Source organism: Pan paniscus, chromosome 1 (genome assembly GCF_029289425.2).
Source record: "Pan paniscus chromosome 1, NHGRI_mPanPan1-v2.0_pri, whole genome shotgun sequence".
In the NCBI taxonomy this organism is placed as follows: domain Eukaryota; kingdom Metazoa; phylum Chordata; class Mammalia; order Primates; family Hominidae; genus Pan; species Pan paniscus.
Genome location: NC_073249.2, coordinates 522,984 through 595,072, shown reverse-complemented (window position 1 = coordinate 595,072; position 72,089 = coordinate 522,984). Strand labels below are relative to the sequence as shown.

The 72,089-nt window shown below is 38.7% G+C and overlaps 3 protein-coding genes across 3 annotated transcripts; all 3 read left to right on the top strand.

Moving 5' to 3' along the window:
• Nucleotides 1-9,670: 9,670 nt before the first annotated feature.
• Nucleotides 9,671-15,782, top strand: LOC100972936 (olfactory receptor 2T1). Its single transcript, XM_003815312.5, has 2 exons — nt 9,671-9,868; nt 13,872-15,782. Exon 2 carries the CDS (start codon nt 13,905-13,907, stop codon nt 14,859-14,861), a length of 957 nt encoding a protein of 318 aa, XP_003815360.5. The 5' UTR covers nt 9,671-9,868; nt 13,872-13,904; the 3' UTR covers nt 14,862-15,782.
• Nucleotides 15,783-44,754: 28,972 nt separating this feature from the next.
• Nucleotides 44,755-52,700, top strand: LOC117977751 (olfactory receptor 2T27). The gene is made up of 2 exons (XM_034950559.4): nt 44,755-45,026; nt 49,573-52,700. The coding sequence occupies exons 1-2, from the start codon at nt 44,938-44,940 to the stop codon at nt 50,528-50,530; spliced, it is 1,047 nt and encodes a 348-aa protein (XP_034806450.3). The 5' UTR covers nt 44,755-44,937; the 3' UTR covers nt 50,531-52,700.
• Nucleotides 52,701-61,112: 8,412 nt separating this feature from the next.
• LOC117977747 (olfactory receptor 2T2) lies at nt 61,113-62,087 on the top strand. Its single transcript, XM_034950513.3, has one exon. The coding sequence runs from the start codon at nt 61,113-61,115 to the stop codon at nt 62,085-62,087; it is 975 nt and encodes a 324-aa protein (XP_034806404.3).
• Nucleotides 62,088-72,089: the final 10,002 nt, after the last annotated feature.

Sequence of the window (72,089 nt, the reverse complement as noted above, 5' to 3'; positions counted from 1 at the left end):
ATGATTCAATACCCCCCAAAAACCAAAAGACTTTGCCAAAAGATTCCTGGAACTGAGAAACAACTTCAAGAACAGACTCAGGATACAAAATTAATGTACAAAATTCAGTGACATTTCTAAACACCAAAAACATTCAAGTCGAGATCCAAATCAAGAACTCAATTTGATTTACAACAGCCACGAAAATAAAACATCTAGGAATGCAGTTAGCCACAGAGGTGAAAGATCTCTGCTAGGAGAACCACAAAACACTGCTGAAAGAAAGTAAATAAGACTCAAACAAACACATAAACATTCCATGCTCACTGGTTAGAAGAATTAATCTCATTAAAGTGGCCCAAAGAAATCTACAGATTTAATGTTATTCATAAAAAACTACAGACTTTATTTTTCACAGAATTAGAGACAACTATTATAAAATTAAGATGAAACAAAAAAAGAGACCAAAAAGCCAAAGTAACCCTAAGCAAAAAGAATAATGCTAAAGATATCACAATACCTGGTTTCAAACTATACTATAATGTTCCAGTAACCAAAGCAGATGGTACTGGTATAAAAACAGACACATAGACCAAATTGAACCAAATAGAGAACAAAGAAATAAAGCCACAGACCTCCACCCTGTTTATCTTTGACAAAGTTGACAAAAGCAAGCAATGGGGAAAGGACTCCCTACCTAATAAATGGTGCTGTAATACTGGATAGCCATATGCAGAAGAATGAAAGTGGACCCCTGCCTTTCACTATATACAAAAATTAAATCACGATGAAATAAAGATTTAAATGTAATAACTCAAACTAAGAAGCCCAGAAGGAAGCCTACAAAACCCCATTCTGAACATTGGCTATGGGAAATAATGTATGACTAAATCCTCAAAAGCAATTGCAACCAAAACAAAAATTGACAAGAGGGACCTAATTAAACTAAAGAGCTTTTGCACAGCAAAAGAAACTATCAACTGGGTAAGCAAACAACCTATAGAAAGGGATAAAATAGATTTTCTAGTTTATTTGCATAGAGATGTTTATAGTATTCTCTGATGGTAGTTTGTACTTCTGTGAGATCAGTGGTGATATCCCCTTTATCATATTTTACTGTGTCTATTTGATTCTTCTCTCTTTTCTTCTTTATTAGTCTGCCTAGCACTCTGTTTTGTTAATCTTTTCAAAAAACCAGCTCCTGGATTCATTGAATTTTTGAAGGGTTTTTTTGTGTCTCTATCTCCTTCAATTCTGCTCTGATCTTAGTTTTTTCTTGTCTTCTGCTAGCTGTTGAATTTGTTTGCTCCTGCTTCTCTAGTTCTTTTAATTGTGATGTTAGGGTGTCAATTTTATGTCTTTCCCACTTTCTCCTGTGGGCATTTAGTGCTATAAATTTACCTCTAAACACTGCTTTAGCTGTGTTCCAGAGATTCTGGTACATTGTGTCTTTGTTCTCATTGGTTTCAAATAACTTACTTATTTCTGCCTTTATTTCATTAATTACCCAGTGGTCATTCAGAAGCAGGTTGTTCAGTTTCCATGTGGTTGTGTGGTTTTGAGTGAGTTTTGTAATCCTGAGTTCTAATTTGATTGCACTGTGGTCTGAGAGACTGTTTGTTACGATTTTCATTCTTTTGCATTTGCTGAGGAGTGTTTTACTTCCAATTATGTGGTTGATTTTAGAATAAGTGTTATGTGGTGCTGAGAAGCATGTATATTCTGTTGATTTGGGGTGGAGAGTTCTGTAAATATCTATTAGGTCCGCTTGATCCAGAGCTAAGTGCAAGTCCTGAATATCCTTGTTAATTTTCTATCTCATTGATCTGTCTAATATTGACAGTGGGGTGTTAAAGTCTCCCACTATTATTGTGTGGGAGTTTAAGTCTCTTTGTAGGTCTCTAAGAACTTGCTTTATGAATCAGAGTGCTCCTGTATTGGGTGCATTTATATTTAGGATAGTTAGCTCTGCTTATTGCATTGATCCCTTTACCATTATGTAATGTCCTTCTTTGTCTTTTTTGATCTTTGTTGGTTTGAAGTCTGTTTAATCAGAGACTAGGATTGTAAACCCTGCATTTTTTTTTTTTTTTTTTTTTTTGCTTTCCATTTGCTTGGTAAATCTTCCTCCATCCATTTATTTTGAGCCTATGTATGTCTTTGCACATGAGATGGGTCTCCTGAATACAGCACACCAATGGGTCTTGACTCTATCCAATTTGCCAGTCTGGGCCTTTTATTTGGGGCATTTAGCCCATTTACATTTAAGGTTAATATTGTTATGCGTGAATTTGATCCTGTCAATATCATGGTAGCTGGTTATTTTGCCCATTAGTTAATGCAGTTTCTTCATCGTGTCAATGGCCTTTACATTTTCGTTTGTTTGGGCAGTGGCTGGTACAGGTTTTTCTTTTTCATATTTAGTGCTTCCTTCAGGAGCTCTTGTAAGGCGGGCCTGGTGGTGACAAAATCTCTCAGTATTTGCTGGTCTGTAAAGGATTTTATTTCTCCTTCACATATGAAGCTTAGTTTGGCTGGATATGAAATTCTGGGTTGAAAATTTTTTGATTTAAGAATGTTGAATATTGACCCACAGTCTCTTCTGGTTTCTAGGGTTTCTGCAGAGAGATACACTCCTAGTCCGATGGGCTTCCTTTTGTGGGTAACCCGATCTTTCTCTCTGGCTGCCCTTAACATTTTTTCCTTCATTTCAACCTTGGAGACTCTGACAATTACGTGTCTTGGGGTTGCTCAATCATCTAATCTTTGACAAATCTGACAAAAACAAGCAATAGAGAAAGGATTCCCTATTTAATAAATGGTGTTAGGAAAACTAGCTAGCCATATGCAGAAAATTGAAACTGGATCCCTTCCTTACACCTTATACAAAAATTAACTCAAGATGAATTACAGATTTAAATGTAAGAACTAAAACCATAAAAACCTTAGAAGAAAACCTAGGCAATACCATTTAGGACATAGGCATGAGCAAACACTTCATGACTAAAACACCAAAACCAATTGCAACAAAAGCAAAAATTGACAAATGGGATCTAATTAAATTAAAGAGCTTCTGCACAGCAAAAGAAACTATCCTGAGAGTGAACAGGCAACCAATAGAATGGGAGAAAATTTTTGCAATCTATCCATCTGACAAAGGGCTAATATCCAGAATCTATAAGGAACTTAAACAAATTTACAAGAGAAAAACAACCCCATCAGAAAGTGGGCAAAGGATATGAATGGACACTTTTCAAAAGAAGACATTTATATGGCCAACAAACATATAATAAAATGCTCATCACTGGTCATTAGAGAAATGCAAATCAAAACCACTGAGATAACATCTCACACCAGTTAGAATGGTAATCATCAAAAAGTCAGGACACAACAGATGCTGGTGAGGATATGGAGAAATAGGAACACTTTTACACTGTTGGTGGGAATGTAAATTAGTTCAACCATTGTGGAAGACAGTGTGGCAATTCCTCAAGGATCTAGGACTAGAAATACCATTTGACCCAGCAATCTCATTACTGGGTATATACCCAAAGGATTATAAATCATTCTACTATAAGGACACATGCACACATATGTTTATTGCAGTACTATTCACAATAGCAAAGACTTGACACCAACACAAATGCCTGTCAATGTCAGACTAGTTAAAGAAAATGTGGCAGATATACGCCATGGAATACTATGCAGCCATTTAAAAAATGAGTCAATGTCCTTTTCAGGGACATGGATGAAGTTGGAAACCATCATTCTCAGCACACTAACACAGGAACAGAAAACCAAATGCCACATGTTAACACTCATAAGTGGAAGTTGAACAATGAGAACATATGGGCACAGGGAGTGGAACATCACACACTGGGGCCTGTTGAAGTGTGGGGGGCAAGGGGAGGGAGAGCATTAGGAGAAATACTTAATGTAGGTGACGGGTTGATGGGTGCAGCAAACCACCATGGCATATGTATACTTATGTAACAAACCTGCACATTCTGCACATGTACCCCAGAACTTAAAGTATAATTTTAAAAATTTGTTTAATCCAAAAAAGAAAAGGATAATATATTCACAAACTATGTATGCCAAAATGGTCTAAGATCTGCAGTCTATAAGGAACTTAAATAATTCAACAAGCAAAAACAAACACCGCCATTAAAAAGTGGCCAATACCATGAAAAAACACTTCTCAAAATAACACATATAACTGGCCACAAACATGAAAAAATGTTCAACATCACTAATCATCATAGAAATGCAAATCAAATCACAATGAGATACCATCTCATACCAGTCAAAATGGCCATTATTAAAAAGCCAAAAACAACAGATGCTGCTGAGGTTGTGGAGAAAAGGTAATGTTTATACACTGTTGGTGGGAATGTAAATCAGTTCAGCCAATGTAGAAAACAGTTTGTAGGTTTTTCAAAGAACTTAAAACAGAGCTACCATTTGACCCAGTAATCCCATTACTGGGTATATACCCAAAGAAAAATAGATCATTATACCAAAAAGACCCATGTACTTATATGTTCAACACCATGCTATTCACAATAGCAAGACATGGAATCAACCTAGTTGCCCATCAATGGTAGATTGGATAAAGAAAATGTGGCAAAAAAAAAAAAAGAAAATGTGGCACATATACACCACGAAATACTATGAAGCCATTAAAAAAGTATGAAATCCTGTCCTTTGCAGCAATATGGGTAGAGCCAGAAGCCATCATCCCATGTGAATTACCACAGGAACAGAAAGCCAAATACTGGATGTTCCTACTCACAGATGGGAGCTAAACATTGAACACCTGGCCACAAAGATGGCAACTATTACATCCTAGAGGTGGGAGGAAGGGAGGGGGTAGGTGTTGAAAAACTGTTGGGTACCATGCTCACTACTTGAGTGATGGGATCATTTATAATCCAAACCTCAGCATCACACAGTATACTCAGGAACATGTATGCCAAGAATCTCAAATAAAGTGGAATGAATAAATAAATAAAAAAAAGATTTTTTTAAAAGAAGTTAAATAAATGAATAGTAAAAATATAAAAGTTGGCCGGGTGCAGTGGTGCATGCCTGTAATTCCCACACTTTGGGAGGCCAAGGCCTATGGATCACCTGAGGTCAGGAGCTCGAGGCCAGCCTGTCCAACATGGTGAAACCCCATCACTACTGAAAATACAAGATTAGCCAGGCGTGGTGGTGTATGCCTGTAGTCCCAGCTACTCGGGAGGCTGAGACAGGAAAATCACTTGAACCCTGGAGGTGGAGGCTGCAGTGAGCCAAGATCATGCCACTGCACTCCAGCCTGGGCAAGACAGAGTGAGACTCTTGTCTCAAAAAAAAAAAAAAAAAAGTTGAAGTTAAAAAAATTAACTTTTCTAGGAAAAACAACAGAAAACATTAAATCTAGTCCTTTTACATCAGAATTTCCAGATCTGTGTGTTTGTGTTTATTTATTTATAGATAGATGAAATGATTGATATATAGATATGAATTGATAATATAAAAAATAAATTGATAATATTTTTGAGGTGCAACTTAACAAAATCAAAACTTTAAAAATATTCACACAAATGAATTAAATAATATTGACTGAGGAAAAGTTGATGAAGAAAACTTCCAAAATCTATACTCAAATTAGACATAAGGATTTAATCAGCACATTATTTTTTAGTCCCCCAAATTAAAACTGTATGTATGTTATGAAAATGGAGCATTAATTAAATAATATTGAGCATATCCATAAAGTATAGTACTTTGTGGATAGTGCATGCTACGTTTGGGAGAATATTTCACATCGGGGCACTTTTTATGTTGTATTTTGTGAACAATGCAAATTGTGGAATTACATGTAAACCCACAGACACTCATCACACACACATATATGTTGTTGTGTAAATGCCATATCTATTTATAGTGTTTAAGTTTCTGCATGTGTCTCTCTGTTGGTTCTCTACCTCTTGTTTAGTTACATAAAGCTCTTGTAGTTTACTGGTACATACACACACATACCCACGAACATACACACAAACAAACAAACACATACAGTATAAGTGCAATTTTGTAAGGATAATCATCTCTATGATATGTTTTTGATAACCCTCTCTGATATTATGTTTTTCCCGATGGGTATGCGTTACCTTTATGCTCAAATAAAATAATAATTATTAAACTACCAATAAACATAACAGATGTTATGTTATTAAAATATAATAGAAATAAAGCTACTTTTTATCTTTTTAATGGCTTTCCACATTTGTTCCCACATTTCTCTGTGAGGAAGAGCTGCTGGCAGAACTTTCTGATGAAACACTCAGGAAATCAGTTTTACACTTTGAAGCACAGGAGTTGAAACACGTTCTCAAAGTCCATGTCACTTAAATGTTCACTGTTTTCCACCCCATCAATACACTTCTCATTAGCTGTAATAAGTCCGTCTCATTAAAGTCTCGTGAGATCCAAAAGGGAGAAACTTGCTCTTTCCCAGAGCACTTCATTCCATGTCCCTCAAAGAAAACTATTTAAACTCATGCCTCTTTTCAATCTGGGCGCTCCCTTGTCGCTCCAGGGATCTCAAAAGCAGAACACTCAGAATAATTCGGCACTCTTTACTGGTCTGCTGCTTTCTCCCTGCATTTTTAGTTTTTCAGACCTGTTTAGTTGCTAAATATTTCCCTGTAAAGATAAGAAATAGACATTATTACATGTTTCTAGAAGGCTGGAGAATTTATGCAATTTGTCCTGGCAATGCAAATTGTTTCAAGGATTTCTAAGGTGGCATTTATTTGTTTGGCTTAATAATACTTCCTTCTGCAGAGTTATATTACAAAAATAGCTCCTAATAAACTTGTTGCATGTCTCTCTTTGTCCTAACTCCATCATCAGTTGCTAAGGATACCTTCAGTCATGCCAAGTTCATAAATCCAAATTAGAAATCTATGCATACTGGATCTTCACGGTAACATGCTGACAGCACTTTGGCATCCAGATGGCCTAGATGTTGAAGGATTTCCTGTTGTGGGTACCAATGACTATGAATTGCTTTGTGTGTTTTCTTCTTGGTATAAGTTAGATGAAAATTTAAGTCTACTAAATCTAATCATTTTTCCTTCTAGCAAAATATCACCTTCAACCTTCTAAAAAGTCTTAGTTCTTCATCGCTTGTTTAGTTACATAAAGTTGATGTAGTTTATCAGTAAGTTTTTGATTTACTAAATTATACATAACCTTCTCTATCTACTACTCTGAATGGCTATCCTGACAGATTCAGCTCTCTGTAAGTGACAGATAATCATCTTTTGTTGGAATACAGTTTGGAATAAAATTAGATATTTGGATAATTTTTATGAAAATTATGTATATTCTATTCCTTGATGTCTACTTAGTGATGTGTGTCACATGCTGTTTTGAGTGGGTAGCATTCAGATTGCATGGATGAGAGGAGATATGAGAAATGTGAGAACATATAGAACAGATGAATACATTATGAAGCTCTTTGAAAATTAAATAATTGGATTTAATAGTTAAGGTTTTGTCTAAATGATGCAACATCCCTGAGTAAAATTAGGCAATTAAAATGGATCATCTAGGAGCTTCTGCTATACTTAGACTCACTTTGTTTGTTCCACTCTTCCTATTCCCTTAATGAAAATCCAGGTCTTTTGGAATTATGCAGGAATTTCACAGGTAAGAAGTCAAATGCTGATGAGCACCTAGACTGACTCCTCCTCATAGTAGCACTTTAAATATTTGGTGCATATGCAAATGACTGGGTTTCCAGAACATTTCATTGTGGTCTGACTGAATTTACGTTCTTTATATGACATAAACAAGATTTACGTAAACTGGATCTAAGAAAGTTGAGGCAGAGTTGTCTGCAACTCCTGGGCTGGAAATCTCAGGCACAAGTATAATGAGGAATGACTGTCCCATTCCCTCCATGCCAAATGCAAGTGCATTGAGAAAAAGATTGCCTGTTTGATTATCTGTGGGAATTACATGGAGTGAGTATTGTAAATCTCAGGTATAAGGATGCCATTGAGTGTAACAGTGCAAAGAATCTTTTCTTAAATGTTTGCTGCTTTTTTTAAAAAAATAATTTAAGGAAACCTTAGTCTTATGAATTAGATAGGATAAGGACAATACTGTTCGAAAGGCACAAAAGATCTAAAGGAAAAACCTGTACTTACTCCTAGTTTCTAAAGTACAGACTAGGAACCAGGCTTCCTGAATCTCTGAACAGTGCATTGTCTTTGTCTCCTTCCCCTCATTTTACAGATAAGAACACTGATGACTGGAGAGTTGAAGATGCTTGCATTAAAGACACAGAGCTGACGTAAGGCAGACTCCTACAGGCATTCTAATTTCCAACATAGACTCGTTGCCTGACTGTCGAACGTGCAAGCATTTTAAAAATCCTTTTTTCCACAATGATTTCAAAGAATGTGCAGACACCTGGATTTCTCAGATCCACTTTGCCAGTGATTCACAGGCATTTTTTAGTGTCCATCACACCAAGGCATAAAATAAACTCTCATCAGAAATAACAGGTCTCTCTAGTAGAGGGGTTTATTCTAGTGTGTAGTCTCTTTATGGGTCTTGTAGGAGGTGTGTGTGGGTTGAAGAATGTGGTTCTAAGTTACTCTAAAATTGTCAGAGTACATTAGTGCTTTATTATCTAATAATTGTATGATTATTATTTCAATATGAGTTCATTCTTAATGATTCCAACTTTTTGAAATACTAAACAGAATTTAGGAACACAGAGAAAAACTGGGAACATATACTTTTGTATTTAGTCTCAAAATTGCACAGCACTGTATTGACCTGTCTTGAGAACTTCTCATGTGAAAAGGTAACTGTAAGTTTGAATGTGTATGTAATGACTCAATGTGTCTGGGATAACAACAGAAAAGTAATATTGCCAGTGTATTCTGTACAGAAAAAACCACACCTACAGTAATCTGTTGAAATTGAGGTATTATATTCTAAAATAGACATTGCAAAAGCTATCCCAGGTAAATACCTGGAAGTTGAGCACTTTGGAAAAAAATTCATACATGAATGCATTAAATAACTGGAGAAGTATGACTGGTATAGAGAAGGAGGACAGAAAACCTTGTAGTCATATTCACATTATGAAATGTTGAATGTTGCAAAGAGAGAAAACTGGTTCCAAGCAGATTCAGAAGGCAAGGAAGAATCCTGCATGAAGCAGCTTTAATCTAAGCTAATGCAGAGCTTCCTAACAAGGCTGCTGCATTGAAGGAGCATGGAGCTTGCTCTTTTCTTTGGTGGAAACTTCACCAGTGGTCATAGGGAAGCAAGCAAAGGCTGCAACTTACAAGTTAGGAATTATCTTGTCACGTGATTTAAAGGATGGGCTTGGTGATCATCACAGTTCTGGGCAAGCATTGTGTCCTACCTTCAAACTGTAGTGATGTGGGAGGAAAATATTTGCGGCCATCCCTACTCAACCAACATGTACCCCTTATAAAATAGTAGAGAATATTTACAAATGTCAGGATAACATAAATGCATTGATTTATCTCTTGGTGTAAGGTATTATGCAATAAAAAATAGTTTAGGTAGGCCTAAAAGACAATCTTATCCAATAAAATTATGTCTATTTTATCCACTAACTTTTTAAAAATAATTTTCTCAAAATTTGCAGGCCAAGCATACTTCTGCTCTTCAAAGGCATTTAGATGTTCTGCGAGCTTAATTGAAATGCACAGTTTTTTCTGAGAATTTCTACTAAGTAACAATCCTTTCAAGTCAAAGGATACTTGGGGGAAAAGATAGACTTTAACTGCTGATGTAACTTCACTGGGAGCACCTGGGTTTACAGACCTTTTCTGAAGATCAGGAGGTATTTGCAATTTAAATTCATAGATTTTAGTTGAATATGTAGATTGCTTAAATGAGAGATTGAGAATTCGCACCCATTTACCAATAGTTTTGAAATAATTTGCAGATATCTTACATTTTACTTGGTATTGTATAAAATATTTGCACCTGTAACTATAAATTTATTATTTGATTCTTAAAGTAACCCTGAATGTTTATTATATGAATTAATATAAGCAGATACTGAGGCTCAGGGTGTTTAGGAAGAGAATCCAAGGTCACAGAATTAATTAATGTCGTGACCAGAGGAAGAACTCAATTCATTTAATTCTAAATTTTGTTTTACTGTATGTTGCCTTCATCATTTCAGAAACAAATGCCTATGTAAAGTCACAGAATCATTCCAAACATTTTCTGATTATTTTTATGTGTACTAAACCATAGCAAAGCTGTACAATCTATGCCCAGGAGATATTCAACAAGTGTAGTTACTTCTTGTGCTCACTCTAGTGAGAGAGCAGATAATAAATTTAACAAAACATTTTACTTAAAATCATAATTTACTTTGAGGAGGGCTTGTTCTCTGATAAATTGGATCTTTTGTATGCAGATAGGAGAAGTAGGGCCAGTTGGCTGCAAAATGGAGTAGACTTTAGAATTTCCCTTTGCATTGCTAGGTTTGCAGGGCTAGCTGGCCATAGAAAAAGCTAGAACCACAGAAGAGTTACATATATACATATATAAATCTATGGGAGGAAATTATGAATGTATATACTTATATATATATAATGGATAAAAGATCATCCTTTATATTCTTGAAGTTTGTTGTGGATTTTATTGTAACCTGAAATTGTACAAAACAGTCCCTCGGTTTTTCTTAATTGCCAGAGCTATGGAAAAATTCCACTTTCCAAAAATCATCGGTGAGTTATACCTCAATATGTATGTCCCTGTGCTATTACATATACGTGTGTGTGTGTATAAAATGGGAGTAACCGTGAACAGACAGCAGAGGCCGCTATTACATATATGTGTGTGTATAAAATGGGAGTAAGCGTGAAGAGAGAGCAGAGGCCGCTATTACATATACGTGTGTGTATAAAATGGGAGTAAGCATGAACAGAGAGCAGAGGCCGCTATTACATATACGTGTGTGTGTATAAAATGGGAGTAAGCGTGAACAGAGAGCAGAGGGTGCTATTACATATATGTGTGTGTGTATAAAATGGGAGTAAGCGTGAACAGAGAGCAGAGGCCGCTATTACATATACGTGTGTGTATAAAATGGGAGTAAGCGTGAACAAATAGCAGAGGCCGCTATTACATATGTGTGTGTATAAAATGGGAGTAAGCGTGAACAGACAGCAGAGGCTATTACATATATGTGTGTGTATAAAATGGGAGTAAGTGTGAACAGAGAGCAGAGGCCGCTATTACATATACGTGTGTGTGTATAAAATGGGAGTAAGCGTGAACAGAGAGCAGAGGCCGCTATTACATATACGTGTGTGTGTATAAAATGGGAGTAAGCGTTAACAGAGAGCGGAGGGCACTATTACATATACGTGTGTGTATAAAATGGGAGTAAGCGTGAACAAATAGCAGAGGCCGCTATTACATATGTGTGTGTATAAAATGGGAGTAAGCGTGAACAGACAGCAGAGGCTATTACATATATGTGTGTGTATAAAATGGGAGTAAGTGTGAACAGAGCAGAGGCCGCTATTACATATGTGTGTGTGTATAAAATGGGAGTAAGCATGAACAGAGAGCAGAGGGCGCTATTACATATACGTGTGTGTGTGTATAAAATGGGAGTAAGCGTGAACAGACAGCAGAGGGCCCTATTACATATACATGTGTGCGTATAAAATGGGAGTAAGGGTGAACAGACAGCAGAGGCCGCTATTACATATGTGTGTGTGTGTATAAAATGGGAGTAAGCGTGAACAGAGAGCAGAGGGCGCTATTACATATATGTGTGTGTGCGTGTGTGTATAAAATGAGAGTAAGCGTGAACAGAGAGCAGAGGGCGCTATTACGTATACATGTGTGTGTATAAAATGAGAGTAAGCGTGAACAGAGAGCAGAGGGCGCTATTACATATATGTGTGTGTGTGTGTGTGTAAAATGGGAGTAAGGGTGAACAGACAGCAGAGACCACTGTTTGACTTTGTGAAGCAGCACACGATTTTCCCTCTGTTTCTGGTGTCTTATCGCATGATAAAAGTCAAACCCAAAATGTAGGAAGTGTGGAAGTAGCTGAAATACTGCTAATATTTAGGCTGCGACATAAACTGGAGAGGAGTTTCCCTTTAGAAATATATTTTTATAGGTTCCATTAATGAAACCTAAAAAAAGTAAAATGAGGGAGGTTGTAAGTAATGATGACATTGTACATAGTATCATAAAAATGTATAAAACCTGACACCAAATATTCTGAATTGGCAAAATACACATTATATATATATATATAAAATATACGTATGATGTATCTATGTGTACATTTTTATATATGTGTGTATATCTGTACACATAGTTTATATCCATAAAACAGCAATCCTGATTATAATAATTTATGTGATCTACTCTCAAGTATGACTAATTTTCATTAGTCACATTAGTTATTACATTGTTAACAATTTAGCAGGTTCACATGCTTGGTACATTTTATTTGCTAATTACAGTAAATGTCTAGCTGCTATTCCCATATAAAGCTTCCTATATACACAATGCCATGTGTATGAACATATAATGAATTGAGACTATCTAGTCCAAACACTCCTGGCACTAACAGACCCCGTGACCACCAACACGTTACCCTCAATCCTGTCATTGGTGAGAGGGGCTTTTATAGCTCCTCACTTCTTAGTTTTATTGTGAAGATCAGGGAGTCAATAGTTACAAAGTACTTCTTAGCATGACACTTTGCAAAATAAACTCCACGATGTCATCATCATTATTCTCAATAGCAACTTCTTTTTCTGGGCAATTGACTCAAATGCTAATATTTTTAGAATATTTAGAGGAGCACTAGACTAGTTTGATCAATTTTACTCCCAAATATGTTGGTAAAATGTCTTTCTTGGGACACTTTTAGCCTTAAACAATGTGAAAAATCATCCTTTACTTCCATGAAGTTTGTTGTGGATATTTGTTTCTTTATTGTAACCTGAAATTGTATAAAACACACTCAGTTTTTCTTAATTATGAAGAACTATGAAAAATTCTAATTTCCAAAAATAATCAGTGAATTATAGCTCAATGTTTACGTCCCTGTGGTATTTCCTCTGAATATTAATTGCTAATACTGATTTCTAATGGTCATGCTAATCATAATCCTAATGCTAATTCCTCATCATCTTAAAATTGAAAATAAATAAAATTCTACAACACTGAATGCCTCTTGAGAATAATTTTTATGTCTAAATTTGCAAGAGTAGTTTCCATTGAGTTTCTGTTGCCCTTTTTATTTCATCCCTTATAATTTGTCTGGGACATGGATAAACTAACACCAAGTATACTCTCATGATGTAGACAGTGACTTGTGATCCACATGGTAGATAACCCATACTTGTAGCTAAATGGAAGACATGAGCTACTCACAGCCAGCACCAAAGATGTTTTGAAAGTAGTGGTGATGCCGACCATACAAAGATGCATTAAATAATAATACAAATTTAAATGCATCTAAGGTAATACACACACGCATACACCAGACCATGGTATGCGTAACTGCTGTGTAGCATGGTATGCAACCTTAGGCATTGTTATGCACATCATCGTAATACAGTATCATCTGCTGACCTCATCTTCTCCAATGTATTTAAGCAATTATTGATTAATAATGACCAATTTTATTTAAAAACCTTCTGGAATAGATTAAATGCTAGATATCAGTCTCAATGTGGCAAGAATACTATTTTTTAAATGTTTTCTTCCCACTTTTAAAAGTTTGCTGCCTAACAATTAATTCACATGTTGTTATTTTACTGCCCTGGGAATGCTATCATCTTATTTGGAAGATATTACCTTATATCGGCACAACTGTAGGATCAATGGAAGAGTACAACACATCCTCTACAGACTTCACTTTCATGGGGCTGTTCAACAGAAAGGAAACCTCAGGTCTTATTTTTGCCATCATCTCTATCATCTTCTTCACCGCACTGATGGCCAATGGGGTTATGATCTTCCTGATCCAAACAGATTTGCGCCTTCATACACCCATGTACTTCCTCCTCAGCCACCTTTCCTTAATTGACATGATGTATATTTCCACTATTGTGCCTAAGATGCTGGTTAATTACCTGCTGGATCAAAGGACCATTTCCTTTGTGGGGTGCACAGCTCAACACTTCCTCTACCTTACCCTTGTGGGAGCTGAATTCTTCCTGCTGGGCCTCATGGCCTATGACCGCTATGTGGCCATTTGCAACCCTCTGAGATACCCTGTCCTCATGAGCCGCCGGGTCTGTTGGATGATTATAGCAGGTTCCTGGTTTGGGGGCTCTTTGGATGGCTTCCTCCTAACCCCCATCACCATGAGCTTTCCCTTCTGCAATTCACGGGAGATTAACCACTTCTTCTGTGAGGCACCAGCAGTCCTGAAGTTGGCATGTGCAGACACAGCCCTCTACGAGACAGTGATGTATGTGTGCTGTGTTTTGATGCTGCTGATTCCTTTCTCTGTAGTCCTTGCTTCCTATGCCCGAATCCTGACTACAGTTCAGTGCATGAGCTCAGTGGAGGGCAGGAAGAAGGCATTTGCCACTTGTTCATCCCACATGACTGTGGTGTCCTTGTTCTATGGGGCTGCCATGTACACCTATATGCTGCCACATTCTTACCGCAAGCCAGCCCAGGACAAAGTCCTCTCTGTGTTTTACACCATTCTCACACCCATGCTGAACCCCCTCATCTACAGCCTTAGAAACAAGGATGTGACTGGAGCTCTGAAGAGGGCCTTGGGGAGGTTCAAGGGTCCTCAAAGGGTGTCAGGAGGTGTCTTTTGACAGTCGACTCCTTCCCATGCATATGGTAAATGGGAGACTCTGTGGTCACTGTGGCTGTGCTTTCATCAAAAGCTGAAGCAAAAAGGGAGGGAGTCATATGATTACAATATTGGTTTTTTGGCTAGGGTTTCTGGTTCATAACTCCATAGTTATGTTATGATATTGTGGTTTTTTAGGCCTCAGAAAACTGAATCTCTCTCTGTGATCTTCGCCTTCCCTCTTTTCACCTGTATCTTTTTCTCCCCAAAGAAACCCTTAGAAACTAAAAATATAATCCAATCTTTCCCCGCTTTTGGTCACAAAGAAATTATCTGACTACCTTGTCTGACTGTATGTCATAAGACCTCTGTTTCAAAAGAGGTCTTCTCTCATACCCTGGGGGAGGGAATGCTATACAGAGAGGCCAAGAAGAATCCGATCAGACAGGCCTTCGTGGGTGTCCCCACTCACTCTATCAACATTAGGTCATACTCTTTGTTCAATCATATTTCTATGCAATTGTCCATGCTTCAATCATGACTATTCAATAAAGTCTCCATATAAGGGCCAAAAGGAGAGGACAGAAAACTTCTGGACAGCTAAATTCATGAAGCTGAACAGGAGGGTGATAAGAACCCATCCATGTGCCTGGAGGGTGGCATGTCCCAACTCCACACAGGCAGAAGCTCTTATGCTCTTCCAGACCTCACCCTCTGTGTCTTTTCATCTGACTGTTTCTGTGTATCCTTTGTAATATCATTTATAATAAATGGTAAACATAGGTAAGTGTTTCCTTGAATTCTGTGAGCCTTTATAGTAAACTAACTGAACCCAAGGAAGGGCCGTGGGATCCCCAATTTACAATCACTTGGTCAAAAGTACAGGACAACTTGGGGCTTTTAATTGGCACTGGAAATGGAAGGCAGTGTTATGGGACTGAGCCCTCACCCTGTGAGATCTGACACTATCTCCAGATAGATAGTGGCAGATGGTCACGGGAGTTTAGCTTGGGCTAGCGCATTTGACTGTAGATAGTGGCAGATGGTCACGGGAGTTTAGCTTGGGCTAGAGCATTTGACTGTAGATAGTGGCCGATGGTCACGGGAGTTTAGCTTGGGCTAGAGCATTTGACTGTAGATAGTGGGAGATGGTCACGGGGGTTTAGCTTGGGCTAGAGCATTTGACTGTAGATAGTGGCAGATGGTCACGGGGGTTTAGCTTGGGCTAGCGCATTTGACTGTAGATAGTGGCAGATGGTCACGGGGGTTTAGCTTGGGCTAGCGCATTTGACTGTAGATAGTGGCAGATGGTCACGGGGGTTTAGCTTGGGCTAGCGCATTTGACTGTAGATAGTGGCAGATGGTCACGGGAGTTTAGCTTGGGCTAGCGCATTTGACTGTAGATAGTGGCAGATGGTCACGGGAGTTTAGCTTGGGCTAGAGCATTTGACTGTAGATAGTGGCCGATGGTCACGGGAGTTTAGCTTGGGCTAGCGCATTTGACTGTAGATAGTGGCAGATGGTCACGGGGGTTTAGCTTGGGCTAGCGCATTTGACTGTAGATAGTGGCAGATGGTCACGGGAGTTTAGCTTGGGCTAGCGCATTTGACTGTAGATAGTGGCAGATGGTCACGGGAGTTTAGCTTGGGCTAGAGCATTTGACTGTAGATAGTGGCAGATGGTCACGGGAGTTTAGCTTGGGCTAGCGCATTTGACTGTAGATAGTGGCAGATGGTCACGGGGGTTTAGCTTGGGCTAGCGCATTTGACTGTAGATAGTGGCAGATGGTCACGGGGGTTTAGCTTGGGCTAGCGCATTTGACTGTAGATAGTGGCAGATGGTCACGGGAGTTTAGCTTGGGCTAGAGCATTTGACTGTAGATAGTGGCAGATGGTCACGGGAGTTTAGCTTGGGCTAGCGCATTTGACTGTAGATAGTGGCAGATGGTCACGGGAGTTTAGCTTGGGCTAGAGCATTTGACTGTAGATAGTGGCCGATGGTCACGGGAGTTTAGCTTGGGCTAGAGCATTTGACTGTAGATAGTGGCAGATGGTCACGGGGGTTTAGCTTGGGCTAGAGCATTTGACTGTAGATAGTGGCAGATGGTCATGGGGGTTTAGCTTGGGCTAGCGCATTTGACTGTAGATAGTGGCAGATGGTCACGGGAGTTTAGCTTGGGCTAGAGCATTTGACTGTAGATAGTGGCAGATGGTCACGGGAGTTTAGCTTGGGCTAGAGCATTTGACTGTAGATAGTGGCAGATGGTCACGGGGGTTTAGCTTGGGCTAGCGCATTTGACTGTAGATAGTGGCAGATGGTCACGGGGGTTTAGCTTGGGCTAGCGCATTTGACTGTAGATAGTGGCAGATGGTCACGGGGGTTTACCTTGGGCTAGAGCATTTGACTGTAGATAGTGGCAGATGGTCACTGGGGTTTAGCTTGGGCTAGCGCATTTGACTGTAGATAGTGGCAGATGGTCACGGGGGTTTAGCTTGGGCTAGCGCATTTGACTGTAGATAGTGGCAGATGGTCATGGGAGTTTAGCTTGGGCTAGCGCATTTGACTGTAGATAGTGGCCGAATGGAATTGATTTGGAGGACACGAAGTGGTGTCCACTGCAGAAATGATTGTTTACTTGGTGTGTATCAAAAATCCCCCACTCATTTGGTCCCATACATCTTATATGTTGGTTGTTGTGTGGTGTGGAAGCAGAGGAAAAACAGTTTCATGTGTTTTTTTCCTCAAAGAGCGTTCAACTTGGTGGAAAAAAAAAAAAACTAATGTAAAAAAATGTCCTCTTGATCTCTTTTCCTTCTCTTTTCTTTTCTTTTTTTCTTATACCTTCCCTTTCTCCTGCCATGTTCACATGTATTCTAAATAAATACAAGAGGGCTCCATAAACACAAAAACGTGTTTCCATCTGCAAGCTGGTAGAAAGAGTCATTGAACATAGTCTTCTTAAACAGGTATTGTACTCACTACAATCAGGTGCTTATTACTTTCAGTAAAAGTACGGTATTTATCTTTTTTTATTTTGCAACACATTAGTGAAAACTATTTGTCAGATAACTTAAAATAAATGGATGAAAGCAAAGGACATTGCCCAGAAAAGACATCATGAGAACACTGCATATCTGAGGGGTAACGGGGTTTCTAAAACACTGGAGAAACATACAGGGGGATGGGTTAGGAAGGCAGTAAAATGCTTTTCAAATATCTCATGAGATCATCAAGATTAAGCATATATCAGCCATGTAATAGTATTAGGGCATAGTTAATATTCATGTTCCATATGGATCCAGGAATTGAGGAAAGAAATCATGTGCTGATACATGGTTAGTATCCCAATTATATAAAGAGTTCACTCATCATCAAAAGGGTGACTTTATCAAAATTATAATTCACCATGTGGGGTTATCATTATACAAACATCATCATGGTCATAATCATAATCATATTCATCAATCTCTATCTAAAACTTAAAAATTTATGTGCCTTGCCAGGTTCATCATCCTTTAACAACTTCATAACAAAGGAAGCAGAATTTGTTATGAGTCATAGTTTACATGTAAGAACAGTAAGTTTCAGGGAAGCAAGAAAATTCTGTAGGATAATAATTCTAATTAATAGACTAGATGGCAGAATTTCAAGAAATGTGATTGATAGAACACTATATTCTTCAGATACAGCTTCCTCATTCATGCTTTATAGCTGTGACCAAGACAAACAAAGCAATTGCACTTGAGAAATTTGCATTCCAGTGTGGAAAAGACAATGAACAAAAATAAATACAACAAGTGAGCAAGCAAAGAAACACATATATCCACCATGTTGTGTGTGGTAGCTGTGACTAAAGCTAAACATATCCATATCCTGCACCCCTGCAGGTCCATTCTTGAGTGAATTCTTAATAGATATATTATAATTTGAATTTGGTTTATTTTGCCCCCACCAAAACTTATGTTGAAATTTGATCCCCAATATGGTGTTGTTGGGAGGTCAGGCCTAGTGGGAGATGTTTGGGTCATGGAGGCAGACCCTTCATGAATGGCTTGGTGCTATTCTTGTGTTAGTGAGCGAGTCCTCACCCTGGCAAGTCTGAACTACCTCTTGGAGGAATTAATTCATTTCTGGGAGAGTGGGTTGTTATAAAGCCAGTACATCCTTCAGGTTTTGCTCCACCTTTGACCTTCTCCACCATGTTTTGAGCTAGCATTTGTCCCTCACCAAAAGTCAAACAGATGCTGGCCCCATGTTTCTCATACTTCTCAGCCTTCAGAACGATAGTCAAAATCAGCTTCTTTTTTTTAAATAAATTACTCAGTCTCAGGTATTCTTCAATAGCGACATAAAATGGACTAAGACAGAAAATTGGTACCAGGGAGTGGGGTGTTGCTATAAAGATACATGAAAATATAGAAGTGGCTTGGAATTGGGTAATGGGCAGAATTTGGAAGAGTCTGGAGGAGGGGGCTAAAAAAAAACTGCATTACCATGAAGGGTGCATTAAGGACAATTATTGTGAGGGCTTAGGAAAAGAGAAGGCTCAGGAGAAAATAAAAAGACAAGAGAAAATTTGCAACTTCTTAGAAATTGTTTTAGTGGTTCTGGCCAAAATGCTGTTAGAAATGTAGACAAGTAAAGGCCATTGTGATGAGTTCTCAGAAGGAAATGAGGAGTATTTATCTGCAAACTGGAGGAAAGGTCAACCTGATTCTACAGTTGCAAAGAACTTGGGTCCATGATGTCCATGGCCTAGGACTTTATGGGAGACTGAATTTAAGAGTAATGAACTAGAATATCTGGTGGAAGAAATTTCTAAGCATAAAAGCTCTCATGCTGCTATGTAGCTACTTCTAACTGCATAAGGTTAACTGTCAGGAAAAGGGGAAGCAGAGTGTAAATTTTTGGAAAATTTGCAGCCCAGCTATGTGGTAAAGAATTCGTGTTTTCAAGAGAGGAAACCAGAGGTACAGCCAAGAGACCCTTTGCTAAAGAGATTAGTGTGGATGAAAAGGAGCCAGGTGCTAATAGTCCAAACAAAGGGAACAAAATCCCAAAGGCATTTCAAAGCTCTTCCATGCTATCCTTCCCTTTGCAGTCCCACGGCCTGAGAAAGCAGAGTTATTTTGAAAGACTATCCTAAGCCTGGTGCCCTGTGTTGCATCAGGACCCTGCTTCGTACATCTAGCAGTGGCTCAAAAAGCCCCATATGTGTCTCTGGCTACTCCAGAGAGCCCAAATGGTAAGCCATAGCTTCCACATGGTAAGTCTGCAAGTGCCAAAATTAAAAGAGCCATGGAGATATTACATGTGCTACCTAGATTTCACAGGACAGCTTGGAAATCCTGAAAGTCCAGTCAGAAAACTGCCACAGGGGTGGAGCCACTGCCAAGAGCCTCTACTAAGGCAATTCCCACTGGAAATGTGAGCCCAGAGCTGCCACACAGAGTCCCTACTGGGGCAATGGTTAACAGAACCATGGGGGCAGCATGGGAGTGGGGCCCCAGAATGTTGCAGCCACCAGCAGCATGCAATCTCAGCCTGGAGAAGTGGCAGGCATAGAACTCCAATTTGTGAGAGCAGATATGTGACTATGCCCAGCAATTTCATAAGGGCGGAGGTGCCTGAGGCCTTGGGAGCCCATCCCTTACACCAGTGTGCCCAGGATCATGGAGTCCAGTAAGATTTTTCTGGAACTTTAAGATTTAATGTGTGCCCTGCTGGGTTTCAGACTTACATGGGGTCTGTCATTTCTTTCTTTTGGTCAAATTCTCCTTTTTGGAATGAGAATGTTTACCAAATGTCTGTCCCACTATTGTAATGTGGAGGTAAATAACTTGCTTTGCTTTCACAGGCTCATAGTTGGAAGGAGCTTGCCTTCAGTCTCAAATGGACTTCGTACTTTAAACTTTTGAGTTGGTGCTGGGACAAGTCAAGATTCTAGGGACTACTGGGATGGAATGATTGTATTTTTGTATGTAAGAAAGCCATTGGTTTTTGGAGTCAGAGGCAGAATGCTATGGTTTGGATATGGTTTGTCTCTACCAACATACATGTCGAAATTTGATTCCCGATGTGGTGGTGTTGAGAGGTGGGGCCTAGTGGAAGATATTTGGGTCATGGGGTCATATCCCTCATGAATGGCTTCATGCCATTCTTGTGATAGTGAGTGGGTTCTCACTCTGGCAAGACTGGATTAGTTCTTATAAAAATAGATGAGTTCCTAGGAGAGTGGGTGGCTATAAAGCCAGATGTTCCTCTGGTTTTTGCCTCTCTCTTCACACATATCTGCTTTACTCTGGGACCTTTACCATGTTTTGACCAAGCACATGGCCCTTACCAGAAACTGAGCAGATACTGGCACCATTTTTCTTGTATATCCTGCAGAAATGTGAGCTAAATAAATCTCTTTTATTTAAATTACTCAGCTTCAGATATGCTGTTACAATGACAAAAAACGGATAACATGTATGCATAATGTTACCAAAAGACATATGGTAACATAAAATATGGAAGCAATCAAAAGCCCACTGATGGTGAAATGGATAAATTGTGACATGTTCATAAAATAAGAATAGATGTTCTAATACTACTTACAAACATACTGTTGAACTAATGAAGCAAGCTACAAAAGAGTACCTTCGTATGAAGTACAGATCCAGCAAAACTATCCTATACTGTTGAAGGGACGGTGGCTGGAAGGATGCATGAGCATGTTCTTGAATTTCTGTTTATTGATGTCAATGCTGATTGTATACCCAATGCTCAGTTTAAGAAAACCAATCAAGTCTAAATTTTTTGTATATTGAATACCTTTTTGTGTGTACATTATGCTCTGATACAAATTTAAAATATAACTCATAATAATGTGGTAAATACAATAGTATAATGGGATAGTGGAGGTAGGTGGAGGGTTACCCTAGATATGGTGTTCAAGAAGGTTTCTGAGGCTGTATTTGAGAAAAAAAAAGAGACAGGAATAGAAAGATCCAGGTGTAAGCCTTCCAGGTAGGAAGAATAACACGTGCCAATGTTCTGAAATGGCAATGATGTGTTCAGAAGGCTTGACAGTGATGCAGATCCCGAATGAGTAATGGGTGGAGAAGGCAAGTCTGAAAACATGGGTAGGGAACAGATCAGAAAAGGCCTTTCATGCTGTGGTACAGAAGTTGGAACTTGACTTAATTTGTAAAGAAAAACCATTGAGAGGTTTCAAACAAAGAAAAGACAGATTATAAATAACATTCTGAGAATGCTACTCTAGCTGCTTTATAAAGAATGAACTAAAAACACCTGTTAGGAGGCTTTTCCTGCGTTCTAAAGAGAGACACTTTCAGCACGGGTTAGAGTTTTAGGAGTAGAGGTGACAGGAAGTAGTATCACTGGGATGCACTTTAAGGTGTGAATAACAGGTGATGATTAATAAAGTATGAGGTCTGAAGGAAATAGAATCCAGAAGAGTGCCCAGGTTTTAAGCTTGAGCAACAAAATTGATAGTGGATCTATTTGTTGAAATGGAGTGAAGACATTTCTATACTTTTAATTTATTTTTTATGTTTTTGAGGAATGTTGTGCTTTGATTGTATCAAGTTAAGCAAGAGATGATAACAGCATGATGAGTTTTGCCTTTCAGAAAGCAGTAGCATTTATCGAGCCCGAGAAGTTGAGTCTGTAGTGAGCCATGATCGTGCCCTGCACTCCAGCCTGGATGACAGAGTGGGACCTTGTCTCAGAAAAGAAAAAAAAAAGCAAAAAGCAGTAGCATTTAGAAAGCAGTTATTACTATATTTGACTCTCAATGATGGAAGATATCATAAGTCAACACCTAGGAAAGGCTAGCAATAGATACTTTTATTGATTTAAAGTACTTTTTAATGGCTAGTGATGGATACATCTTATGAACTTTTCTTTTGGGTTATGCATCTTGGCATTTCAAAAATAATCTTTGGGTAATGTTTTCAAAACTTTAACATTTTCAAAAAGCTCTGTTTGAAATACAATTTGACCCAGCAATCCCATTACTGGGTATATACCCAAAGGATTATAAATCATGCTGCTATAAAGACACATGCACACGTATGTTTATTGTGGCACTATTCACAATAGCAAAGACTTGGAACCAACCCAAGTGTCCAACAATGATAGACTGGACTAAGAAAATGTGGCACATATACACCATGGAATACTATGAAACCATAAAAAATGATGAGTTCATGTCCTTTGCAGGGACATGGATGAAGCTGGAAACCATCATTCTCAGCAAACTATTTCAAGGACAAAAAACCAAACACCGCACATTCTCACTCATAGGTGGGAATTGAACAATGAGAACACATGGACACAGGAAGGGGAACATCACACACCAGGGCCTGTTGTGGGGTCGGGGGGAGAGGGATAGCATTTGGAGATATACCTAATGTTAAATGAAGAGTTAGTGGGTGCAGCACACCAACATGGCACATGTATACATATGTAACTAACCTGCACATTGTGCACATGTACCCTAAAACTTAAAGTATAATAATAATAAAAAAGAAAACACAGAAAAAACCCCAAAAACCTCTGTTTTACCTCAATCCAATGATTTTATGCATCAATATTCTTTCTTATGAGCACGGTCATCTGCAGGGGAATGTGGGGTGTGTGTATAAGATTAAGAGCTTTATTATGAGTATGTTAAGTTTGAAATGTCTATTGAATATCTAAATAAAAATGTCAAGCAGCTAGATATTTTAGTCTAGATATCATTTTAGGTGGTAGATGTGAAGATAGGTTTGAGAATTATTGATACGCAGATTGTGTGTTAAGAGAATTAAAGAATAGGACAAGAGAATTTCAATATTTAAATGTCAGACCACAAAAAAAGTGACAAGAAAGGGATAAAAAAGATGTGGAGCACCCAGAGGAGTGTGGTGTGGTAGAAGCTTAGAAAAGACAGTCTTTTTAATAGAAGGGAGCGGTCTACACGTGAGTTTTTGGGTAAAGTTTAAGTAACGTGAAACAGAAAGTTGATTGCCTGAGAGTGCAAGATAACAGTCATTCCTATCCTTCACAGAGGGGCTTCGATGGAGGGATTGGACAGAATATCTTGTGAAGTAGACTAAGGAGAAAGGAAGCTCAAAAATTGAAGAAAATCACAAAAGTTTGCTCTGAATAATGGAACAAATATAAAGTTATACATGGATAGTGACATGGGGTTAAAGGAATGTTTTTTATATATGTATATGTATTTTTTATATTTATTATGTATATTACATATAATATATATGTATGTTATATATATTTTTTATATATGTGTATATGTGTGTGTGTGTGTGTGTGTATATATATATATATATATATATATATATATATATATATGCTGTTGACAAAAGCCAAACTCTAAAATATTTGAAGAGGTTTATTTTGAGCCAGATATGAGTGATCATGGCCTGTAACACAGCCTCAAGAAATCCCAAGAATAATCTTACCAAAATTGGTCAGGTGACAGCTTGGTTTTATACATTTTAAGGTGACAGAAATTACAGGCAATATACATTTTAAGGAGAAGACAGAAATTAGAGGCAAAGACATAAATCAATGCTTGTAAGATGTATGTTGGTTTGGCACAGAACGGCGGGACTTCTGGAAGTGACAACTTATAGGTCATAGGTGGATTCAAAGATTTTATTATCAGCAGTTCATTGAAAGAGTTAAGCCTTGTCTAAAGACTTAAGAAATCAGTAGAAAGAAATGCTTCAGTTAGGGTAAGATGGTTTTCAAAACCACAGTTCTTGTTATGTAGACGAAGCCTCTAAGTAGCAGGCTGCAGAGGGAATAGATTGTAAAATGTGTAAGACTCTTAGTTAAGTATCTTCTGGGTCCATAAAAGACCCAGAAAGGGAAGGAGATTCTCTACAGAATGCAAATTTCCCCCACAAGAAATGGCTTTGCAGGACCATTCCAAAATGTGTCAAAAAATATATTTTGGGGTAAAAGATCTTGATTTTCTTCAGGACCTGCTATCTGTCATATGATACTATGCCAGAGTCAGGTTAGAATTTGGTATCTTGTTGCTGCAGAGAGTCTGTTTTGTCAGCCTCAGGACTTCTATTTTAATGTTACTGTTGCTCAGTTGTCCCTAAACTCCAAAGAGAGGGGGTAGAAAGAGTCATGTCTGAACTCTCTTCTAGTTGTTTGGTTTCTTTGCGACCTCCTTAACCAGGAGAGTGTCAGTTGGGGCGGGGGCTTAGACTTTTATTTTTCGTTTACATTATACTCCCTCAGGTCAAGATTTTCCAGAGGCAACATTGATGGCCAAAGTTTTATTTGTCCTCTATTGTTGCCAGAGTGTGTGGCTATGGCTATCTGCCCCAGGTGCATCATGTTCTTTGGTGGGATCCGTATGGCCAAGGGGCTTAGAGCCAAAAGACTTATAGCCAATTTAAATGTTGTAGGGCCGGATGAGAATGGAGGTGGGCAGGCATTTATCAGCCCTTACGATCTTTAAGCAATATAAGAGCCCAAAACCAAAAGATAAGGTTACAAAACTGACTTATCAATACATTCTATGCATTGAGCAATACAATAATCTTGATTTTTGTTACAGACTTCTAGCAATTAGCTGTAAATAACAAAAGCATTTGTTGAAACCATTTAAGCTAAAGAACACAGAGGCTTGTTTTGTGCTGCAGTGCTTTTTTGTGGTCTTTTTCATCATTTGTCCTGAGGTGGCTGATTTAAAAAGTTACATATATCTGCATAAATCTCACAGCTAGGAGCAGTATATCCAAGAGGCTTTGTGACGAGGTTTCTTGTTATGCTTTTGGTAATTTTCTTTTAATCCTGGGACAAGCATAAAATTCTTTATGGTTGGGATGGATGGAAAGCAGCCATGTAATAGCCCAGGAGGAAAAGGCCCCTACCTTGCCAGCTGTTTAGGCATCTGGATGCCTGTCCTTGATTTGGAGGCTCTGAAATAATTCTGTCTCTGAAATTAATCCCTTACGAGCTCACCTGCCCACCTCTTCCACAGTAGCCCCTGGGACTAGAGGGAAGATGCCTATGTAGCCTTAGCAGCAAGGTTTTAGCAATGAAGACAGATCAGGCCCAGTGAGAGTCTAAGTAGGTTTTACATTTGGCAGATATTAGGTAGAGAGACAAAGGTAATCTATCTGTGTTGTTTTACCAATTTTGTAAGCTACATATAGCTCAAAAGGAAAAGGCATTTTTTTTTACTCTGGAAAACAAAACGTAAGGAATCAGCAACATTTTAAACAAAAAGAGCTTAATTCCTGCCTTGCTCTGACAGAAGAAGGAAACTCACAGATAGCTAAGCATTTATTATCTAACATTAAGGCATAGAACAAATTATATTAATTTAGATAGAGAAAAAATTATTAAATGAGTATTCATGCCTTTGTATACAAGCCTGGTTTAGTGTCATACAAAAGCAGTTTTTTTCACTCTCATCTTCTCCCAGCTCTGAAGATGAGGCTTTGGTTAACTTACATTTGATGTCAGATACTGATAGCGACAGGAAGCAGAAAAATTCTGGGCCGAAGAGGGTGGGTGAGGGCCCCACCTCAAACCTGGAACCGTGGCCCAGAGTGAGAACATACATTCCTGTTTCCCACTCTAATGTTGCCTTTTCTAAAACTACCAATGGCCTGTCCTCACCATCATCCTGTGCCCATAAAATCCCAGGCTCAGCTGGCAAAGAAGAGAAGCAGCAGGACATCAGTGACTATGCCTGGATGTTGGAGTGAATTGGCTTCATTTCAGAGAGACAGCTTGATGGTATAGCTTCAGAGCTTTAGGGGAAGCTTACCTTCCCAATCCATTCCCTTTTCTGCTCCCCTTCCCACTGAGACCCACTTTCATCAGCAATGAAATCCCCGCATTTACCATCTCCAATTTGTTCCTGCAACCTCATTCCTCCTAGATGTCAGACAAGAACTCGGGTGCAGGTGCAAAAGGCTGTCACACTTACCCTCCACTAAGCTGTTAACACTTAAGCCATCTGTGGATGGCAAAGCTAAAAGGGCACGGACTGTAACACTCCTTCTGGGGCTTTAGGGGTCACAGGCACTCCCCTAGACGCTGCCATGGGGCCAGAATGAAGTTCGTTCCTGCCGGCATCCAAAAGTGCTAGCCCCAGCTCCTGCACCTGCTCAGCTGCATGCTCCCTCCCGTGACGGGTTGATCACAGCAGGTTTGAGTGAACAGAGTTTGCGCCTGCTGGCACCGTGCACTCCAGTTCCTGCCCACAAAGGGCTCAGGGAAAATTTCTTGCTTCAATGTCAGCATTGACATTTAAGATTCGGTAGGAGTCAGTGCTCCTTTTTAAATGAGATATGTGTACCCAGAAGTCAAATACCTGAAACTTAACAGCAAAAAGGTTAGTAACAATATTTGATAAAGACCCTTTTCAATGAGGCTGGAGGGAGTTTCTTAGGTGACATCTAATCATCAGGCTGGAGGTGGTGATAGTGGAGTTTATGACTTAATTGAAAACTGTAAAAAGATGGTATAGCACCGGGTAACTAATTTGTATAGTTTTGATGAACCCCCAGCAATAAGTCTAAGTCAGAGACTTAACTTAGAGTTTGATTTTTGAGGATGTTTGTCAAAAGATATTGAAAGGCTCAAAACATTTGATTAAAATGAATCAAAAGTCATTGTAAAATAATAGTTATTCATTTAACCAGAATGGTAATCAGAAGACTTCAAAAGCAATATAGAAAGTTACATGAATATAAAACCCTACCTGGTTTTAAACCTAAACTTTTAGGTTTTAAAATGGTTAAGGGTTTTATAACAACACAGTAATTATCTTAAAATCTGTATTTCCTAGGCTAGCTGTCAAAAAGTAAAGAAAAACCTTATGCAGAGTGATTGTTTTGAGTCATTGGAAGCCCATTTGGATAACCTGAAAGTCAAGCCTCATGAAAAGATAATGTGAATTAATCAGACACAGGAAGAGTGTGTTCCATGTCATGAGTGAACACTGTTATAGAGACCTTGAGCAGGGGAATATGTGACTCTTAGCAACAGCATGGGATGTTGCCTGGGTAAACTGAGCACTTTTAAACCTATGTTAGAGCTCAGAAAACAATATCCCAAAATGAAGGATTTAGAGGCAGCTGCAGAAGTAAAAGTTTTTCTTTGGCCTTCTTCTGGCTTCCTGTTTACAAGTCCCATGTTCCCTCAAGGCGGGTCGTAGCAACTAGAATCTCTCTTTCCCAAGATGAGTCCTCAAAACTGAAACTCCTTTTTCTTAAAGCCAGCCATAAAACCTAAAAATATTACTCCAATATTTTCTCTGCCTTTCTGTGAAAGAACATGAGGAAATTATCTGATCTTCCTTTTGAACTGTAGAGTGTAAGACCCCCACACAGAGAAGGAAGAAAATGAATGTTCAAGGAGGTTAAGAAGAATCTACACAGGCAGGCCTTGCTGGGGTTTCCCCACACAGTCCACTAACATTGAATTATACCCTTTTTCCATCATATTTTTAGATGGATGTCCCTAATTTTTTGAACCTAAGCATAAAAATGCACAATTTCCCCCATTTATTGGATCTTTGTTCTGAGCACACCCATGTATACATGCCCAAAAAACTGCATATCTGCTTCTCAATGAATCTGTCTTTTTTGAGTTGATTTTTCAGTGAACCTTCAAAGGGACCCTGGCCCCTACACATTTTAAGAAAAGTCAAGAGTAACAAATTAAGTTACAACAGAGGAAGACATCGCTTTTTTAAATCTTCAAAAGAAAACATTTTAGTATCAGGCTATAACACAGTTAGAATTGAAGAAAAAAAAGTTATAGGAGACAACAAAAGTTAAAAGAGGGAGTTACCATTCCAGGCCTTCTCAAAGGGAGAAAAGCTGAAAACAGTGGGGTATATCAGGAGTTAAGCTTCTGAAATATCAATCTGAGAGATTTCTTTCTTTCTTTCTTTTTTTTTTTTGAGATGGAGTCTCGCTCTGTCACCCAGGCTGGAGTGCAGTGGCGCGATCTCAGCTCTCTCCAACCTCCACCTCCTGGGTTCACACCATTCTCCTGCCCCAGCCTCCCAAGTAGCTGGGACTACAAGTACCCGCCACCACGCCCAGCTAATTTTTTGTATTTTTAGTAGAGACAGGGTTTCGCCATGTTAGCCAGGATGGTCTCGATCTCCTGACCTCATGATCCACCCTCCTCGGCCCCCCAAAACACTGGGATTATAGGCGTGAGCCACCGCGCCTGGCCTCGGAGAGATTTCAAAAAGAGATTATAGAATTAAAAATTTAAGCTTTTTGTAATTTCATCAAAAGTAAATCAATACTTTAAGAAAATATGTTTGTTCTAACCAATTCTTCAGTTTTATATTCATGTATTTTATGAACTTTTATTTTAGGTTCAGGGGGGTACTTGGGTAGGTGTCATATAGGTAAATTGCGTGTAACAAGGGATTGGTGTACAGATTATTTCATCACCCAAGTAATAAGCATAGTACCCAATAGGTGGCTTTTCTATTTGTGTATTTTTAATATTAAATCCCAATCTCTAAAAACACTAATACAAATAATTCTTTTTAAATTATCACCAGCTTAATCACATACAAAATTGTTTTGCAGTGAGCAGGTCTATACAAACCTATCCAAAGTTGGAGGAAGCTGAGATGCTGAAGAAAGAGGCTGATAAATACAGTTTCTTAGGCAGAAACAATTAATAGGGACTTATGACCAGAAGCCATGTCTGTGTCTCAGGCAGCAGTGAGATAAGATGGTAAATTCCTGTGCCATTAACCCCAAAACCCAGGAATCATATGCCATAGGGAAGGAATGATTCAGAAGGCATGTGTGGGACAACTGAAGTATGATAATGTAAAAGTTGTTTGACCTAAGGGCAGGATTTATAATAAGTACCTGCTCTTACACAAGGAGCAATAAATAAACTGGAAATCTTAAAGGCCTTCCCACCTGGAGTTAATCAGAAGCCAACAGGGCAGATCACCATTCAAGATGGAGTTACTTGAGCCTCCCATCTAAGAAAGAGTAGCTTTAGCCTCCAAAACTTTTCTTTCATAAATTCTCTTTATAAACTTTATCATATCTTACACAGACTATTTATGACATACTTGGACTTTCTGTTTTGTCCAAAATTTCCCTCTTTCTTAAATAACGAGTTTTTTTTTTTTTAGGACTAAATTTACTATACAAGACTCTTTCTTATAGAAAATTATTCTTTTTACCCATTTTTTAAAATAAATACAACTTTGGATTTGTATAATAGCCTTTGAATTTGACAAAGATTATTTTCCTTTTAATAAGAACATATTTTTATGTCTTTATTATTTCTTTTTCATAAAAAAACTTACTTTGGCATTCTTTGAATACAGAATTATATATTAACAAGAATTTTTATTCTTAGTAACCTTAAATTTTTGTGAAAACCTAGGAAGTAGTAAATCTTGAATTGTCTGTCATATATCAGTATTTTATAGATGAGAACCATTTTATATTATTTTAGACATATGTTTTTCTGTTTTTTAAATTAGAAGCGATCCAGACACTTAATGAGTATTATTTAATTTAACTTTAAGATTTTAAATTACATGACAAGTTCATTTATAAGCATTTATCCCATTAAAGTTAACTAACTTATTTTTTAAAATAGTTTTCCTAGGTTACTTATAAAAACTGACATAGTAGACAAAGCTAGTCATCATTAGTTATTTTCAGCTAACCATTCTTATAGGCTGTGTATATTTCAGGTGTTTACCTACATAAGAACCTAAATGTTAAATATATGTTTATTTGATTTTTTTTTTTTTGCCAACTAAGGTTTTACCTATTTTCAATAAATCAACAATATTAAATGTCTTATTTATAAAAAATTATGCAAAGATCATTAAGGGATGGGTTTTATAGTTTTATAACCTTCATGACAAAGTTTGGTACCTTATAATATCAACACAGCTAAATACAAAACTATATTACCAATAAATCCAGACAAAAATGTATGCTGACAATTCTGAAGGCATTTCAAATTTTATTTTACTAATAATTATAAAACAAGATTACTTATTGAAGATTTACTTGTCATGTGAACTTGAAGAGCATTTGGGCTTTATTACTTAGTTCATGAGTAATCCTTTATTTTTAAGCCCATTTGATACCTTGCAGTTACAACATATAAGAAAATACATGTACATGTAACATAAACACAACTCAACACAGATACACACATAAAAACAAAGATACTATAGATTTTATTTCAGAACTCTAGTCACAAGACAGCAATACAGATTCACCAGCTTGCAAAAGATGGTTTAATTTAAACAATGGGTTTTATCTCAATACCAGTAGAAAAGCAACAGTACATTTAAAACAGAAAAATAAAACAGAGAAATCGAGAAATTAGGAGATGCTATATTTAATTCTATAGTTGCAGGTCAACTTTGAGCTCTGAATTTACCCATCTGTTTACAAATGTGCCAGAACAGACTATAATACATAACCAGCCAGAGTACTAGAAAACCAAGCATGCTCTCAAAACTTCACATTTACACAAACACTTGCGAGTGCCATAAAACCCCCATGGGTGCCCCAAAGGAGGTCATCTCCTTGTCTTTTCTCAATCTTTGAGAATTTGCTTTGCAAGTTTGTTTGTTTGTTTTTTAATGGAGGAGCCAGACTGTAGTGTGGGTTTCAGTGCAGTGGGGCTCAGAAGTTGTCTCTCATTCATTTACACAAAGTCAGGTTTTTCAAACAAATGCACAGATGAACCAATTGAGACTAATTTTTGGAGAAAAAAGCAATGAGAAGACTCTAGAATGAACCTGCGAATCCAAAATTAGAATCTGAAACAACAAGTTCCCAGGAAAAGACCAGCTCAGAATAAACCAAAGTACTATTAACCACATAAGGGTTCTGTGGCTCAGGAAGACTTACTTACCAGTTCCACCTATGGAGAAGCTCAAAGTCAGGAGGCTTTCAATGAGCCTGCAGCAGGAGAATATGATCTGGAGACCTGGAGACAGGGAACTTAAGGCCAATTTATGCTAACTTCCTAAAAGAGAAAACACCAAGGTCTGGGAGCAGGACCTGGACAACTTGTAGTCAAGACCCTCCACTGGTAACAAGCCCATATTGGTACCTTATTTCCAAGTTCACACGACTCCTTTTGGGGAGGAGAGTCCTTAGTCTTCTCTGAGGTCCTACATTGGGCACCAAATAATGTTGATGAAGAAAAGTGAAACTCTAAAATATTTGAAGAGGTTTATTCCGAGCCATGAGTGACCATGGCCCAGGACACAACCCCAGATGGTCCTGAGAATATGTGCCCATTGTGGTTGGGTTATAGCTTGGTTTGATACATTTTAAGGAGACAAAAGTTATAATCAAAGAGATAAATCAATACATGAAGGGTATATATTGGTTCCAGAAAATTTAGACATCTTAAAGTCAAGGCTTACAGGTCAGAAATAGCTTCAAAGATTTTCTGATTGGCAATTGGTTGAGTTAAGCTTTGTCTAAAGACTTAAAACGTTGGTAGAAAGGAATGCGTAAGATTACATAGTTGTGGAAGCCAAGGTTTTTGTTATAGAAAGAAATGCTTGAGTTAAGATAATGGGGTTGTGGAAGCCAACGTTCTTGTCATGTAGATGAAGCTTCCATGTAGCAGGCTTTAGAAAGAATAGTTGGCAAATGTCTCTCTTTCACCTTAAAAGGTGTCAGGTTCTTAGTTACTCTCTCCTGGATCTGGAAAAGGCTTCACGGCATTAATAAAGTTTCTCTACAGATGCAAAATTTCCGCCACAAAAGATATCTTTGCAGGGCCATTTCAAAATTTGTCAAATAAATATATTTCAGGGTAAAGTATTTTTATTTACTTCATGGTTTGCTATCTGTCATGCGATGGTATATGAGAGTCAGGTTGAAATTTAGTATCTTATTACCACCTAGAATCTGTTTTGTCAGTCTCATGATCTCTGTTTTAATGTTAATGCTGGTCAGTCGTTTAGCACTCAATGGAAATGCTAGAGACCACAATTATTTAGCTGAACTCTTTCAACAAATTGCCAGTCAAAAAACTTTTTAATCCACCTATGAAACCTTCTCAGTAGCAGGCTTCAGAGAGCATAGATGGTAAAAGGTGTCAGACTCTTAGTTAAATGTTTTCTGGATCCTTATGAGACATGGAAAGGGAAGCAGATTCTATACAGAATTCAGATTTCCCCCAGAAGAGTTGGCTTTGCAGGGCCATTCCAAAACACGTCAAAGAAATACATTCTGCGGTAAAATACTTTTATTTCCTTCAGGGCCTGTTATCTGTCATGTGATTCTATATTAGAGTCAGGTTGGAATTTGCTATTGTTGCCACAGTCTGTTTTGTCAGTCCTATAATCACTGTGTTAATGTTAATGCTGGTCAGTTGTACCTAAACTCCAAACAAACGGAGTACAAGGAGTCATGTCTGACCTCCCTTCCTGTCATGGCCTGAACTAGTTTTTCAGATTTCTTTGAGATCTCCCTGGGCAAGAGAGTTTCCATTCAGTCAATGACAGGGCTTGGGATTTATTATTATTATTATTATTATTATTATTATTATTATTATTTTCTGAGGTTGCAACACAGAGCCCAAGTAGGAGGTCTAATTTTGGATAGAGACAGAAACACTGTCTCATGGAATGAAAGAGTAAATACAATAAAATGAGAGAGATGGAAAATGGAGCACACTCAAGCATGTTGCTTATTTTCAGTCTTCTGATGCCTAATCCCTCATTGTTTTGTAGTCACATGGTTATTTCTTGGTTCTTTTATAACATTTTTCACAACTGGATTGCTATGATTGTGCAGACACTGTCTACTAGAGTCAAATTTTGTTTTGAAATAGTTCATTATTTTATTTAACTGCGTAAACTAATTTAGTCTATGATGAGTTAATAGACAGATGTGAAAAATTTTAAACTCCTCTGTCAGGGCTCAGAACATGATCCTTCCAAATATGGCTTCTTGATGAAATCTAAAAGTAAAATCGTAAGCCCCCCAATCAACTGAATGGATCCCCCTTCTTGGCCAGTGGAGCTGAGAGCAATCTGAAAAAGTAAATTTCAGGCCATGAGGGAAGGGGGATTGGGCACACCTTGTTGCACTCCCTTCATTTTGGAATTAACATTAAAATAGAGATCGTAGGACTGATGAAACAATAAGATACCAAATTCCAACCTGACTCCCATATAGCATCACATGACAGATAGTAGACGCTGAAAGAAATAAAAATATTTTACCACAAAATATATTTATATGACAGATTTTGAAATGGCCCTGCAAAGCTATCTTTTGTGGGGGAAATTTTGCATCTGCCATTAGTGCAGCTAGGCCTTTTCCAGATCTAGGAGAGATAAACTGTGAGGCTCACACCTTTTAAGGTCCAAAAAGATACACTTACCATCTATTCTTTCTGAAGCCAGCTACATGGAAGCTTCATATATGTAACAAGAATCTTAGCTTCCACAAACTCCCTTACCTTAACTCAAACATTTTTTTCTACTGACTTCAAGTCTTTAGTTTAACTCTTTCAACCAATTGCCAATCAGAAAAATCTTTGCATCCACCTATGACTCATAAGCCTTCCACTTCATGTCCTGCTTTTTCAGGCTGAAACAATGTATATTTTACATGTATTGATTTATGACTTTGCCTGCAAGTTCTTTCCCTAAGTTTTAGGGAGACAGAAGTTACCCTGGGCACACTTTCTCAGGATCTTCTGAGGCTTTTCCCCGGCCATCGTCACTCATATTGGCTCAGAATAAACCTCTTTAAATATTTTACAGTGTTCAGCTTTTTCATCAGATGCAAACTTGACATACTAAATAAGCTGAAGAAAACTGAGAAAACTGAAGAGGTAGAAAGGTCACTTTCTGATTTTTTCTGCCCTTCTCCCCTGAGAGCTGTCCACAAAAGAATTCTCAGACCTACCTGTTCTGAGAGAAGGTAATAAGCCCCTTATTCCAGAGGGGCTCTGACCAATGCCCAGAGGGAAAAAAATGTCACATGGGGAGGCCACTAAGAATCTGAACAAACCTCGCTAAGTCCTCCTCCTAAGTTTATTTCCATTATATCATATTTTTAAATGTTCTAATCATACTTTTAAGGCTCGCATGCCTCATGAAACTTCTACTAAGTAAATTTGCTATACTTTTCTGTTGCGAATCTGTCTTTTGTTAGAAGTTACCAACCACAAACCTTTTGATGAGCAAGGAAAAAATGTCTTACTTCCCCCCCATCCCCCGTACCAGTAATTATAAACTTTGCAAAGTTTTGATACTATCTATCATCTTATGGTGTGACCCATCTCATTCACAGGGAAGTCCAAACACAGCTCATGTGGTCTATGCAGTCCATTTGTATGGGATTTTGCTACAGCTTCTATACTCCTAGATTCTTAGGCTTAGCATCACTAAGAGGGATAGAATGTGTCTGAACTGTATCCGTTCATTATATCAGGGATAGAATGTGTCTGAACTGTATGCATTCATTATATCAGGGATAGAATGTGTCTCTGAATTGTATCAGTTCATTATATCAGGGATATAAGGTGTGTCTGAACTGTATCCGTTCATTATATCCGGGATAGAATGTGTGTCTGAACTGTATCAGTTCATTATATCAGGGATAGAATGTATGTCTGAACTGTATGCATTCATTATATCAGGGATAGAATGTGTCTGTGAACTGTATCAGTTCATTATATCAGGGATAGAATGTGTCTCTGAACTGTATCAGTTCATTATATCAGGGATAGAATGTGTCTGTGAACTGTATCAGTTCATTATATCAGGGATAGAATGTGTCTGTGAACTGTATCAGTTCATTATATCAGGGATATAAGGTGTGTCTGAACTGTAACCATTCATTATATCAGGGATACATTGTGTGTTTGAACTGTATCAGTTCATTATATCAGGGATATGAGGTGTGTTTGAACTGTATCAGTTCATTATATCAGGGACAGAATGTGTGTCTGAACTGTATCAATACACATAACCTACTTCTGAGACACAGTAAGGACAGGGCTTGGCCCCCACCCCTACTATCACATTTTTTTCCCGTACCTGCCAACTTCCAGACCTTGCACCACCACCTCCGCTGGCACAATACCCACTGCATGGATAACTTGAAGAAACTAAGATAAGCAGCATTCCACCATAAATCTTATTCAAGGGAGTTAACCTTATCACTCACATGTGCCTAAGACCAGAAGAATGACTGATCTTTACCCCTTGCTTCATTATAATACTAAAATCTCCACCCAGGGAAGGGCTTACCCACCATTTTTTGATCATGCAATGTACGTGTTCACATAATTTCTCACTGTGCCTGCACATCCTGTGCTCCACTCCACATGTATAAAGAGCCTCCCATACCTCAAGATTATCCACGTCACTCATCTTAAAACACAGCAAAGACCTAGCCATGGGGAACCAGCCAGAGAACTGTCATTCCAGTGCTGTCTCCCTTGTGTTCGAGCATAAGCCCTTAATAAAGCCTTGTCTGGAAAACTTGCTTGGTCTCATGTCCATTTCTATTGCACAGGAGCCCAAGAAGAACCTGTGGTTAGTAATACTTTCACATTTTGGCCTGAATGAATCAGGTACTCTCTGTTTAGCTGACAGGTGACTAGTTTCCTTTATTATTTTCATAGTTTTACATCTTATGTATCAATATGGTTTGGCTCTGTGTCCCCACCTAAATCTCATGTTGAATTGTAATTCCCAGTGTTCAGGGAGGTAGCTGGTAGGAGATGATTGGATACTGGGGTGGATTTCCCCCTTGCTGTGCTCATGATTCTGAGTGAGTTCTCCTGAGATCTAGTTGCTTGAAAGTGTGAAGCACTTCCCCTTTCACTCTCTCTCTCCTGCTCAGCCTTGTAAAGATTGTACCTGCTTCCCCTCCACCTTCCCCCATGATTGTGTGTTTCCCGGGGCCTCCCCAACCATGCTTTCTGTAAAGCCTAAGCAACTGTGAGTCAATTAAACCTCTTTTCTCCATAAATTACCCACTCCCAGGTATGTCTTTATGGCAGCATGAGGACGGACTAATATGGTATCTATCTCTAAACAACAGAGTTTACTCTTGTCTATTTTTGAACTTTAAAAATGAAGTTACTTTGAATATATTTTTTGACTTTTTTGCTAAATATAATTTTTGTGATATTCAGCTCATTATCGTGTATAGTTTGCTCATTTCCCTTAGCATATGCAATGTCATTGAATATCTTAATTGATATATTTATTCTATAGTTATTTGGTATGTATGTTATTTTCAGCTTCGGGCTATTATGAATGCTTTTGCTATTGACATTTATGTCCTTATGGTTTCATATGTAAATGCAAAAAATATAGTGCATATACCTATGGGTAGAATAGATGGATATGTATTTTTCTGACTTATAATGAGGTTGAGTAACTTTTCTTTGATTTATCAGCCATTTAGAGTTTCTCTTTTGTAAAGTACCTATTCAAGTATTTTTCCCATTTGCTATCAAATTTTGGCCTTTTGTTATAGACACATAAGAATTTTTTTATACATGTGCTGTATATTTTGTTTTCAGTTTTGTTACACATCTGCTAGTTTGTGACCTATTCAAGTGGTTAAATTTTATTTGTAAATTGAACTACCAATATTTTATTTTATATTAGCCTTTTTTGTCTTAAGTAATCTGTTCATAACATGAAGTCAAGAAAATATTATCCTATCTTATCTTCTAAAAGCTCATAGTTTTTTTTTCTTTCTTCACCTTTTAGTTTTTAACCCGCCTAAAACATATCTGTGGTATGTGACTTTAGGCAAATTTTCCATTCCCCATATAAACAAACAATTTTCCCAATACAACTTGATAAATTTATTTTTCCCAGATCTGCAGTGACATCTCTGTCTCCTTTATAGTCACATTCCACAAAAGCTTTGCCTGCTCTTGGTCTCCCCAATTCCTCCACTGTCCTCTCTATTCAGGATATTTACCTCTCATTTCAATGATCTTTATGTGGATAAATCAAATCTTTCAGGGCCATCAGCACAGTTTTTGTTTGTCTGTTTTTTTCCTTGTTTTGATATAACTGTCTATTCCCTCGATTGAAGATGTGTGTTTTGTTTTGTTGCATTTTCATCTGTCTTCAAGTACACCATACTGATGGCTTTTCCTAACTCATTGTTTTGTTTTTCCTTTTAATTTTTTTTCTCGTTGTGTCATTTCTCCAGGCTCACTTCTTAATACTGGAGGGCTCCTAGCTCAGTTATGGGTCCTCTTCTTTTTTTTTCCTGTACCGTTTCTCTGTTAAGCTCATTGGGGTTCTTAGCTATAAACATGTATCTATATAATAATATCTATGTATTAATGACTTCAGTTCAAAGCAAACTTGGCATTCACCAAACTGATCTGCGCCTCTGTCTTCCCACCCTAAACTTCCTGCAACTGCGTCTTTCCTTAGGCCCACTGGTAGGAGGTCCACAATTTCAGTTGCTCAATCCAAGCCCTTAGAGTTGCCCCTGGTGCTTCTCTTTCCCTTGAAACCGACATCCAACTAGTAAAGGAATCCTGTTGGCCCTACCTTCAGAAGACACCTAGGTTCCAACCATTTCTACAATATGTTCCTGCTTTACCTAAATCCTCTAAGGGTTATTTCTAAAGCAGCAGTTGAAGAAACGTCAGATCATGCCACTTTGGTGATTAAAACCCCACTGTAGCTCACTGCTTATTGGGAGTAAAATCTAAAATTCTTACAGGAAGCTCTACAGGGCCCTTTTACATGCTTCTCTCCCCCATTACCTCTTAGATGTCTGCTCGTGCCACTCTTTCCCTCAGTGCTCCAGCCATCCTGGCCTTCTTGTCATTCTTTGAATAAGCCATGTACACTCTCACCTCAGGCCTGTCCTACCAGTTTTGTTTTTTTTTTTTTCTCCACTTGGGATCCCTCCCACCCCAACACTCTCTTCAGGGCTAAATTCTTTATGTCCTCAAGACTGCATGAATGTTATCCTTCCAAAGAGATCTGTACTATCGATGACGTTGTAAAAAGCAACAAACATTACCACAGCTTCAGCAATTCTTTCTCTCTCTTAATCTACTTTTTCCCTTTCTCTATACCATTTGACATTGACAGACTATATAGTTAACTTCTTTCTTCTGTTTATTATTGTTCACTGCCTCTGGGCTACATGGGCAGCTTCATGAGGACAGGCACCTATTTTGCAAACAAATATATCCCAAGGGTCTTAATAGTTCAATAGACGGCTGTACATAGTATAAATTCAACAAACATTTGTCAGATGAAATAAGGCTTCATAAAATTTCTGTAGATGCATGGACCTATTTCTGAACTCTTTATTCTTTTTTTTTGGTGTATTTGTCTTGTGATGTGTGAGTTGTATACTGTTTAATGGTTTAACTTGAAAGTAAGTCTGAATTTCTGGCATGACCATTTATCTGCATTGTTCTTATTTAACATTATCTTGGCTGCTATTCTTGGCTCTTTGATCATCTTTTTAAGAATCAGCTTGCCAAATTGTATTCATATCCTCTGGCTATCTATCTAGCTATCTGTCTATCTTGGGAGAGAGAGAACATTGAATCTATAGCTCTGTTTCTAACTGTAGTTCTGGCTCTAAGTATCTATCTTCATTAATCTCTGAATCTATTTCTATTTCTTCAGTATCTCAAACAATCAGTTCCTTTTTAAACTCCCTTTATTATTATGTTAAAGTATTTCAAGGTAAATCGCCAGTGTGTTGTCATTCTAGCCCTAACCATATACCTATGCATCCATGAAAAGGGAGAACAGTGCACCAGTCTGCTCACACTGAGTCCTTCATAGGACTCACCTACAACACCCCAAAATCTCAGTGACTTACACAACAAATATGTATGTCTCAACTTATTGAAGATACCATTCAAAAGAATTTCAAAATTATTTTTGAAATTCAAAAGAATTAAAATCACGAACTCAGAAAATCATACAACAGTGTTCATAGCTCCATTATTTACGATAGCCAAAAGGTTGTGTCCATCAATAGACAAATAAATGAGCAAAATGTGATATATACAAGCAATGTGATACTATTCTGCCTTCAAAAGGAATGAAACTCTGATATTTTCTGCCACATGGATGAACCCTGAAAATGAAGTGAAGTAAGTATAAAGGCAGATATTGTATGATTCTACTCATTTGAGGTACCCTGTTGGAGGCCAAAAGAGTGAGGGTCGTGATCAACTGAGTACCCCACTGGAGGCTGGGTGAGTAAGCAGCAAAACTGCTTCTCATAAATGCAGAATGTTGGCAAACTGACAAACTGCGTTTGCCACACAGAGGTTATGCTGAGGGCAGTCACGCCCCAGGCACAAGTGTTTCTTGTTATTAGGTACATCTGAAAGTCTGATAGCAATGATGTGAACCTGTAATCAATCAAGTAGCTGACCAATCGTGACAGCCTCCTCCCTGCTCTTTCTACCCAATAAATACGGAGGGCTGAGAAGCTTGGGTGGCTGCCTTTGCTGACTTGAAGCTAGGATCTCTTTTCTTCCCCTAAGCAAGCCTTTCCTTAAAACCGTTTTCTTCTGTCTTTCGTTATCATTTCTACATTCATTTTTTCATTCTAGTCCTGTAATGATGGTCTCAAGTACTAATTGTATAAGTCTGTCACAAGTGGTGCCTGAACAGGGGCATCTAGGGACAAGTATGGACCTGAAGAGGCCTGGAGGGATAAATAGATCAGCAGGGATAGAGAAAAAGATAGAGTATAGGTAGGAAAAGATAGGAACTTGCAGGAACTAACAGGAAACATAGGGAGAAATAGGGATAAAGACTAGCAGAGACTAGCAGAAACTTGCAGGGACAGACAGGGTCCTATAGGGACTTGAACGAGGAAGGTCTGCTGGAACAGAAACAAACTAGCCAGACAAACGAGAAACCCCATTACAAGTCTGCCAGCAGCAACATTAAGGCTAGTGCTCTAAAAAGGTACTTGTCAGTGCCCCAGAGGTTTGAAGAACGGGAAGCCTTTGAAGCAGGGTAGCATGGGGAAGAATTTGGTTATTTTCTTTCATTTGGAGTTCGGTACATACCTTTTCTGTTATTTCAGGGCCGGAGAGACTATTTTGCCCCACTTAGAGCACCTATCAAAAGTGGTAAACAAGAGGGAGAATGAAAACTGGCTGGCAGCATCTCTTGTGGCTACAGAAATGCTCACTTTGACTATGGCTTATGAGGCTACAAATGTGGATTGGGAACGTGCAGTGGCACCTGTGAGGTGTGCAGAAAGTTCAGGAGGTTTTCTTAGTTTTTCAAGATGTGGGAACTGAGCTTCACTGCTTTACAATGTTGACTCAGGCAACGGCTAATTTTGGTAGTTGACGGATCTAAAGGGAGCCAAGGGTTGAGCCCTAGAGTGGAAAAGCTGTAAGTGTAGAGAATCGGACATTGCAAAAGAGAATGCCGTCAGACCTCTGGGCAGAAGGTCTTATAACAGTTTTCTTCTCAACAGAAAAAGTGCCAGGACTCTGCCCTCGTTGAAATAAGGGAAATCACTAGGCTAATCAATGCTACTCAATATCTCACCAGAACGGCACTCCCTGTCGGGAAACGAGAAGCGGGCCTGGACCTGGGCACCTCGAACAGGGGGGCTTCCCCAGTCCAGGCCGCAACTCCGTTTCAGGGGGGTTTCTGGAGGTGCTTTGACTCCCCCCTCCTCACGCACCAGGAAGCACAGGATTAGATCTCCCAAACAAACGGGTTTAGGGGAAAGCAACCGGCTCAGGGGGGGAAGCAACTGGCTCGGGGGAAGGCAACCTGACTCACACTGGCGTTTGGGGACCTTTGCCAACAGCATAGGTGGGATTAATTTCAGGCAAAAGTCATCTTAACCTGCGGGGCGTTACTGAAGTCCCAGGAGTTCTTCGGGTGTTGGAGAAACTCAGGGTAGCGGTCATGTCCCAAGATCTCTGGGTTTTGAAGCAGGAGAATATATTGCGCAGCTGTTGCTCGTCCCCTGTAAATTGTACCCTTCTCTACGTAAGAAGCGAGGAGGTCAGGGATTTGGAAGCACAGCTGGGAGAAAGAGCTGTCACAACCCACAGCATCTAACAGACCCGCCTGTGTAAGCGCAAATGGAAGGTTTAAGGATTGCTTTTTTGCTACACTGTTGCATGAGAAGGATAAGCCTCAACTTGTTTTCTCTGTGCCTTCTGTTCATCAGAAAAAGCTTCTTTCACCATCAATGGAAAGTGTTACCCCGCAGCAGTTAGGCCAAGAGGCAGAAGCTGCGCCGCAGCTTGTGGAGCGGAGGCCTCAGCAATGGCCTGGCTCCCGGCTGCAGCCCCAGAAAGCTTTTTGCTTTTGTAGAGTTACTAACGTGGGGACGAGGACATGCCTGTGTCTTTACAGGAGATGAACAAACCGTGTGGGTGCCCTCGGGACCGAGGGCCGATCGGAGTCCCGCTGACCTCAACCCCCTGACCTCAACCCCCATAATACAGGGACAGACTAAAAAAAAAAAAAAAAAAGGGCTGGAGGCCGAAAGAGCGAGGGTCGTGATCAGCTCGGTTTACCACTGGAGGCCGGACGAGTAAGCAGCAAAACTGCTTCTCATAAATGCAGAATGTTGGCAAACTGAGAAACTGCGTTTGCCGCGCGGAGGTGGTGCGGAGGGCGTCACGCGCAGGCACAAGTGTGTGTCATTAGGTGCGTCGGAAAGTCCGATCGCAACCACGTGCACCTGCAATCAATCACGCAGCTGATCAGTCGTGCGTCCTCCCTGCTGCTGCTACTGGATACATGCGGGGGGCTGAGAAGCTGGGGCGGCTGCCCTTGCTCACTAGAAGCTGGGAGCTCTTCTCCGAGCTTAGCCTTCAAACAGTGGGTTCCCCCCCGCCCCCGCCCCCCACTTCTACCTCCCTCCCTTCGCTCAGTCCTGTAATGAGCATCTCAAGCAGTAACAGTAACTGCGGTAGTGACGATCTCAAGTAGTAATTGTACAGCTTTGCTACAGTGTACCTAGAAGAGGAAAATCCACAGAAACAGAATAGACCTTACCAGAGATGAGGAAAAGGAGAAAATAGAGTTAGTTTAATGGGTACAGAAGATTTGCTTGGGATGAGGAAAAAGTCCTGGAGATGGATGGTGGTGATGGTTGTATCAACCTAAAGGAAAAAACTGAGGCAAAGTTAACACGTATATTTGGACCAAGATTGGGAAATGCAATCTAAGAAGAGATTCTAGTAGCCTTAAATAAATGCTCCAACTAACAGCAGTTATAATGGGGCTTCTAAGGGAAAAGGGAAAGTTCTAAGCTGACAAACTATTGATCAACTAGACATTGTTCTTTTGTGGCTATTGATCAGCTATACACTATTCTCTAGGGAACGTGAAGATAACGGGTAAAGGTCATATTGTACAACTTGTAACATTTTAGGTAACTTATCAGCTAGTCTGGAAACTTCGGGGGAGCGGGGTGGGGGGGATGTATAAAATTCCTTTAAACAACCCCAGGTGCGCATGTGTGAGCAGGACTGGGTAGGGAAGTTATTGAATTCTCATGCTCGTGTCTCTGAGCCTAAGACGTTTGGTAAAGCTCACATTCTTCAGACTGCTCTGAATCATTTTTCTCAGTTTCAAATATTTTCTAAGGTCAATTTTTGGGGAAGCTAAGGCAGGTCATATATGAAAGTAATTTAACAGTGGTTTTCTTAGATTGGACCTCAATCCTAAACAAAGGGGAAAGACCCAAATAATTTTCTAAACTACCAAAAAATTTAAAAATTTTAACCAACCATACTAGGATTGAATCTCTTCTTGCTTATAGAAAATATTAGAGTACACAGTAATGTAGCCAGTTGTTGGAAAAAATGGTAAAAGTGGTAAGTTCAACCAGTTAAGATTTAAGTTGGGGTGTTTATGTATTCCTTTGTGGTATTTTGTCAGCTTTCTAAAGGTGTAATTTTGTTGGAGTTTCACTGAAGAGAATATTATACCTGTGCAATCATGATTTGTAGCCTGTTTTCTTAAGATGCCCCAGATTGCATAAGCTTCAGCCTCAGAAAACCTGAATTCCAACCCCCACTAATTTAAACACCAGTGAGGTAAATATGAATTACATGAAAGAGCCAAGATCATGCAGGCATAGATTGCAGCACAACAAGACTGCAGGGTCTAAAATTCCCCCCCGCCCTTCCCCGCTCCCCCCAGGAATCAGTGTGGGCCCTTGTGAGAATACTGGATGAGAAAAGGTCTTACTTCTTGAAGTAACTCAAAGATCTTATATACACTGAGATTAGTAAAATGAATATTTTTAAATGCTTGCAATGCTGAAAGTTTTATGTATTACAAGTTAAAAGAAAGACAGGATGATTACATACTAATACTTGAGTGATGGGGAATGGCTCAAAATGTATCTTTTGCAAGACAATACTTCCTTAGAAACGTTGATTTCTATTTCAAGAGAGATGCCTGGAAGTTGGAAGTGTAAAAAGAGAAACTTTCAAAACAATGTCGTGAATAAAGTAAAAGAGAAAAAAGCAATTTAAGTTGCAGCTGCCAGCAACCTGACTTATCTGGGTGTTTACTTTGTAAATTGAGAGGTTACATTTTTCTTAAGGAGTTTGTCACATTTTATATGAACTGTAATTGCAGGCTAGGGACAAGGACCCCAGAGACAGTGATGTCAATGTATCTCCTGAATGGGAGTACTAGCCATCACCATGATGCAAGCTCTCCTATTTAAGTCACTGGATCTCTATCTTAACAGCCTGCGTAATGCAGCTGCTGTCAACTGACATTAGGCATTTACAGATTCAGGCTGGTCTATTTCTAGATCTTCAAACGATTCACCTATCACTGTATTTTAAAAAGTCTCAATAAGTTAGGGACTGACCCTTATCCTTCTGCCAACAAGATGTAATTCCCATGCCTAATCCACTGTACCTTCTTGTTTGAATTCATAGACTCTCCCTGCCTGTACTCTCCTGTTTCAGTTCAGAAAACAAGTTTGAAATACAGAATATAGAATACCTCCAGTTTAGAAAGTCTGATGTATGCCTCTTAGTTCCCCATACTTACTACATAAAAGGAAATGCTGAACAATCGCATGTACTACCTTAGTTCTGTAAGGTTTTTCTCTAAATCTTCAGATCATCGTGTTTGGGGAAGATACTGTGTAAGGTAAGTTTGCAGTCTTGATGCTGATCAATCGCAGGATGCTTTAAATAGATTCTGGACTTACTAGAAAGTTTTGGTTCAAACCAGAGAAATACTGGAGAATGTTGAAGTTGATACATCTGACTTTGAACTGCAGATACTTGTGGATAGTACTACTCATATATAAATCTTAGATAATTCAATCTCGTTTCTTAGTAGTTATGGACTCATCTTTTCTGTACATCAGAATGTAGCAGATTACTTGAATTCTATACAGATCTGTCTGCATAATGATTCCAACAGTTTTTATCATTGCAACATATATTCACCTATAATTTTAAAATCTTCATAAAGAGCTTATCTAAATCATAGTGTTCCGCCTTGTTAGGTAACTCATAAGCATCTCTAAAAATGGTTTAGTTAGGAAGACCCTCCATATCCTGCTCCGAGAAACCATTGCAGCATACTTAATACTTAGAAGTTCCCAGAAGCTGAAAAGAATGTGAGTGGCTTGCCAGACGTCCAGAAGCTTATCAGTGATGAAGATAGAATATACAGCCAGCTTTGATTAAAAACCATGTCATGTAGCATTGTGAACATTAAACATGCCAAGAATGTTTCAAGGGTTAGGAATAGACAGGGGAAGAACTCAGTTCAACTTCTGTAGAGACTGAAGGTGATCATGCCCTTGGTCTGCTTCAAGACAATCCCTCGGCCTTAATCAAAACTTCTCTATCGTTCTAAAGATTCCCCAAGTGATTTTACTTTAGAAAATGGCTTTTCTTCCACAACTAGAAGTGACACTTCATGTGAAAATACTGCTGGGGAGGAAAGATAATGAATCTGATTGTACAGAGAATTAAATGTCTTATAGTCAGGGTCACCATTTAGCCCTGTTTTCTCAAGATATTCCCTTTCTTATGCCTGTTGTCCTCATGTCCTGTCTAGCTTAGCCTTTTAGCACTCAAACGTATTCTGAGTTAGATGGTCACCAAGAATTGTGCCAATCTTTGATGCAGAGCAGGGTCTGACAGAACGACAACAAAAATGAAAAAGTAGAAAACTTGGCTACCTGCTGCTGGATCTGCTATTGAAGAGAAAAACATAATGGACAGCAAAGGGTGAGATTCCCAAAGCTAACTGTCGCTATCACAATCTTAAGGCTAACCTGGCACTCATTTTTAGTACCCGCTTTTTATACCAGAATTTGTACATGCAACAAGGGTGAAAACTAATTTTACCCATGACAGTGTTCCCACATTTCCAACAGTTCTCCTTGTTACTTAGGTCATTCCTGCTCATCATTCACACTTGAATTCCTGCTTATTTGAAGAACTCCAATTAGATAGAATTCACTGGCATGATCTTAAAGGACAAATTTATCATATGGTTGACCTCATAAACCAATGGTTGCATAGTTTTAACGTCTAGACCAAAGATTTTAAATGCAAAAAATTACATTTTAAAAAATTTTAACTTGTATATTAATCACATACCTGGATGGAAAATTTTTTTCAAAAATCCAGCACACAGAATGAAAATGTCTAAAATATTTCAAAACTTTTTGCCCTAAACATCAAATAGTTACAATTACATGTAACTCGGGGGGCAAAATAGCTGCACTAAATAGAACATAAGATTAATAATAAAAATCTTCTAGACACTAATCTTGACACATCACCTATATAGAAAAGGTCATGAAAAATCAAAATAGCCAAAATATACACTATGTTCAATTTTCTTCATAATCAAAGAAATCCATATTGTGAGTTTTGATACTAGTGCTAAATGCTGGGGCAAGCATGATGCTGCCGCAAGTGTGTTCTACTGTTAAGCATTTAACAACTTGGTGATAAGCTTCTAAAGCATAGTAAACCATTGTCCATGAATTATGCCAGAGAATGCACCTCACAATATTGTATATTATATAAGCAAACTCAACATGAATGTAAACCAACTAAGCTGAGTGCCTCATATTCAATCACAGCAATATTCTGTATAAAGACTGTGGGAAAGATGTGTTAAATATTAAGTATACATATAACTGGATGTTTACTAAGGTTTGGAGTTATGCATAGACAGTTATTACATGGGGCATGGTATAATCCAGTTGATTTGTTTATTTTCCAAGTATTCATAAATGTTGCTATACTGGGTAATTCTTAAAATACAGTGAATGAATCAACACTACCAGAGTTTGGAAGGTGGTTGTAAAATCTGAGTGGTTATGGAGCCACTCATCTCTCCCCTTTCCCTTTGGTGAAGTAAGCTGGGGAGATCCCCAGGGTCTCATTAGCAAGTTTCAGGGCCAGGAGTATTCATGGTCAGGGTTCGGGACACAGCTGCCCTGATAAGGATATTTTTGGACCCATTTTTTCCTCTTGGGCTTTAATATTCCCAGTGGACCAATAGCAGTCACTGGGGCTGGTCCCCAGTAGGCAGCCACCATTCTCTGAATTTACTGTGAAATAACAACCATAGCCCTCCAAGGATCTTGTTCTTACTAAATGATGGACAACCAGGTCTAGGTGAGCATTCAGCATTCTCCATCATACAAATTGCTACTAAATGTTTGCCTTTAATTTTCCCAATGGTTTAACAGTTTTTAAAATAATAAATACATTATAAATCAGTTGATGGAAAGCTCTGGCATAAAGCTGGTAATATTTCAAGAATGAAAACTGAAAAATGCATAAGGATATAATGTGGGTTTCATCAGTAAAAATCTGAATTTTCATTGCTTTCCATCCATCCACTGTGGCATGGTTGTGGTGGAATGTACTGAGGGGCCCTGGTGTGAAGTTCCTGTCTACCAGCCAGTGGGCTGCAGCTTCCATCATTTTTATTGTCCTTTGTTCACATACCAAATAAGTCAAAACTGCTGAGGTCTTAAAACCATTCTGAAAGTGCACCTGTGGTCACACCACACACGTTCATGTGCCTCAATTCTAGGCTCCTCGAAGACAGACGATGTCTTACATTCTTTCAGGGCCTTTCAGAATATCAAATTTTGGCTTACCCAATGTGCCTCTCGGGAAACATTTATGGAATGAATTGATGTCTACTTTGTCCTGTTGGAAAACAGCATAGAACAATTATACTGTCACTGTTTAAAGAACAATGTTCCTCCTTGGGGAAGTTTCCTTAAGCCTCATTATTTTCAACTGTAGAATGGTCTAATATCTTAAAGTTTGGAAACATAAAATTTATGAATCACTTATTAATGTTCTTACTGCTATTTGCAGGTGAATGCATATACAAGTAAAGCCATTTTTGTAATTTGGTACACACCTAAATTTTTTGGCTCAATTCTGTTTAATTTGTGGTGTTTAATTCTGGAGGACTTGTTTGGATGAAGGTATTTGGAGCTGTCATATTCTCAGGGATAACTCTAGACCAGTGCTGCCTAGTAGAAATCCTAGGGGAGCCACAGAGAATTCTAAATTTTCTAGTAACCACATTAAAAATGTAAAAAATAGGTGAAACTAATTTTAATGTATATTATCCAAATATATCTAAAAGTTACCATAATATAAAGTTTTAAGGAGACGTGTTGCATATGTTTTTAACAGGTATTTGAATTGTTAACTTTGTGCTGATGGCACATCTTGATTTGGAGCAGTCATGTTTCAGGGGCTTCACAGCTTCATAAGCCTCATGGCTACCACACTGGATAGTGCAGATCTATATGATGCAGGGAAAAGCTATCCAAATAACTCATAAGTGTTCCTAAATTGTGGTAAAATATTTAACTGATATGGATATATATGCAGAATCTAACTTCAAGTTTGAGAGATCCCTTCTTTTGGGATACCCTATCTCTAATACTTAAACTAGTTTATTTTTTCATAAGTTAAATGGGATTCTAACATTTTAACGAGTTGTATGTTAATAATCGGTAGTTTGCTGCTGCAAGAAGGAAAGCAAACACCACTTGACCCTCAACGTTTTCTCCCATGATTTTTCTTCCTATGAATTCTTGGATGACTTCTCAGAACTCAGCTCTTTTTATTTAACACAGGCTCATTCTGCAATACTCCACCTGATACATGTAAGTTGAGCACTCAAATTTTACAATGTACAAGCATGTCAAGAATGGTGTAAATTAGGTCAAATAATGCAGTTATTCTTCCATAGGCAAATATATACTCGTGGTGATCTTCAAACTGGATTCTAAGTGTGAGAACTAGAGTCTAGTATAAAGGAGAGCAGTGTAGGATGTGGACAATCCTTTCCTCCCCACCACCCTATCCTGTTGAATCAGGCTGGTTCCATTCTTATGTGCATCCTCACCAATGTAAGGTGGTACTCGAAAGACAGAAATAAATGGTCATGAACAAAAAGATTGTTTGATCATGAACTCTAAATAGTAATCACCAAATCAAGAAAATCCTTAAATGAACAATGATGGTATAATGAGATGTAGCACAATCCTGCTCAGGCAGTTCTCTCAGGAAATTGAGCTTCAAGAAATAAGATTTTGACTTTGGTTTGTTCATGACTACATCTTAATATTTCATGTAAATCAGATACCTTTCCAACTTTATCATATCTCTTGTGTACCCTACAGAGCTATGGAGCAGAGCAATTATTCCGTGTATGCCGACTTTATCCTTTTGGGTTTGTTCAGCAATGTCCGTTTCCCCTGGGTTCTCTTTGCCCTCATTCTCCTGGTCTTTGTGACCTCCGTAGCCAGCAACATGGTCATGATCATTCTCATCCACATAGACTCCCGCCTCCACACCCCCATGTACTTCCTGCTCAGCCAGCTCTCCCTCATGGACATCCTGTATATTTCCACCATTGTGCCCAAAATGCTGGTCGACCAGGTGATGAGCCAGAGAGCCATTTCCTTTGCAGGATGCACTGCCCAACACTTCCTCTACTTGACCTTAGCAGGGGCTGAGTTCTTCCTCCTAGGACTCATGTCCTATGATCGCTACGTAGCCATCTGCAACCCTCTGCACTATCCTGTCCTCATGAGCCGCAAGATCTGCTGGTTGATTGTGGTGGCAGCCTGGCTGGGAGGGTCTATCGATGGTTTCTTGCTCACCCCTGTCACCATGCAGTTCCCCTTCTGTGCCTCTCGGGAGATCAACCACTTCTTCTGCGAGGTGCCTGCCCTTCTGAAGCTCTCCTGCACGGACACATCAGCCTACGAGACAGCCATGTATGTCTGCTGTATTATGATGCTCCTCATCCCTTTCTCTGTCATCTCGGGCTCTTACACAAGAATTCTCATTACTGTTTATAGGATGAGCGAGGCAGAGGGGAGGCGAAAGGCTGTGGCCACGTGCTCCTCACACATGGTGGTTGTCAGCCTCTTCTATGGGGCTGCCATGTACACATACGTGCTGCCTCACTCTTACCACACCCCTGAGCAGGACAAAGCTGTATCTGCCTTCTACACCATCCTCACTCCCATGCTCAATCCACTCATTTACAGCCTTAGGAACAAGGATGTCACGGGGGCCCTACAGAAGGTTGTGGGGAGGTGTGTGTCCTCAGGAAAGGTAACCACTTTCTGAAGAAATTGCATATGCTGCTGAAGACTTGAAATGAAGGATACAAGACTTTATCATTGCCCTTGAATTTAAATATTCTCTGCCTGGAAACAAGTGACCCCCATGCCAGCAACTATAGGGCATTTATGGGATTTGGAAAGCTGCCTGGGATTTTAAGGATTTCATTTTTTTGAAAGGTATGAAGATTCTGAACAATGAACAGTTTGGGATGGGGTAGGCATAAAGTTGAGGTTTAGTAGTCACCCATGAGCTCTTAACAAGGTGTGTATTCCACTAAAAATCATGGAGAAGCCTGTTTCTGGCTCTGCTCAGTCATGACAAAAATGGTCATCTTCAACTACTTCCCTGACTTCTCTCGACTTTTCCCCTTTAGACAGTCTGTCCATTGACCATTATAAAGAATCAACTCAAATATTATATTTCAAATATAGCAGTCACCATCTTATCCTCAGGCTGTGTTCTAAGTCTTTTGGGGGAAGCCTGAAACCATAGTATAGAACTATAGAACCTGACTGCTGTCAGTCACAACATATTTGCTCATCTTCTACCATAAATGTAATACGTTTTCTTTCTTACCTAAGCACTTATCACACACTGTGGCTATAAGTTTTGCAGTTTGAGGTGTGACAGCAAAATTACCACATGTTTTTTTCCTTCTACACAATTTCAAAGAAGATCCATTCTTACTGTAGATCTTGGCAATCTCAGCATATTTTTTTCTTGCCAGAACCTCCAGTTAAGAACTTATTGGAATGTGTCTCTGATAATGGTTTGGCTGTTTCCCCACCCAAATATCATCTTGAATTGTAGCTCCTATAATCCCCATGTGTAGTGGGAGGGGCCTGGTGGGAGTTAATTGAATCCTGGGGGTGGGTTTTTCCCATGCTGTTCTCATGATGAATAAGTCTCACGAGATCTGATGGTTTTACAAAGGGTGGTTCCCCTGCACATGAGTCTTGCCTGCTGCCATGTAAGACATGCCTTTGCTTCTCCTTCACCTTCACCTTCCACCATTGGCTGTGAGGCCTCCCCAGCCATGTGGAACTGAGCCCACTTAACCTCTTTATAGATTACCCAGTTTGGGGTGTTGTATAGCAGTGTGAAAATGGATTAATAGTCTGTTTTTCAGAGACATGAGCAGAGGGCCAATATCTTCAGAAATATAGAACACTAAAAAATTAAGTCTTTTAGGAGCTAGCAAGGTTTTGCCAAATACAGATTCACCCAAAAATGTCAAGTGGCACTTTGGAATGGAGTGAGAGTGAGCAGGCAGAATTATCTGAAATTAAAACAATCTAAACTCCAAACTGTGGGAGTCAGTCATGGCTTGTAGCAACCAAGTCTATATCTACTGATATAAAAGGATTACTTCCTGAAAAGAGTTAAAGGGAAGGAAAAAAGGTGAATAAGAAACATGGAAGATTGAGACACCACAAAATATCTCTTGTAAAAAGTCTAAATTATTTATATAACTAAGTTCACTAGACAAAGTATTGTGACACATGAACATGAGTTAGAAACTAATACCAATCAATACATTGTTCACAGGTCTGTTATTTTTTCCTTGGGAAAATTGTTAATACAAGCCCAACCTAACTGATATAGCAGCACTTCTCAAACGCTTTCATGACATAACTATAAAAATTAGTGATATGGCACCTTGAGGAAAACTGATGTGGCTGTTGACAGCAAAATCAACTCCCCTGTGGCTGTAGCCAAATCGGGCACTGAAGATCAATCCAGGGTTGAGAGGATCAATATTGGTTGTAACCCATTTGTGGCTCTGGAGAAAGACACATCACACCAGAGGGAAGAGTGTATCCAATCAATCCAATAGTTGGAGAACTTTATGGATGACATATAAAATATTCTTCAGGAATTATTGAATCACATTCTAAAGGCTGAAAAAGGTATAGGGTTTTCTGCTTACCTGTAGCAGAGGGTATAAGGTATGTGTCCAATGGATTTGATGACTAAAAATCATAAGTAACGTGCCCATTAGCTGACTTAATGCATGAAAAGCATTCAATGACGTTGTTTGGGAAGCAGAACTTTAGTAATAAGATAACCTTCTTTTCCCCATTAGAGAAATAAATATTAAGAAGTTCAATTTTCCTAATGTTTAAATATCTTAATATGCTCCGGTGAAAATTTTAGAAAATGTGTAACTTGTATTACCCTCACTTTTTTCTACTCTACCAATTGCATTATTTCCATCATTTTTCTTAAGTCTCCTTTATTCCTATTGAATTCAATATTCTTCTGTACTACACGTAAGACAAATAATTCTGAAAAACCTAAGTGACAAATGCCACTTTTGTGAAAATAGAAGATAGGAGAAAGTAGAAGGAAAATCTCTTGGGACCCAAACTCACTAAGCCAAAGGGAAAAGTCAAGCTTGGGAACTCTGTCATGCAAAACTATATTCCATATCTGTTCCCGACTGTATGGCTACAGATTCCATACTGTTCCCGAATGGACAGCTACACAGGTAGAAGGCTACATACCTCCCCAAGGGACCTCCCTCACAATCTGCTAGCAAGGAAATTCCTTGCTGGCCCAAAGATCTTTACCCAAAAACCATTCTGTTGAATGTCATGCTGACAATGTAAATGAATGGCTTATCTTGACAGGCAGTAGACAAAGACAGGCCTGGGAGTCATCCCTCCACTCCCCTGAAACAAATGCATATTTGACTGCTTCCTCTACTGTGTACCTTATCTTATATACAATCCAGATTCACTGAGCAGGAGATGAACGCCCAGTTGAGTGTTCCTCTAAACCGTCTCCTGTCACATCTAAAGTGCGAATTCAGTCAACACTGATTAAAGCCTGGAAAGAAGGCAACTACTTCATTTATTCACTTTTCCTTTTTCTTTTTTTTCCTCTAATGCCCACTGTTTCCGTTTTAAATATTGAAGTCTCCCAACCCTCTTTGGAAGAAGCACAAATCTCAGATGCTCCTGTCATCTTGTGTTCCTTTTTCCCAGGTGCATCCTCAACCTTGGCACCAGAAACATCTACATTGATTGAGGCTTGGCTCCAATGCTTTTTGGTTCACACTTATTTATAACTTTAAAGATTTCTCCCCAAACAAAAGAGGCCAGTGACTTTTGAGAAAGAGCTTTTTTAGTTTGTCATAGCCTCTATTTCTAAAGAAATTTAAAATCTAATTTTCAATTTCGAGCGAGGCTCTTATCCCCACATCACTGCCCTTAAAATCTCTCTGGAGAGATGCCAAGATTCAGTAAGACATTTTCATGATGAAATACCAAGAAACGATTCCAGTCCTTCACTTGGGAAAACAATGCACCCTCTGCAAGAAAGGACGGGCTGCTTCTAAAGTTCATGGTGAACCCAGTCAACCTGGATTAATTGCTAACCCAGGAATTCTTCCTGGGGGATGTGGGACTCTATTAGTGAAAAGACTTTTTGACCTAGCCTCACCCCTACACAATGTATTTAAGAAGTCTGACATTCTACTACTGCTGTAGAAAGACTTGGACCCAGCTTCTCTGAGGTAGGATCCTTAGATTTTCATGAAAAACAGAACATCACCCAGATACTGGGATGTTTTCTTCAGGTATTACTCTGTAACTATTACTACTGTGAGCTTATCTGCTAATAACTGAGGCAGTGGTCTTCTCAAGATTAAGCATAAATAACATATATTCACTATCTGGCAAGCAGACAACTGGAAAAAGGGTATTTAGAATGAAATGTGGGAAGCTAAGGGAAATGTAATAGTTTAGAAGAACATGAATAGATTTACTGAAGGAAAATGGCATGTAAGAGCTGACAGTTGGAAGAATGTGCTTGGTATTCACAATGAGAAAGTTTCAGACTTAATTGGTAGCAGGGGTGCGTACTATTGGATAAGCATAGATTGCCCTCTGAATATTTTGTTAATTTACATTTTAAGTTAAATGATTAATTGCTCCGTTCATATGCATTTAGGTGTGGCTGAAGACTTCCTGCATGCTTGGAGGGAAATTATGATTTTATTTCATTTTAACCTCCTTCCTCTTTTATTGAACCCATAAGGCATCCACATGTGCCTTAAGATAAAATTTTTTTTTTTAATAAAACTATTAGAGTTCTCCTAGAAGCCATCTTAGCATGCCATATAAAAGCCTGTTGAGCTGAGTAACTGGAGCCCAGGGGGAGATGTGGACATGTTGGAAGCTCAGACTGTAGGGGTATAATAATTGAGTGCATTGTGTTTATAGCTGCAGGTGTCTGCCCCTTGCTTCAGCTCACCTCACCTCACCTCACCACTGCTGTTCCTGTGTAATCCTCCATGCCCTCACTCTCCATTTCCTCTTCCACAGCATTAGCAGGGTGGATTAGATGGGCCAAACTCACCTCCACCTCTGCTGCTCCTGTGTAATCCTCCATGCCCTCTCACTCTCCCTCTTCTACAGCATTAGCAGGGTGGACTGGATGGGCCATATGCCAGATCCTTTGATTTCTATTTGCCACCACACGAACTGACACTGCTGCCCAGAAGCATTCCCCTGCACATCCACATCACAGCCCTCCTGCTGGCAGCTTGGAATTTAGACCTTTTACTCTCAATGCTCCAGGAAACCAGATGCACTTCTTTCTTTCTAGTCCATTGGTGATATCCTTGACAATGTAGTTTAGGTAAGTTGGCATGTAGCATTAAAACCTGTGTTCTTCAAACTGAACTAATTTCTGGCATAGTAAGCGTTCAATAAATGTTCACCTACATGCCATTATAGTGCTGATTTTTTTTTTTTTAAGCTAAGAAAACGATCTTATGCCTAACTTTCCACACTGAAAATTTCCAAATTGTCAGTTGGGATGGGAGGGAAAGTAGGTTACTTCTCCACGAATGAAAACAGTTACCGTTTAAATAAATAGGCAGATAAAGGGGGGTGGTAACTAAGGCAGTATGTAATTAGAACTGGAGATAAGGTAAGGGAAAAGAGAAATTCACATCCTTGGATACTACGTTGCTGTGGAGAGAAGGGGATAAAATCTGATGAATGTAGGAAGCAAGGTCCAAATGCGTTCGTTCATAAAAGCAGACGGAGTCCAGGAGTAGCTTGTGTAGGTAGAAGAAGAGTTCCTGGCCAAAGCCCACTGTGGCTGTGAACACTTATGAGTAGCAATTAATATTAATCTTGCTTTCGAGACTAAAACTGCCAGGTGGATCTTTCATAAGTACCTTATTTCAGCATGTGACTTTCTGACTGAAACAACTCCCATTTGCACCTTATTTCTCGACGCTGAGTTCTGGTCTCTCCGCCTTCACTTTCCAGCCGCACTCCACCCCACACACCTCAGCTCTCCATGGGCTCTTCAGCTGTAGTTAGACTGGACTCTCCTCTCTTTCTTCCACCCCTAGTGCCTGGTAATTCCCATTTTCGAGCCTTTTGACATTATTTACATTGTCTCTGATCATGTCCTCTCTCCTTCAGTCTCGAGTTTCGGAATCAGACCGGTTTCCCTCTCTACTATTGCACTGTTTAACTGAACTGACTCCTGTCTTCTCCTGGTTCTTGTGATCCACTATTTTCAAAGCAGTGATCACTTAGATTCTCTTTAAAAGTTTCATGCTTTAAGATCCTTTCAGTCTCTAGCCCCAGGGTGAACCTTTGAGGTAAAGAATTCTGACATGGTATTCCTCTCTTAACACTTTCATTTCCATAGTTTTAGTTAACCTGCAATCCGCCAGGTTGCTATCTACCATGTGTAAAAAATATTAAATGAAAAATCTCAAATTTTAAATTGCCCACCATTTTGAGTAGTGGTGGAAACATCATCCCTCTGTGTAGTTGATTCACACTGTCTATGCTACCCCCTGAGTCATTCAGTAGCTGTCTAGGTTATCAAATCGACTGTGGCGGACTCAGTGCTTGTGTTCAAGTAACTCAGTTTTTCTTAATGGCCCCAAAGAGATGGAGTTAGTGAAGCTGGCGATTTAGATGTGCCAAAGAGAGGCTGTAAGGTGCTTGCTTTAACTAAAAAGGTGAAAGTTCTTGACTTAAGGAGAGAGAAACCCTCATAAGTTGAGTTTGCCAAGATCTATATTAAGAAAAACTTTATCTTTGAAATCATGAAGAAGGAAAAAATTATGCAAGTTTTGCTGTCACACATCAAACTGAAAAAGTTATAGCCACAGTATATTGTCTTAGGTATTCTATTTTATTATTGTTAATCTCTTACTGTGCCTAACTTATAAATTCAACTTGATCATAGGTATGTAGGCATGGGATAAAATATGGTGTATATATAGGGCTCAGTACTGTCTGCAGTTCCAGATATCCAGCGGGGGTCTTGAAAACTGTCTCCCACTGATAAGGGGAAACTGTACCTTTGTCCACTACTCAAACTGATGCATAGCATCTTCTGGTTTGCTATGACTTCATGTATGTAAAACTTCTAAAGTACCTGGCACACGTAAAGCCCTATTGGTTTATGGTTTGGGGAATACCAAACTTCCTGTTTCTCATCTTCCATCTTAGTGCCTTCCACACCATTTATCTTCTCTCATAAGCTTTAATCAAAGCAGAAAGATCCCAATATACTATCCTTGGCCTCCTTTTTCTCATTCAGGAACAAATAATCGATGACTCTTAGAGCTATGTGGCACTTAGGATTAGTAACATGTTGGTGACATGCCATTCTTTTACTGAAAGAACACTGAGGTCTGGAGAAGTAACTATGCGTGTCATCCCCAGAGCAATTTGACAGCTGAGCAAAGCACAATGGCATTCGCTGTTATTTGTGGCTAAACACCTTTAAAAAGTCCCCAATATATTTTCATTTTTAGAAATCCTCACTTTAGACTTAAAATGATCTGCTTCTATGAGGATTTTTGATATGATACATTAATCAAACTTAACTATGTGCCCCTTAAGAATATTGTCAGTTCTATCAATCTTCATAGCTCACCCAGTGCTAGGTGAGTGTTTTACGTTGTGTCAAGTGGAGAAGATCAGTTCTGGTTAGCAGCTTTATTGCCAGAGAAAGGACACTGGCAGGTACTTCTCATAGCTCTAGTCATGCTGAATTCCCGGAAAGGGGTGTCAGAATGAATTGCTCTAAGCTCTTCTCCCTGGTAGAAGAACATCTGACCTCTCTTGGAGATCTCTTCAATTTTCGGTGAGTCACAAATTGTTCTTGATTTCTATGGCTTCTCCCAGAACAACTCCAGGCTGTTGTCCTGAAACATACAGCTTTGATCACCTGGCACCCTGCAGAGATTCTCCTTCTTTCCCTCTTCTCCATGTGGCAGACCACAGGTAGAATAAATGCCTCTTGGCGAGCTCACTCATCCCTCAACCATCAGCCCCAAGTGTGCAGATAACAGATGTGGAGCTTCTGTGCTTGGTGTCCTCCACCTCTCGGCTTGATCTTCCCACCCTCCCATTCCTGCCAGATAATTATGTTGCAACACTGGGTGATGTTATAACTGGTCCTGGGGGTCAGGGGTTCTGGGTTATGTTCTAATCTGCACTGGGGAGAAATCATTCCCCGCCTTGAAGAGCCTGAAGCTTTGATCACGCAAATAATCTTTTTTTTTTTTCTTTTTTTGGAAAGACTAGTTGATGAAGGGAACCTAAGTGTCTTAGAGTGGAGAATGATAGTGAGGGAAAGATGAGCTGATGGGGAATGGAATCTAGGATCTTGTATGTGTGAATAAGCCAAACCACACGTAATGCTAAACAATAGCATCAACTCTAATGTTAAAATGTAGATGCTCGGAACTGATGTAAACAGAACTGACATGTTTTGTCCATAATGCAGATATTTTCACTGTCTACTTACAATGCCCAGTATCCTATGGAATAATACTAGGCATGCATTTGAACATGTCACATTTGGTTCTAAATATTGGCTTCATTGAAATGGGTGAATTGCTCGTTTGTGCCAAGCAGTGTAGTGTTCTGCTCTTTAGCAAGGCCTTTTCCCTGAATTGCTCGTTTCTGCCAAGCAGTGTAGTGTTCTGCTCTTTAGCAAGGCCTTTTCCCTACACATATCCCCACCCACTCACAGATGCACACACCACACATACCATGCTCACACACTCACATATGAACACACTACACACACACGTACGCACAACACTCACAAGGAACCTCTTTTTTTAACACGGTCTCGGTTGTATAAAAATAAAGGAGGTGGCTAAAATCATATCTTTATCCTGTTTCAGCTTTTTTACTCTCCTCTTCTAGGATCCTACAGTAAGATAAGATCTGGGAGTTGAAAACGTTCTTATCCTTTTATCATAGACATCTGAGGCAATAGTGTTTTGCCTCCTCTTTGAATACCTTGTGAAGTGGAGTCTGATTATCTACATGAAACAAAATGCTCTGGTTCATGTTCTGATTCAAAAGTAATTGGTTATTTTCTTAGGTCATTTTCGTTTGTCTCATTCTTGCCTATTTCAGTTTCTCAAAGTATATTTTTAAAAGGATGATTCTCAGTTAACTTAACACTATAGTAATTAATGTATAATATCCATAATGCATTTAACTGAAACAATAGATGTGGGTCAAGACAAACTTACTGTCTGCGAGATTAATATTTTTAATTTCCAACAAGCTATTGCAAAAGCCACTGCCATTGGAATTGTATATTTAAATAGTCTCTTGACCCATGATTCAAAGCTGTGGCTATCACAAGAAAATCTTTCACCTGTTAGAGAAGTAGCTGACTTTTATCATGCTTGACAGGAGTTAATATTTGATGCTCATGTATTTCTTTCTCCTCAACCAAGGTGTGACAAACTGAAGTTTCAGCACAGACCAACACAAAAATTGCTTTTTTTTTCTCCCTTTGGATGTTTACTCATCTTCTAGGCCTATTACTCATATCTCCATCTTTGAGCACTAAGAAGGAAAACTGTCTCTACTGTTCCTATTGTTTTTGCTTCAACATAAGGGGAGTTTATTCCTTCTTGATGCTTCAGGGACTGTAAATTTTGACTATTCTAGAACCAAAAGATTCAGATATATTTGTAGTATTGGTGGCCAAAACGTTTGACAGATATAAGTTTCTTCAGTAATCCTGTCACTAATATGAGAAGAAATACACCATAATCTAATAAAGAACAATTCATCCCTCAGTATCCCTGAACATATAAAAGGGACACCCATTCACATTACTCAAAAAAGCATGAGAATTCATTCCATTTATTCAAGGAATGTTTGATACTGCTGTGTCGTCTGAGTTCAGAAATTTCTTTACCATCTATAGTTTTTTCTTGTTTTGTTTTGTTGTTTTTTGAGACGAAGTCTTACTCTTGTCCCCCAGGCTGGAGTGCAATGGCACGATCTCAGCTCACTGCAACCTCCGCCTCTCAAGTTCAAGCGATTCTCCTTCCTCAGCCTCCTGAGTAGCTGGAATTTTACAGGCACCGGCCACCATGCCCGACTAATCTTTGTATTTTAATAGAGATGAGGTTTCACCATGTTGGCCAGGCTGGTCTATGAAGTCCTGACCTCAGGTGATCTGCCTGCCTCGGCCACCCAAAGTGCTAGGATCACGGGTGTGAGCCACTGCACCCGACTGTAGTTATTTTTACTTATGAACAATGAAGGATCAGTAAAATGGTAGAGAAATAAACTTGAGGAAAAAACCCAACTAGCAGTGGATTACTAGGATGATATAATATTAGGACAGGTTCAGGATGCCACTCTGTCAGAGAAACTCTAACATTTTGGCTAAAAATATTTTAAGAAGATTAGATCATGATTGAATTCTATGATGCAGCATCTAGTCATAAAATTTTTAGCAGAATACATTGTCAACCAGGAAGACCACCATGATAATGAAACTAAAGCCCTGCTCTGAAGCAGTTTGTGGTGGTTGTCCTGCCAGATTTATGATCCCCGAATTATTCTGTGAGAACAAATAGACACAAGTTCTCACAGCAGTCCATGCCTAAAACATGAACTCTTTTTGCAGGACAAAAGTCTAACCACAAGACAGTGTGGCTCCTGACCCCAAATGAGGTCATCTGTACTGCTTTGATGTTCCAGACTTTCATAAAGCTGTTCAGTAACAACAGCCAAAAAAGTCAGTTATCTAGATGTTTTCTATCAATCTCTTAAGTCACAAATAGATGTCTGTGGATGACTTTATGACAATCATCTCAATGGAGACGCAGAGAGCAATTTAAATTCAAACCATGTATTGCAAGGCGAAATGGGAAATAAGGCACAGTAACCACCCTCAGAAAACTTTCAATCTAAAAGTGATAAGATTATGAAATGTATTCAGAAGATAGTTCAAAGTAAAAATCAGATTCTAAACCAGGTACTGTATGAATTACATTTACATCTCACATCCAGCCTGTAGAGTACAGAACTATGATGACCTTTCACCAGATGATGAAATTGAGTTATTTGAGAGATTAATTTTCTGTCCAATATCATACAGATCATTAATACTGAAACCCAGGATTTCAAATGATCCTGAAGTAGGTGATCGTTTCTTGATCTCACGCTGCTTCTGACATACTATTCCTGGTGGGCTCTTCCTACATATCAGGTCATTAAATAAGCTGCCAGATTTCTGCCTTTACAGCCCAAGGAGCTTGTCATGGACCATGGGCATGGAGGGTCTTCTCCAGAACTCCACTAACTTCGTCCTCACAGGCCTCATCACCCATCCTGCCTTCCCCGGGCTTCTCTTTGCAATAGTCTTCTCCATCTTTGTGGTGGCTATAACAGCCAACGTGGTCATGATTCTGCTCATCCACATGGACTCCCGCCTCCACACACCCATGTACTTCTTGCTCAGCCAGCTCTCCATCATGGATACCATCTACATCTGTATCACTGTCCCCAAGATGCTCCAGGACCTCCTGTCCAAGGACAAGACCATTTCCTTCCTGGGCTGTGCAGTTCAAATCTTCTTCTACCTGACCCTGATTGGAGGGGAATTCTTCCTGCTGGGTCTCATGGCCTATGACCGCTATGTGGCTGTGTGCAACCCTCTACGGTACCCTCTCCTCATGAACAGCAGGGTTTGCTTATTCATGGTGGTCGGCTCCTGGGTTGGTGGTTCCTTGGATGGGTTCATGCTGACTCCTGTCACTATGAGTTTCCCCTTCTGTAGATCCCGAGAGATCAATCACTTTTTCTGTGAGATCCCAGCCGTGCTGAAGTTGTCTTGCACAGACACGTCACTCTATGAGACCCTGATGTATGCCTGCTGCATGCTGATGCTGCTTATCCCTCTATCTGTCATCTCTGTGTCCTACATGCACATCCTCCTGACTGTCCACAGGATGAACTCTGCTGAGGGCCGGCGCAAAGCCTTTGCTACATGTTCCTCCCACATTATGGTGGTGAGCGTTTTCTACGGGGCAGCCTTCTACACCAACGTGCTGCCCCACTCCTACCACATTCCAGAGAAAGATAAAGTGGTGTCTGCCTTCTACACCATCCTCACCCCCATGCTCAACCCACTCATCTACAGCTTGAGGAATAAAGATGTGGCCGCAGCTCTGAGGAAAGTACTAGGGAGATGTGGCTCCTCCCAGAGCATCAGGGTGGTGACTGTGATCAGGAAGGACTAGCAGGGACTCCCAGAGTATCAGCGTGGTGACTATGATCAGGAAGGACTAGTGGGGACTCCCAGAGCATCAGGGTGGCAACTGTGGTCAGGGAAGACTAGCGGGGACTCAGTGCAAACATCTGAGATGCTGCAGCCAGTAATGCAGCTATTCCAGAAAATATGGTATTGGTTCTGAAGATGAGAATGGCGACTATGATCAGGAAGGACTAGCAGGGACTCCCAGAGCATCAGGGGTGGTGACTGTGATCAGGAAGGACTAGCAGGGACTAGTGCAAACATCTGTGGTGCTGCGGCCAATAACGCAGCTATTACAGAAAATATGGTATTGGTTCTGAAGAATGTTCAGTGTCACTTTTAGCAATTCAAAATTAACAGACAAAATCATCCTGTTGCAAGGATTACTTAGGAACAGTAGCGAAGTTGGTGAGCATCTCCACATTAGTCAACTTTGTTCAACTGGATTCACACACATTTCCAGAGGGCATTGTCAGTCAAGTAGCCCTACAAACCATTCATGGCACGCCAAGAGGCTCTTGGAAGTGCCCATGTTAACATGTGACCATGAGTCCTTCCTGTCTGTATGGCTAATGTGTGATCATGAGTCCTGCCTGTCTGTATTGCTAACGTGTGACCATGAGTCCTGCCTGTCTGTATTGCTAACGTGTGAGGAGTCCTTCCTGTCTGTATTGCCAACGTGTGATCATGAGTCCTGCCTGTCTCTATTGCTAACGTGTGTTCATGAGTCCTGCCTGTCTGTATTGCTAACGTGTGACCATGAGTCCTTCCTGTCTATTGCTAACGTGTGACCATGAGTCCTGCCTGTCTGTATTGCTGACGTGTGATCATGAGTCCTTCCTGTCTGTATTGCTAACGTGTGATGAGTCCTTCTGTGTCTGTATTGCTAACGTGTGATCGTGAGTCCTTCCTGTCTGTATTGCTAATGTGTGACCATGAGTCCTGCCTGTCTGTATTGCTAACATGTGATTATGAGTCCTGCCTGTCTCTATTGTTAACCTGTGATCATCAGTCCTGCCTGTCTGTATTGCCGACCAACTTTTGAATGGAAATTAGAAGGAGCATTTGCCACCTCCTTGATGACTTAATTTCAAACATTCAATACAAGTAAAATATTTTCTAGTGCTAAATGTGTAGCAATTTTATTTAGAAAACATTTAGGAAGGTGATACTATTTTTGGTTCCGTGTTCTTAGTTATATTTTATGAATGTTATCACTTACCTCTGAAATTAAATACTTGCCCTGCCTTTATTCACATGGAGTCCAATACATTCCTGGAAATATTGATTCATTGATTGAAAATTGACTCTGCCATTAAGATTGTTACATGGCCAAAAACCTACAAAACTGCCATTTATGCTCAAATTGTTAATAGATAAATGTAGAATGAATAAACCAAGACATTTTATTAGCTAACTTAGTTCCCGTGGAATAAGTTTCTCAATTTTCTTATTCTCAACATCTTCACTGATATGCTAAAGACAAGTATTTTTGTAATTAGTTGGAGTTAGGTGTGGTGCTTTGATAGATGTGTAACTTTGGTGGAATACTAAGCAAAGACTACACTGACCCCACCATTCATGTAACTTTATTTCTCCTGTGTGTAAGGTCCTGAAATATGAGACATAAAAAATATTGACGGACCTGGTGTTTATTTTCTTTGTTGATACAAGGCTTAGAAAACATTGGACAGAGCGGTTACATAGTTGACAAAGACTAAGCAAAGGTTACTCAGCCTTATGTTCTAGTGTCAACACAGAGACAGAAGGAAAAATGTTTCCTCCATTGTTGCTGATGTAGATAAAGAATATTCCCTTCAATATGCTAACCCCTAGGTGGCTTTTCATTCAGAAGGTTCCTAATAATTTGATCTTTACCCTGAAATCAAACACATGGAAAAGAGATGGAAGAATGTCCTGGAGGGATTAAGTGAAGAAACAGACCAGGATTCATTTATGAAATATCCTCAGTGTTATTTCAATTCAGCTCCATTCACATTTTATTCCTTTGTGTGTCTGCACTAATGCCCTCCCTGTTCTCCATTCTCCTGCCTTAGCTAGCACCTTCTCGATCTTTCTTCCCTCTACAAAACTCCTTCAGTTCACATTGCGTTTGTGCTCTATCCTGGGACATCTGTGTTTTCTTTCCCATTTCCTCAGTTGCTATGTATTAAAAATTAGGACTTTTATGTTTCCAAGATTAATTCTTTGCATATTTAACTAGAATATTTAACTCTAACATTGACAGACATTTCAAGAGTATACCTGAAGCAATCAGTGAAATGCATTTTGACAAGTTTCTAGGGATATCATGGACATTACTGATCGGGGCATGGAAGGAGGTGACTTATTCAATGTTTGAGTCTATTCAACAAATTTCATGGTGGTTACATCAACATGTTCTTTTCTTGGTGATTTATCAATCTTTCCACTGTTGATGTGTGTGCACTTTTCTATTGTAGGCTCTACTTTAATACAACTTAAAAAAAATTTTAATCTCATTTTACACATGGTGTGTATCCACTCCCTTCACACATAAAACTAGTCCCACTGTAAATGGGAGTGACCAAGGATTTTTCCCCAGTCATCTCACCAAATTCTTACATAAGGTAATTTGTGGTCACCAGACTTGCTTCTTTATTAAAATAATATATAAATTTTAATATTGAGTAATATACATAATATTTAAGTTGCTAAATTATCAGTTGTATACTTGAAACATGGCATGCACTAATCCAGGTAATGAGGAAAAAATAGAAGACTGTCCCTAGTTTTGAAAACATTTAACTACCTGATTTTGATTCTGATCTTCACAAAATCTTATAAAGTATTTAGAGAAAGAATTAGCCCCATGGGAGATGAAGAAGCTGATGTTCACAGCAAATTATTGCCCCATTCCAGCAAGAGGCAGATGGGGCTTCAGAACCACGTCTTCTAACCTCTGGTCTGGTGTTTTGTGCCAGGCCATGATACTGATAAACAATTTACAAATGAGAGAAGTGGCCGGGCATGGTGGCTCACGCCTGTAATCTCAGCACTTTGGGAGGCCGAGGCAGTTGGATCACTTGAGGCCAGGAGTTCGAGACCAGCCTGGCCAACATGGCGAAACCCTGTCTCTACTAAAAATACAAAAAATTAACTGGGCGTGGTGGCACATGCCTGTAATCTCAGCTACTTGGTAGGCTGAGGCAGGAGAATCGCTTGAACTCAGAGTGGAGGTTACAGTGAGTCAAGATTGTGCCACTGCACTCTAGCCTTGGCAACAGAGCAAGACTGTCTCAAAAACAAAGGGGAGAAGCACATGGCACAATGTGTAGCTGCCAGCTTGTTAACCCTAATAATGACCTGGGGACAAAGGTCCCTTCAGAGCAACATGCTGATAAAAGCCATGTTCATTTGCTGTTGGATGCCAGTTAGGCTGGTCTAGCCAAGGACCTGATGACCCACATTGAGGGGTAATCAGATTCCCTGTGGGGTCTTTCTGCAGGTAAGGGATATGGATATAAAATTAACTGAACCCTTGCTTCTACAGACTTGTTTTATACAATAAACATCTATATGCAATATAAAATTGTAATAGAAGAAAGCATAAAGTCTACTTATTAAATACCTTATTAACTGCTTTATTCAGTGCTCAGGAAGATATCAGGCAAAAAGGAATGATCAGAGAAACTGAAGATAATTAGATAATTATTTAGCGTAAAGAAAAGAAAATGCAGACCTCTGTATCCACAAAAATTAAAAATCTGAAAAAGTGACAGAACATCCCTGTCAAGTTGGACAACTGACTTTAAATGAAGTGAAGTTCTGCTAAGAATTCTGACAATTCTGTGAAAACAAAATGACTGAAACGTCAGGTCCTGACTCTACACAGAAGTTCCATACATAAAGCAATTGTATTCATAGACAACTTTATGGCATCGATAGGTTATTTAGTTAAAACAGGCTGATTCACACACAAATGATAAAAACCAGATGCATTTTTAAGCTTTTTTCTCAGCTGTGATTGTACTGAGGATGGATTTCTTAAACCTGGGTGACTCCCGTGACCATGTCACACACTTAGCAGCATTTCACTGTGTGCTTCCTTCTAAATCCCAGGTAATAAAGGCCAAGAAAATACTTGGTTTGTTTTGACTACATTCCTTTGGTTTATACAACTAGCTAAGAATATAAAATGGTAAATAAATACCTGTAGCTTCAACTCTGGTTGTTTCACATTGTATTTTTTATGAGCACTTTAAGCTTATTTGGTTTTATTAAATCATCACATACCTAAAAACAAGAATTGTTATGCATCGCAAGCACTTAAAATTTTTCCTAATACAGAATTTGCCCTTAATAAATACTAGTGTAATAAATGAATGAAAAACTTTCATTTTAGAAGGCTTAGTACCTTTTAAAAATCTTTAAAAGAAAGTTTCCTTGGCATCTCAGGTTTGAAGAGACGACGTGGAAACTGAAGATTAACAAAGTTAGACTTTTATAGGCTCACATAGAACTGCATGTCAAGGGTGATGCTAGAAGCAAAAAAAAAACACCAAAAAACTAAAATTATTTCCAGCTTCACTGATAAGCTCCAATTTTAAAATAGTTAAATCACTTATGTAAAAAAGTCATTGGCTTTTGCTAGATTCTTCATATATTCCTTCTTTGAAGCAAACAGGAGGTAAGTCCCATTAAGGGGCATTTCTCAAGGGTAGAAGCAGAAAACACTTTCTTTCATGACTGAAAATTTAAATGCAAAGTTTAGGATTACGTATGTCAGTTGATGTTATCAAAATTGTTCTTTCCCTGGATTTCCAAAGTGTTTAATTGAAATGACCAGTGATGTTAATGAAGTATTCTATAAACTTGGAAAAATTAAAATCAGAAAACATGTTTGAACATAGTTAAAACCATATCTTTGGGCCTCAGCTTCTGAATAGCTGAAGGTTTAATGAAGAGAACTGCTTTTCTGTCTCCCTGTGTAAACTGGGGAAACTACTTGAAAGGGAGAAAGGATAATATAATTTTGGCCCAAGGCAGGAATGCTTGCAAATAATGGCTTTGTGTAATTTGAAAGACTGTAAAAATCTTTACCTTTTTTGATTATTTCTGAGAACAAGATTATAATACATGCTGTGTATGTATTAAGGGATTTCATTTCAAAGAGAATACAGTTGTAAGGAGATGATCATATAGGTTGAAAATATGCCACCTTTTCACTTAAGAATACAATGAACCTGCTATAGGATGAAGATGAACATAGATCACCTCACATTCCAGTGGTCACTTAGAATTCTATTATGTACTAAAACCTAAATTATTTAGTACGTGTCCAGTAGCAGATGCTTAGGTTACTTCCACTTTCTTATTGCAAATAACACCGGAATGGACTTTTTTAATAAATTGCCCACTCATCTGATTATTTCCATACTACGCTTCCCTAGGAGTGGAAGCTTGTACGTATTTTTTAAACTCCTGGCATTGACTCAGTGCACGCTCTCAAACCAGAAAACAAGACAGAAAACCCATTGTAATTCCCACCAGCAGTTTGAGATTCCCCCCTTTATCCTCGATGTTGATACAACCCAGCTCTCATGTAGAAGTTCAAGTTGAATAAGATTGACTGAAACTCTATTTCTGCACTGTGGCCCTTCTACATTGCTATCCTATTGAGGAAGCTTCGTGGGCTCATGCTCTAGGTAAGAATAAAATTAAGTTCAAGCCCTCTGCCTCTGGCAATCCAAGGCCCAGCTGAGTAGATGTGCATTTCATTGCATTTCATCACCTTGCAAGAGTAAGAAGAATGTGACCCTAACTGCGCAGTGATAGACACGTATTGAGGGAGTGATGAGTTGTTTTCATGACTCCACCTAAGAGAGGCCTGAAAAGACCACTTGATTGGCAAGAGGCCAAAAACACCGTTAATTTTGCAAAGATGTTTAGTTCAATAACTAAGTCTAGATAATCTGATGTGGCTCAAGTCGTGAATAATCACTTCAAAAATGGTCCCTCAACTGTCCCCAATCCACAGCAGGGAGACTCTCCTGTAACTTAGTTCCCCCAAACGCCCCCCTTTAGGGAACTTCTAAGAAAGTGATCTAGTGTGTTACAACAAAAGTAAACATCACCATAAGAATATAAAGTCTGACTACAGAGTTGGCCCTTTAAATTGTCTTTTAAAAAAATCTCCTGTCCATTAGGGGTCTTCAAGTACCTAGGAAAATATAGGATACGAGGACAATTATGTTGAAAAAAATTATCATAATGTAACTTATTGTTTCATTGCTTTGGCTAGGACTTTCAGTACCATGTTAAATAGAACTGGTGACAATGGACATCCTCACTTTGTACCAGACCATAGGAGAAACATTTTCATTTTTTATTAACTGTGGGCTTTTCTTATATGATGTGTTGAACTAAGTTCCTTCTATACCTGTTTTTCAGAGTTTTTACATGAATTGTCAAATGTTTTTGCTGCAAATTTTTTTATTCTCTTAATGTGTTATATCACACTGATTGATTTGCCTATGTTGAAGCATTCTTGCATCCCAGAGATACATTTCAGTTGGCTATGGTTTATTCTCTTTTTAATGGGCTGTTGAATTTGGTTTGTTAGTATTTTGTTGAAGATTTTTACAACTATGTTTATCAGTGATATTGACTGGCAGTTTTATTTGCTTGTGATTATCTTTGTCTGGCTTTGATATAAGTGTATGTTGGCCTCATAAAATGAGTTTGGGGCACGCTCTCTTCTGGTTTTTGAGAGAGTTTAAGAAGGATTGCTATTCTTCTTTGAATGTTTAGAATTCATCCACGAAGCCATTTGGTTCTGGTCTTTTCTCTGGGAATCTTTTGTTTACTAATTTGTTCTTATTGGTCTGTTCAGGCTTCCTATTTCCTCTTTAGTTTTGGTAGGTTGTATAAATCAGGAAGTTTGATTTCTTATAGATTATCTAATTTATAAGTGCATAATTTTCATAATAGTCTTTTATGATCCTTTTCATTTTGAGGCATTTGTTCTAATGACTCCTCATATTTCTCATTTTAGTTGAGGATACTTTTTTTCTTAGTCTAGCTAAGGTTTATCACCTTTTAATTTTTAAATAGTTTTGCTGATTTTTCTAGTTTTTCTAGTCTCCTATTTCTACTTTAATATTTTATTCTCTATGATAACTTTGGACTTAGGCTTTCTGTTTCTAGTTTCTTGAGGTAAAAAGTTGGTTAATTTGAATTTTTTCTTTCATGTGGCTATTCGTTGCAATCAACTTTTCTCTTAGTACTGGATTTGGTGCATGTCATAAGTTTTAGTATATTGTATTTTTTGTTTGTCTTGAGATTTTAATTCTCCTTTGATTTTTCCTTTTGCCCAGTCATTGCTCAATTTAATGGTATGTATGTTAACACACCAATATGTGATAGAGCACATAAACCTCCAAATTACTAAAGTTATAAAAGATTTATACAACATACTTAATGGCAACAAAACTTGTAGATATGGAACAATGCTCACAACAGTAAGAAAAGTCCACGTTATTTTCTAGTGCACATGGGATTCTCACCAAAATCAATCACAGGTGGGCCTTTGACAGAATAATATAAACATGACATAAAACGTGTAGGATGCAGCTAAACCAGTGGTTACAGAAAAATTTATCCCCATAGATCATTAGTCAATATTTAGCCTTCCTTTCTTCTTAATCTCCTAATTCAAGAAGATAGAATTAAAAATTTTCAAATTATATCTATAAAATGTGAAAAGAAAAAGGATGAAGTAGACACCATCTATATATAAATGTGTGTAGAAATCATAGATTAATATTCATGTTTCTGATTTCAGTTCCACATCAAAATGTCTATAATCATTTTTCCACTTTCATGTTCTTATTGCATTATTTTAAAAAATATTTTTAACTGAAATATTAAAATACATATTTTATGGGGTACAATGTGATATTTTGATACATGTATATTATTTGTAATGATGAAATTAACCTAAAGAACATATCACCAATTTTCATGGTGAGACATTTAAAATGTACCCACTTGGCAATTTTGATATATACAACACATATATATTACATATATAATTATAATTTTGTATTATATATAATATACATTATACACATAAACATACGTATCTATTATATATACAATTATAATATTTTGATACATACAACACGATATCCAACTTTGATACAAATGAACAAGATTTTCTTCTATTTAAAGGCTGAATTACATTTCACTGTGGATATATGTCTTGTTTTCTATATCTATTCATCCATTGATGGATACTTAGGTTGATTCCATATCTTGGCTATTGTGAATAATGTTGCAATGAACATGGGAGTGCAGATATCTCTTTGACATACCCATTTAAATTGGATACATCCTTATTAATGGAATTCCTGAATCATAAGGGGTTCATACTATTAAGGCCTGCATCAAAAAGTCTGAAAGAGCACAAATAGGCAATCTAAGGTCACACCTCAAGGAACTAGAGAAACAAGAACAAACCAAACCCAAACCCAGCAGAAGAAAAGAAATAACAGAAATCAGTGCAGAACTAAATGAAATTGAAACAAAAAATTCAAAAGCTACATGAAACAATGTTGGTTCTTTGAAAAAAATAAGTAAAATTGATACTGTTAGCAAGATTAATCAGGAGAATAGTCAAATAAGCTCAACTAGAAATGAAACAGGTGATATTACAACCAATATCACAGAAATACAAAAGCTTATTGGTGGCTACTGTGAACACCTTTATGCGTGTAAAGTAGAAAACCTACAGGAGAGGATTTAGTTTCTGTAAATATACAATGCTCCTAGATTAAACCAGGAAGAAATAGAAACTCTGAAGAGACCAGTAACAAGCAGCAAGATTGGAATGGTAATTAAAAAATGCCAACAAAAAAAGTCTGGGACCAGATGGATTCACAGCTGAATTAATTGGCATCAATCCTACTGACACTATTCCACAAGATAGAGAGGGAAACCTTCCTAGATCATTCTATGAAGTTAGTATTGCCCTAATACCAAACCCAGGAAAGGACATAACAAAACCATAGACCAATATCCCTGATGAACATACATGCAAAAATTCTCAACAAAATACTATCTAACAGAATCCAACAGCATATCAAAAAGATAAATCATCATGATCAAGTGGGTTTCATAACAGGGATTCAGGGATGGTTTAACATATACAAGTCAATACATGTGATACATCACATAACCATGTGACTTTTGTTTTTAATTGTGTTTATCTCAATAGTTGCAGAAAAAGCATTTGACAAAATCCATCCCTTTATGATTAAAACCCTCAGCAAAATCAGCATACAAGGGACATTCTGTAAGGTAATAAAAGTCACCTATGACAAACCCACAGCAAACATTATTCTGAATGGGGAAAAGTTGAAGGCATTCCCTGTAAGAACTGGAACAAGACAAGGATGCCCATTTTTGCCACTTATATTCAATATAGTTCTGGAAGTCCTAGCCAGAGCAATCAGACAAGAGAAGTAAAGGGCATCCAAATCAGTAAAGAGGAAGTTATGCTATCGGTTTGCTGATAATATGATCGTATACCAAGAAAACCCTAAAGACTCATCCAAAAAGCTCCTGGAACTGATAAATGAAGTCAGCAAAGTTTCAGAGTACAAAATTAATGTACACAACTCAGTAGCTCTGTTAATACAGCAATAGCTACCAAGCTGAGATTCAAATCAAGAGCTCAACCCAATTTACAATAGCTACAAAATAAAATACTTAGGAATACCTAACCAAGGAGGTAAAAGACCTCTATGAGGAAAACTACAAATCACTGCTGAAAGAGATCGTAGATGACACAAATAAATTGAAATACATCCCATGCTCATGGGTAGGTAGAATCAATAATTGAAAATGACCATATTGCCAAAGCAATGGACAAATTCAATGCAATTCCCATCAAAACACCACCATCATTCTTCACAGAACAACAATCCTAAACAATCCTAAAATT

What these genes read in the sequence shown, in the direction of transcription:
- LOC100972936 (XM_003815312.5), top strand. Translation starts at nt 13,905, where the DNA reads ATGGAAGAGTACAACACATCCTCTACAGACTTCACTTTCATGGGGCTG.
- LOC117977751 (XM_034950559.4), top strand. Translation starts at nt 44,938, where the DNA reads ATGCTGAACAATCGCATGTACTACCTTAGTTCTGTAAGGTTTTTCTCT. An exon ending in TGGGGAAGATACTGTGTAAG is followed by an intron (nt 45,027 to 49,572) that starts GTAAGTTTGCAG and finishes TGTACCCTACAG; the next exon opens with AGCTATGGAGCAGAGCAATT.
- LOC117977747 (XM_034950513.3), top strand. Translation starts at nt 61,113, where the DNA reads ATGGGCATGGAGGGTCTTCTCCAGAACTCCACTAACTTCGTCCTCACA.